Source organism: Cervus canadensis, chromosome 16, assembly GCF_019320065.1.
Source record: "Cervus canadensis isolate Bull #8, Minnesota chromosome 16, ASM1932006v1, whole genome shotgun sequence".
NCBI classification, from domain to species: domain Eukaryota; kingdom Metazoa; phylum Chordata; class Mammalia; order Artiodactyla; family Cervidae; genus Cervus; species Cervus canadensis.
In genome coordinates, this window is record NC_057401.1 from 37,776,518 (window position 1) to 37,848,606 (window position 72,089).

The 72,089-nt window shown below is 42.2% G+C and overlaps 2 protein-coding genes across 4 annotated transcripts in view; both read left to right on the forward strand.

Moving 5' to 3' along the window:
• Positions 1 to 20,517: 20,517 nt before the first annotated feature.
• C1QTNF3 (C1q and TNF related 3) lies at positions 20,518 to 49,758 on the forward strand. Of its 3 annotated transcripts, none has more exons than XM_043488670.1 (6): positions 20,518 to 21,123; positions 28,546 to 28,657; positions 31,010 to 31,164; positions 38,160 to 38,289; positions 45,854 to 45,953; positions 47,610 to 49,758. In XM_043488670.1, exons 1-6 carry the CDS (start codon positions 20,662 to 20,664, stop codon positions 47,767 to 47,769), a joined length of 1,119 nt encoding a protein of 372 aa, XP_043344605.1. In that variant the 5' UTR covers positions 20,518 to 20,661; the 3' UTR covers positions 47,770 to 49,758. The 3 variants fall into 3 exon arrangements, with proteins under 3 accessions (XP_043344605.1, XP_043344604.1, XP_043344606.1); XM_043488669.1 differs by having other exon boundaries at positions 20,519 to 21,162; XM_043488671.1 differs by having other exon boundaries at positions 20,537 to 20,943.
• A 19,818-nt stretch (positions 49,759 to 69,576) lies between these two features.
• AMACR (alpha-methylacyl-CoA racemase) overlaps positions 69,577 to 72,089 on the forward strand; it is a 13,392-nt gene continuing 10,879 nt past the window's right edge. The window contains exon 1 of the mRNA XM_043488935.1: positions 69,577 to 69,927. Coding sequence (XP_043344870.1) covers positions 69,681 to 69,927 — 247 coding nt within the window. The 5' untranslated portion in view covers positions 69,577 to 69,680. The remainder of the gene's footprint in view (positions 69,928 to 72,089) is intronic.

A 72,089-nucleotide genomic window follows, 5' to 3' on the forward strand; every position in this document is an offset into this window, starting at 1 on the left:
GGCTACAGTCCATGGGGTAGCAAAGAGTCAGACCCGACTGAAGCACACAGCCCAGGTATCAGCTAACTTTAATAATGGGAAACTGCAAGTCACTAAACCAACCAAACAAAAGCATGAAATAAGGAACTGACTAACAGAATTATGAAAACCGGCCTGTCCAAAATCTGACAGTAGGCTGTCAGGCTAAAGACCCAGAGAAGTTAACGTGGTTCAAGTCCAAGGGCCATCTGTTGCCAGAATTCCTTCTCGCTTGGGAAGGATCGGAGGAATTCATCTTTGTTCTTTCAAGACCTTCAAATGATCAGATGAGGCCCACTTATATTATAGAAAGCGACATGCTTTACTCAAACTCCACTGATTTAAATGTCAATCCAATTTAGAAACACACTCATAGATACATCCAAAGTAATGTTTGGCCAAATATCTGGGCACTGTGGTGCAGACAAGTTGACACATATAATCAGTCATTCACACTCATGCTCATGATCTTCAATGGTGTTATAAATGATTCCTAGAGATCCTTTCAACCCCAAACTCAATGATTTTAGGGTCCAAATATTTCCATGCCACTTGTTCTACTTACCACTTGACATTGTTGATGAAAATTCAATGAACTATCAAGTTCAGAAGAAAAAGGGAATTTTGTTCGAGCCAAACCAAGGATCATGACCCAGCAAACAGACTCTCAGAAGCTCTGAGAACTGTTCTGCCTGTTAGAAGTCAAAGGCACAGTCATATACATTTTTGAGATAAATGATTATAATTAAAATGACATACTGATATTTTACATAAACTTCACCAAGGATACATAGTCCAGTGATGCATGTACAAAGCTAGCAGCAAGGCACCATGACCCTATACAGAGCTGGGAAAGAACACTGTTCTTAAGAAGTTACATTGCTAGTGTCAGAAAAAAGGCAAAAAATCAATCTTTCTGGTCAAGCAGGCACTTTGAGGAGCTGTGGTTAATGGAATGCAGATGCACACTGCATATTAGGGAGTGAGGGAGGGAGAAGGCCCACACAAACTCAGAGAGAGAATTCTAGGTTTAATCTTTTTCTTGTCCTGCCTTCAAATATAACTTTTATTTCATCAACGTGAAAGCCAAGTACTTTTCAAGTGTGGTCTTTGAAACAACTGTTTGTCACATCTCCATCATATGGTTAGCAGGTAGTGTGACAGTTTCAGAAAAAAATAAGTGGATGTAAAAAACTGTCACAGATTTTGAGGTACTAATTGGAGTATTAGCCCAGAAACACCACAGCATCCTTTATAAGTGTTATACTTTGTAAGGGAACCGAAGGTTGAGCTTGGGCCACTGGACTCTGCTTAGGTTCAGTTAAAGAAGACATTGGAGTCTGCTGAGGGCATTAAGTTGTTGTTGTGGCATTGAGTAAGTTGTTGTTCATGCTTGTTAAATTCACTTTTTTTTTTCATTCTTTCTTTTTTATTTATTATATCCCAATTCATAAAAATGCATTAAGTACCTGGACTGGTTCACTAGACTATAAAGTCATGATAAAAATTAACAAGTAAAATTCTACAACCCAGAATAATGTCAAACTTTAAAAAAGTGAACTAGGACTCTTGGGTAAATAGTGACTAGTAAGTGTGTGTGTTTTGGGACAGGTAAAATCATGAGTGTGATAAATATACCCAAGCAACTGTAAGAGAAGGGCAAAGAGGCTGTATCATGACGAATACCTACAATTGAGCTTCATTATTCTGTATTCATTCAGTCCCCATATTCTCTCCCTTTCCAATGTGTTGCCTATTGTGAAACTACAATGGGTTAGAACTCATCAAAGTCTTGCATAATTTTCAATCAAAGCAGAGAATCTTTTCATGTAAACTAATGAAATTTGGGGGGAACAAATGTAAAACTCATGGTGGCTTCCCAGGTGGCACAGTGGTAAAGAATCTGCCTGCCAATGCAGGAGATGCAAGAGACTCGGGTTCTATCCCTGGATTGGGAAGATTCCTTGGAGTAGGAAGTGGCAACCCACTCCAGTATTCTTGCGTGGAAAATTCCAAGGACAGAACATCCTGGCAGGCTACAGTCCATGGGGTCACAAAGAGTCAGACCCGACTGAGCTCACACACTTGTTTGCTTTTTGCTTGGTAAAAATCATGCATTCAAGGTAAAATTGAGGAATGCTGCCCCTAAGTTGGAGAAGAGTAATCCCAGAAATTCTAATGACAATGACCAGGTTAGGTGATACATCCCCAGAGAGGCTTGTTACCTAGAACTGCAACCATTTGAGCAAAATGACCAGCTAATGAAGAGTGGCTGTCAGTGGGCAATGAACTCTGTTATCCCCAGGCCAAGCAGCTGTCTCCCAGCTGCTGTGTGTTTCAGGATTGAAAAGTGATGAACATACGCACATTCCCCACTGCACACTGGAAAATATGAGATTTTCACAGGCATAACTGTTGGGGCATTGTGTCTGTCTCTGGAGTTTCAATTTATTGGTAAAGAGCCTGCGGACTTAGAAAACACATGTGGCCCACCCAGCACTGACAGGGGTATAATCCCATGTCAGTGATTAATCTGTAGCCTTGGGCTCCCTCCATGAACTGAAAATCCTTCTACTGCAGGGAATGTGAGTCTGATTATATTGTCAATCCATACCCCCAACTCATGCCTGTGCCCATAGGCAGAACACATGGAACAACGTTCTGGTCAGTTTAGAATCCACCCCTCAGATGTCAGTCTGCAGATATGAATTGGGTATTTCACACAGGGATCAAATTTGGCTTTGAATTTCTCATCTGTGCTAGTTGACTTTTGTCATTGCATTGGCTATCCCAAGCCCCTACCCTGTCCATATGGAAGAATTCCCCATTGTGTGTAGTGCTTGTGGGTCTCAATGGCCTGTTGTCCACTAAGACACTTGAAATATAGAGATCTCTTGTCCTACCTACCCACTGCTAACTATGGAGTGGGTTTGTGTGTGGTTTAGAATCAGGCAGGACTTCAACTAAACAAAAAAGAATGAAGGGTCTGTTAAAATTTAGTCATGGTGTCTTCATGGTCTCCAGGAGGACACAGGATCTGATCCCAGGATAATGACACTGCAGCCTTATGTTTCCTCCTGCAAGATAATTGATTCACTTCCCATATAGGAGCCTCATAGTGCCTTTGTGACATGTTTTCAAAGTCTGGTCCTCGAGCTGTCAGTCCATTGTATGAGCATCCCACAATTTCCCAGTGTGAACTTTTTTGCCTAAGACATCCTGTGATAGTTTCCATTGCTTCCACCCACATCTCTGATTGATACACATGCCTTTTGGTCTCTGTATGGTGGGGAACATGTGACCCATAGTGGTAATCAAAAAGAAGGGGGAGGAGGAGATGATAAAAATATCATGAAGACATGAAAGTGAAAGTGCAAGTCGCTCAGTTGTGTCTGACTCTTTTTGACCCCATGGACTATACAGTCCTTGGAATTCTCCAGGCCAGAATACTGGAGTGAGTAGCCTATCCCTTCTCCAGCGGATTTGCCCAACCCAGGAATCAAACTGAGGTGTCCTGCACTGCAGGTGGATACTTTACCAACTGAGCTATGAGGGAAGCCATGGACATATAGATGAAGACAAAAAACAAATAGAAAAGTTATGAAGTAGATGAAAAATTTAGATTCCTACAGCTCTTTTAGAAGCATCATCTGTTATCCCTTATTTTTTTTTAAACTGTGTCTTTCCAAATAATATTCCTGGTAAATTACAACTGTTCCCTAATTCAATCAAGAAGACTCTGGAGAGACCAGGCTTAGAATAAACCAGGGCTCTGCAACCTGTGGGCCTCGATTTTTTTTTCTTTTGTTTTTATTAGTTGGAGGCTAATTACTTTACAATATTGTAGCAGTTTTTGCCATACATGGACATGAATCAACCATGGATTTACATGTGTTCCCCATCCTGATCCCCCACCCATCTCCCTCCCCATTCCATCCCTCTAGGTCTTCCCAGTGCACCAGCCCTGAGCACTTGTCTCATGCATCCAACCTGGGCTGGTGATCTGTTTCACACTTAATAATATACATGTTTCAATGCTATTCTCTCAGATCATCCTATCCTCGCCTTCTCCCACAGAGTCCAAAAGTCTGTTCTATACATCTGTGTTTCTTTTTCTGTCCTGCATATAGGGTTATCATTACCATCTTTTAGAATTCCATATATATGTGTTAGTATACTGTATTGGTGTTTATCTTTCTGGCTTACTTCACTCTGTATAATGGGCTCCAGTTTCATCCATCTCATTAGAACAGATTCAAATGTATTCTTCTTAATGGCTGATTAATATTCCATTGTGTATATGTACCACAGCTTTCTTGTCATTCGTCTGCTGATGGGCATCTAGGTTGCTTCCATGTCCTGGCTATTATAAACAGTGCTGCGATGAACACTGGGGTGCACATGTCTCTTTCAGATCTGGTTTCCTCTGTGTGTATGCCCAACAGTGGGATTGCTGGGTCATATGGCAGTTCTATTTCCAGTTTTTTAAGGAATCTCCACACTGTTCTCCATAGTGGCTGTACTAGTTTGCATTCCCACCAACAGTGTAAGAGGGTTCCCTTTCTCCACACCCTCTCCAGCATTTATTGCTTGTAGACTTTTGGATAGCAGCCATCCTGACTGGCGTGTAATGGTACCTCATTGTGGTTTTGATTTGCAATTCTCTGATAATGAGTGATGTTGAGCATCTTTTCATGTGTTTGTTAGCCATCTGTATGTCTTCTTTGGAGAAATGTCTGTTTAGTTCTTTGGCCCATTTTTTGATTGGGTCATTTATTTTTCTGGAATTGAGCTGCAGGAATTGCTTGTATATTTTTGAGGTTAATCCTTTGTCTGTTTCTTCATTTGCTATTATTTTCTCCCAATCTGAGGGCTGTCTTTTCACCTTACTTATAGTTTCCTTTGTGGTGCAAAAGCTTTTAAGTTTCATTAGGTCCCATTTGTTTAGTTTTGCTTTTATTTCCAATATTCTGGGAGGTGGGTCATAGAGGATCTTGCTGTGATTTATGTCGGAGAGTGTTTTGCCTATGTTCTCCTCTAGGAGTTTTATAGTTTCTGGTCTTACATTTAGATCTTTAATCCATTTTGAGTTTATTTTTGTGTATGGTGTTAGAAAGTGTTCTAGTTTCATTCTTTTACAAGTGGTTGACCAGTTTTCCCAGCACCACTTGTTAAAGAGGTTGTCTTTTTTCCATTGTATATTCTTGCCTCCTTTGTCGAAGATAAGGTGTCCATAGGTATGTGGATTTATCTCTGGGATTTTTACTTTGTTCCATTGATCTATATTTCTGTCTTTGTGCCTGTACCATACTTTCTTGATTACTGTGGCTTTGTAGTAGAGCCTGAAGTCAGGCAGGTTGATTCCTCCAGTTCCATTCTTCTTTCTCAAGATTGCTTTGGCTATTCGAGGTTTTTTATATTTCCATACAAATTGTGAAATTATTTGTTCTAGTTCTGTGAAAAATACCGTTGGTAGCTTGATAGGGATTGCATTGAATCTATAGATTGCATTTGGGTAGTATACTCATTTTGACAATATTGATTCTTCCAATCCATGAACACGGTACATTTCTCCATCGGTTTGTGTCCTCTTTGATTTCTTTCATCAGTGTTTTATAGTTTTCTATGTATAGGTCTTTTGTTTCTTTAGGTAGATATACTCCTAAGTATTTCATTCTTTTTGTTGCAATGGTGAATGGTATTGTTTCCTTAATTTCTCTTTCTGTTTTCTCATTGTTAGTGTATAGGAATGCAACACCTATCTTACTCAAACTCTTCCAGAAAATTGCAGAAGAAGGTAAACTTCCAAACTCATTTTATGAGGCCACCATCACCCTAATACCAAAACCAGACAAAGATGTCACAAAAAAAGAAAACTACAGGCCAATATCACTGATGAACATAGATGCAAAAATCCTTAACAAAATTCTAGCAAACAGAATCCAACAACACATTAAAAAGATCATACATGATGACTAAGTGGGCTTTATCCCAGGAATGCAAGGATTCTTTAATATCTGCAAATCACTCAATGTAATATACCACATTAACAAATTGAAAGATAAAAACCGTACGATTATCTCAATAGATGCAGAAAAAGCCTTTGAAAAATTCAACATCCATTTATGATAAAAACTCTCCAGAAAGCAGGAATAGAAGGAACATACCTCAACATAATAAAAGCTATATATGACAAACCCACAGCAAACATTATCCTCAGTGGTGAAAAATTGAAAGCATTTTCCCTAAAGTCAGGAACAAGACAAGGGTGCCCACTCTCACCACTACTATTCAATATAGTTTTGGAAGTGTTGGCTATAGCAATCAGAGCAGAAGAAGAAATAAAAGGAATCCAGATAGGAAAAGAAGAAGTAAAACTCTCACTGTGTGCAGACAACATGACCCTCTACATAGAAAACCCTAAAGACTCTACCAGAAAATTACTAGAGCTAATCAATGAATATAGTAAAGTTTCAGGATACAAAATTAACACACAGAAATCCCTTGCATTCCTATATCCATTTGTTTTTGTAAATAGTTTTTTTTACCAGAACTGTTCAGTCAGTCAGTTCAGTCACTCAGTCATGTCCAACTCTCTGCATCCCCATGGACTGCAGCATGCCAGGAGCTTGCTCAAATTCATGTCCCTCACCCTTTCCATCACCAACTCCCAAAGCTTGCTCAGACTCATGTCCATCAGAGTCAGTGGTGCCATCCAACCATCTCATCCTCTGTCATCCCCTTCTCCTTCTGCCTTCAATCTTTGCCAGCATCAGGGTCTTTTCCAATGAGTCAGTTCTTCGCATCAGGTGACCAAAGTATTGGATTATCAACTTCAGGATCAGTGCTTCCAATGAATATTCAGGGTTTATTTCCTTTAGGAATGACTGATTTTATTTCCTTACAGTCCAAAGGACTCTGAAGAGTCTTCTCCAACACCACAGTTCAGAAGAATCAATTCTTTGGCACTCAGCCTTCTATACGGTCCAACTCTCACATCCATATATGACTACTGGCAAAACTGTAGCTTAGACTAGATGGACCTTTGTCAGCAAAGTAATGGCTCTGCTTTTTAATATGCTGTCTAGGTTGGTCATAGCTATTCTTCCAAGGAGCAAGCGTCTCTTAATTTCATGGCTGCAAGCACCATCTGCAGTGATTTTGGAGCCCAAGAAAATGCTGATTCATTTCCGTATTGTCTATGGCGGCTTTCAAGTTGCAAAGGCAGAGCTGAGTAGTTGAGACAGAGATCGTACAGCCAGCAAAGCCTAAAATACTTACTCCAAGGCCTTTCCCAGAAGAGGCTGTCAATCCCTTGACCAGAACATCTGAATCTCTGGGAATTAAAGTACAGAAATATATTTTCCTCTTATTTTTCACTATTTACCTAGAGGCCCACCCTTTCTAGCCCCATGAGTGCATATTTGGCTAGCACCACTGAAGGTGAATCTGGGTGCAAAATCAGCCAGTTTTTATGCACCTAGCTGAGCTCTGCATCCATGGAGAGGTCACAAGTTTTATGAGCAACAAGAGCAGCCCAGCCAAGGATCTTAAGAAAAGCAGAGCCAGCTACAGTCCATTTCATCTAATCCCCACCCCCCCCAACCCTGTTATGTCTGAGCAGATAAAGGCCCAGGAAAGGAGAAGGAGTGTGCCCGAGGTAAACTTTCCCCATGCTGAAGGTTAACTCAAGGGGCCTGTCCTATCTTGGAAGCCTGGGATTTGTGTTCTTAGAGGATAGGAACCAACCAGGGAAAGAATATGGAAGCAGCTCTCCATCCTTGCTCCCTAGGGGTCTGGACACTCCTGGAGGCAGCGTGGGGAAGCCAAGTGCTGGAGACCACAGGCTGGTTAGTGAAGGAGAACTATGACCCAAAGCCAAGTCTTCCTACATGAGCCTGGCGCCCTCTCTGCTGTCACTCTGGTTCATCAGGGAAGCCTTAAAGGAGGTGGTGGGAGCTGAGTCTCCCTTAGAAGCCAGAGTGAGATCCACCCAAGCCAACACCATTATTTCATCTCCCTTCAGTACCCAAGTGCTGAAGGCAGCATTTCGGTGTGCTAGAGACTTACCACACCATTCATGAAGCATGAAGGTCACTGATCTAGAAGTCAGCAGACCCGTGCTTTCATTCTAATGCTGCCACTAACTAGCTCAGTTCCCTCAGCATGTTGTTTCTCCTTTCCTGGGCCATTATCTGCTCAGACATAACAAGGCAGGGGGAATTAGATGAAATCTGCTTCTTTTTAAGATGCTCTTGTTGCTATAAATCATGTGACCTCTCCACAGATGCACATCCCAGCTAAGTGCATAAAAACTGGCTGATCTGGGGGCTGATCTGGTGGCTCAGTGGTTAAGAATCTGCCTGCCAAAGAAGGAGACAAGGGTTCAGTCCCAGGTCAGGGAAGATTCCACATGCTGCAGAGCAACAAAGCCCATGTACCATGACCACTGAGCCTGTGCTCTAGAGGCCAGGAACTGCAATCCACTGAAGCCCGTGTGCCCTAGAGCTCATCCTCTGCAGCAAGAGAAGCCACCACAATGAGAAGCCCACACACTGCAACTGAAGAGTAGCCCCCACTCGTCACAACTAGAGAAAATCCCGAGCAGCAGTGAAGACCCAGCACAGCCAAAAATAAATAAATAAATAAAACAATAAAAAAAAAAAATAAGCTGGCTGATTTTGCATCCAAATTCATCCTCAGTGGGGCCAGCCAAGGATGTAGTCATGGGCACGAGCATTCGACTGGCTTCATGGGAAGTCCTGCAGCCTGAAGGAAAAGATGGCTCTGAAAGATGAGAGCACTATGTCACACCAGAGGACAGGGACCAATGGGATGAGGACGCTCATTAGCCAGCACGGCTGGGTAGACTCTTGGTTTAGAATCCAAGAATGTCTTTCCTGTATGGCCTACTTGAAGGCTTGGAATAAAGAAATGTATTTGGGACGCCAACCCAAGATCTACTCCACTCTGTGGTTGGGGTGGAGTGTCTGGAATCAGCATTACTCATGTGGAAACATTTTTCTCTTTAATACCTCCAGAAGATCCTGGAACGGCCTGTGGCAAACCATGAAAGCAGGCAAGACAGGGCTGCTCTATTATTTGCTGAACCAAATGATTAATTTTCAAGGTGGATTAAATGTTTTCTATGAGTTATTCATATACATACAGAGCTTTATTCCTTCAGGAGCTTTGTCTTTGTTTCTGCCTAGAAAAGAAATCTATCTTTATTTTCTCAAATTTATCTTTGAGAAGTTAATGAAATATCTTTTAAAATTACACAAGTCTCCCAAGCTATTTACTGGACACCAATATCCCATAGTTCCTGAAGCTGAATTCAACAGAGCAAACATTTCTCCCAGCACTTAAAAAAAGAAACACACTGTTTTTATTGATCTGACATCTCTTAATAGGTCTAATGACTCAAATGTTATTTTTAATTGCTTACTCACTAACAGGAAGCATAATAAAGTTTATATTGACCAGATGTTTTCTTTCTAATAATTTCTTCCAGCTCCATTCCTTTTTTCTATCCCTGAGCTATAATAATAGTGGGTACCAAGCAATGTGCTGGGAAGACAGTGCCTCATTACAGAACCATCTCTTTTAATTGTCACCACCACCATGGGAGACAAATATGATTAGTGTCATTTTACTAATGGGGAACCTGAGGCTTAGAATGGCTAAGGAAACACAGCTTAAAAGTTGGGAGTTGGGAATCAAACTCAAGTTGAGTCTGAAGTAAAAATCGATATCCATTTGTCCATCCTTTCATTCATACATGGCCATCCCAGGTGGCACTAGTGGTAAAGAACCCACCTGCCAATGCAGGAGACATAAGAGACGTGGGTTTGATCCCTGGGTTGGGAAGATCCCCTGGAGAAGGAAACGGCAACCCACTCCAGTATTCTTGCCAGGAGAATCCCATGGACAGAGGAGCCTGAAGGGCTACAGTCCATAGAGTTGCAAATCCACCCATCTGTCATCCATCCATCATCCATCCATTCACCTATCTACCCATCCATCGATCAATCATTCATCCATTCACCCACTCATCCCTCTGTTCATCATTAGCAAATATTTATTTGCACTTACACTCCTGGTGCTATGTTGAATACTAAAAATATAATAGAAAACAAAAGATCTCACATGGAATACACATTCTAGAGAACAGAACAACATTAATAAAAGAATACAACATCATTGGAGTCTACAAATAATAAATGCTGGAGAGGGTGCATATAAAAGGGAACCTTCCTACACTATTGGTAGGAACGTAAATTGGTACAGCCACTATGGAGAACAGTATGAAAGTTCATTAAAAAACTAAAACTAGAGTTACTATATGACTCAGCAATCCTACTCCTGATCCTATACCTGGAAAACACTAATTCGAGAAGATTCATGCACCTCAGTGTTCATGGCAGCACTATTTACAATAGCCATGGAAGCAACCTAAATGTCCTAGATGAACCTAGATGAATGGATAAAGAAAATGTGGTACTTTATGTATATGTAGAAGAAGATATCGGAGAAGGCAATGGCACCCCACTCCAGTACTCTTGCCTGGAAAATCCCATGGATGGAGGAGCCTGGTAGGCTGCAGTCCATGGGGTCGCTAAGAGTCGGACACGACTAAGCAATTTCACTTTCACTTTTCACTTTCATACATTGGAGAAGGAAATGGCAACCCACTCCAGTGTTCTTGCCTGGAGAATCCCAGGGACGGGGGAGACTTGGTGGACTGCCGTCTATGGGGTCGCACAGAGTCGGACACGACTGAAGTGACTTAGCAGCAGCAGCAGAAGATATATATATATACACATACACTTATATATATACACATATGGATCACTTTGTTGTACACCTGAAACTAACACAACATTGCAAATCAACTATACTTCAATAAAAAAGAATACAAGAAACAAACACAGATATTAACTGGGAAAGTACTACAAAGAAAAGATTTTAGTGCTCCAAGAACATATAAGAGAAGGAACCGCTATAGTTAAGGATGCCTATTAAGTGGGGTAGGATATAGACTACCCCTATGAATAAATTCATCCTCAAAATACAATGGTTTAACCCAATGAAATTCATCGTTTACTTAGAGTACATGATTTACAGGGGTCGGCAGGGTTCTCCTCCACCCAGTCACTCAGCTAACAGAGGCTCTGCCATCACAGCCTCCATCTGGAACACGTGGCCTCCAAGGTCAGTGTGGGAGAAGAAAAATAGGATAATCTCACTGGAGATTTTCAAGGCCAAGTTCAGAAGTGTCTTGCCTCACCCATGACCATCGACCAAAATCCAGTCACCTGGTCCCAACTGTACAGCAAGGGAAGCTGGTAAATGTCTAGGAAGAGAACATTGAAATGGCAACAGAGGGCACTATTTCTGCTGTGAGAAGTCATAAAAGCCTTCCTTAAGGAAAAGGGGACTGACATGAGGTGGGAGTACACAGCCTCTTTAGGAAGTACTGGGGGACCTGCAAGTAGGGGCAGAATTCCCCAGCCTCCAAATTCCTTGGTTTCTTTCTAATTGGTTTATTTACCGCCACTGAAAGCAAGCTTTCACTAATTGGTCCATACGTAACCTATTAGTTTGGGTTATATTTTCCATTTACTTATTCTACCAAAGAAAGGCATTTATGGTATGTTTACTATGTGAAAGTTGCAGAATGAGGCTCTGTACAATAATAAACATGGTGTTATTATTTCCCTCAAGGATCCCTTCTGTCTAGTTGAAAGACAACAAATGTGCAGAGTATTAAGAAATAATATAATAAAGACAGTATTGTTTATCAAAGGCATAAATAATACATGTATTCTCTCACAAGACAGTCGAGTGGCATGGAGGTTAGAATCAACGGCTCATAGAAGCCCTCGAGGATCAGGTTCTTTACATCTTTCCCTTCTGCTGTCCTCGGGGTTGTTAATATTGTTTGACTTCATATGTAAACCTGACAAGATTAAGTGAAAGAAGAGACAGAAGAAGTGTATTTCCCATTTTGCATGTTTGTTTTTAAGAGTGAGGAGTCCTTCCCCTAAGCACCCCAGCAGATTCCTTTCCCACTGGGTAATGTAAGTGTTGACGCCCCAAGTAATCACAGGCAGAAAGATGACATCAATCCTGATTTATTACCTGTGGCTGAGACTTGCTTCCTCAGAAAGAAGAACAAAATCAAGATTTTGTTACAAAGAAGAAGGAGAATAGTAGTTGTTAGGCCTCAAACAAATAGTGTCTGCCATGGAGATGATGCTAAGTGTGAAATGAATGTTAAGACATTTATTATAATAGTAACAGAACCCGTTCCGGTGTCATCTGCATAAGACTGGCAAAACATGATGAAGAACTCTGCCATCACGGAGGGCTTTTCAGGCAAGGAGACTAACCAGGAGAGAGGAACGTATGACTGTTGCGCATGGGAAGGAAGGGTCAGGCTGGGGCAAGGACATCTGTGGAAGGCTAAGGAATGCTGGACCTAGAGATACTGGAGGTAGGGAGAGGGAGAGTGAGGGACCCCCACAGGCCTGTGCCCAAGGGCTAATACTCTCTGGAATATTTCAGGATGAGAAAATTCTCTTCCACCATCTCAAATACTCTTGGATTAATCTTTATGGTTACCAAAGACACCCAGCTTTCCTGAGATATCTATTCATTCACCTTTTTTAATGATACCTGTAGTGATTAACTTTACAGGTCAACTTGTCCAGGCCCTGGTGCCCAGTTGCTGGGTCAAATACCAGTCTAGATGTTGCTGTTAGGGTGTTTTTAAAGAGGTGATTAACACCGAAATCAGTAGGCGCTGAGTAAAGTAGGTCATCCTCCATAATGTGGATGGGCCTCACCCAATCAGCTCAAGGTCTTAAGAGAAAAGACTGAGGTCCGCAAGGAGGACAGAAGTTCTGCCTCCACGTCATCTTTGGATTCAAGACTGTAGCATGGACTCTTGCTAGAATTTCTAGACTGCTTGTCTGTCTTGTAGGTCAGACCTGTCAGCCTCCACAGTTGCACGTGGGAATTCCTTCAAGTAAATCTCTGTATGTGTGGGCACTTCATGCTAAGTCACTTCAGTCTGTTTGATTCTTTGTGATCCTATGGACTGCAGCCCACCAGGCCCCTCTGTCCATGGAATTCTCTGGGTAAGAATACTGGAGTGGGTTGCCATGCCCTCCTTCAAGGAATGCTCCTGAACCAGGGATCAAACCTGAGTCTCTTACATCTCCTGCATTGGCAGGCAATTCTTTACCACTAGCGCCATCTGGGAAGCCCTCTCTTTATGTATGTGTGTGCGTGTGTGTGCTCAGTCATGTCTGACTCTTTGTGACCCCATGGACCATAGCCCACCAGGTTCCGCTGCCCATGGAACTTTCCAGGCAAGAATACTGAGTGGCTTGCCATTTCCTACTCCACTCTTTATGTGTATATGCATCCAAATCTCTCATGTATATCTATGTATATATACATGGATACATAGATATACATAGATATGGGCTTCCCCAGTGGTAAAGAATCCATCTGTAATGCAGGAGCTGCAGGAGACACAGGTTTGATTCCTAGGTTGGGAAGATCCCCTGGAGGAGGCCATGGTGGCTCACTCCAGTATTCTTGCCTGGAGAATCCCATGGACAGAGAAGTCTGGTAGGCTGCAGTCCATAGGGCTGCAAAGAGGCGGATATGACTGAAGCAACTTAGACGCCCACAGCAGGAATACATAGATATAGGTAATGCATGTATACACACACACATATATATACACACCTGTATAATGTATATATGCATCCATTGATTCCATTTGCTGGATCTTGCTTTAAGTCCAGCAAGATCTCTGAGGAAACCACACTTGTCTCACCTTGATTATGTGACTATACTTTGCCTCAAGTGACCAGGAGGATGGTATGGCCTGGCCCCTGCTGGAAAATGGAATTCCTGAAGGTCAGCTGCTTCTGCCTCAGGCTTCTTCAGCATCTGGATCAAGTTCATTTGGCCTCCATTGGTAGAAGTGAAACCTCAGTTTCTGAACGAAGAAAATGGGGTTGTGCTGTCTTAGGGGAGGTCATTCTGTTAGGGTCTGCTATTCCCTGAAAGAGAAAGACTCAAAAGGTCATCTATGAATGCTCTAATCCAGTCCAGGTGTCTGGGTGCAGTCTCCAGGGGTAATAAGAAAGATGGTTACTTCTTGTGATTACTGTCTCTGTGTTGAACCTATCTCTGATATTAAATTCTCCTCTCTTGAAATATCTGGCGTGGTTTCTGATTTTCTGCTTGGATTCTAATTACTGATAAAAATGCTTGATGATACCAGTCATTAATGTTAAGAAACAAATTTCATTTCACACACCCACAGACACACACAACTTCATGCTTACCACATACCTCTCTGATTAGAATTTGACTTCTTTTGTAGATTTCTACAGAGAACATTTGCTGTCCAGCAAATGAGTACAACATGTATACTTCATTTGAGAGTCATACTTTTCATTTTACGTGAAAATGTTTGAATGTGTATTTTTAAACATCAGTCTCTGACAGCCTTCTTTTGGTCATAGAGACCTGTCCTCTCCTGGGACACTGGCAATGGGTCTCTTGCACTTGCCTAATGAGGGTCAGACCATAAACTATGTAATTCCACCAAGGCAATGACATTCTGACTAGTTGACCAATTCCTTCTCTGACTTTGCCTTCTGTTGGTACCAAGCATGAACCTGTTTTTATTCTAATGGCATAAAATAGCTCCTAGAGGAGGGCATGGCAATCCACTCCAGTATTCTAGCCCGGAGAATCTGATGGACAGAGAAGTCTGGCCGGCTACAAACCATAGGGTCACAGAGTCAGACACAGCTGAAGCGACTGAGCATGCAGGCATGCCTGCAAACCTCTAATTGGTTCCCATCAAAGGGATCAGGCCTCGAGTTTAGAACCTCAGAATTCACTGAACTGAGTGTAAGGGGAATTTTTTAGTGGGAAGGGGTAGGAGAGAGGCAGGTCACACTCCAACTGATCCTTTCTAGAACTCATGCAAACACATGTCTTCCTCAGCTACCGTTTCAGTTGGCGCTGATATAAAGACATGTTCAATCCCACACAATTCTCAACTGTCCCTTGCCAGACCACAGCTGATCTCCTTTTGGCCAAGGCCACAGTGGGGCACCCTGGGGAAGCCACAGGATACCTACACATCTCATAACAGCCTTCTTTGTGAAGTTAAACAAATATTTGCCTCTGGCTTGCAGAGTTGGTCTGTGGAGCTGAGTTTTCACACGTATTTGCAGTGTCTGCCCCTCTACATTCATGGTGATGACTGTGTTCCCCGTGAATCTGAGGTTCTTGCTTCATCTCGAAAGAATTTGGAGATGAAGTGATAAGTAAGAAGTAGATTTATTCAAAGAGAAACACACTCCACAGACAGAGTATGAGCCACTGCAGAAGGCAAGAGAGCCCTAAAATATGACGTGGTTCGTTTTTATGGACTGGGTAGTTTCATAGGCTAATGAGTGGGAGGATTATTGCAATCATTTGGGGAGAAGAGGCAGGGACTTGCAGGAGATGGGCCTCTGCTCACTTTTTGACCTTTTATAGTTGGTCTCAGACCGATTGTGGTGCCTGTGGGTGTACCATTTAGCACATGCTAATATACTACATGGGCTTCTCTTGTGGCTTATACTGTAAAGAATCCAATTGCAATGCAGGAGATCTGGGTTCAATCCCTGGGTTGGGAAGATCCCCTGGAGAAGGGAATGGCTACCCTCTTCAGTACTCTGGCCTGGAGAATTCCATGAACAGAGCCTGGTGAGCTACAGTTCATGGGTCCATCTCTTGCAAAGAGTAGGACATGACTGAGCGACTTTCACTTTCACTTTTTTCAATGTTTTACATGGTGCTGGAGAAGACTCTTCAATGTCCCTTGGACAGCAAGGGGATCAAACCAGTCAATCCTAAAGGAAATCAATCTTGAATACTCATTGAAAGGACCAATGCTGAAGCTTGACTACTTTGGCCACCTGATGCAAAGAGCCGGCTCATTGGAAAAGATCTTAATGCAGGGAAAGATTGAGGGCAGAAAGAGAAGAGGGTGACAGAAGATGAGATGGTTGGATGGTATCACTGATTCAATGGACATGAACTTGGGCAAACTCTGGAAGATGGTGAGGGACAAAGAGGCCTGGTATGCTGCAGTCCATAGAGTCGCAAAGAGTCGGACACAGCTTGACAACTGAACAACAATGCATTACAATGAACGTATAATGAGGCTCAAGGTCTACTGAAAAATTTAATCTTCCACCATCTTGGACATGGTTCTAACCAGTCCTATGGCCATGTCATTCTTTTCAAGGTCGTGCTCTACCCCTTACCTCCTGTTTCAGCTGTGCCAACATCCTGACTATACTGCAGGAGCCAACCAAGCATGCAGTGGCAGTCCCAGGGCATGATAGCAGCCAGCTGTCCCCAGGCATTTACTGTGGGCTTTCAGAGCCAGAGATCACTGCACAGAACTGGGACTCTTGTACCTTCCATGATTTTCTGAAGGTAGATGTTCTCAACCCTCAGTCCACAGACAATAAATTATACCTGACTCTGATTTACATCTTTGAGCAAGGGACATTGCCAGAACACCCAAATAAGGTTTAAATAATAAGCCAAGGTTTAAAATGCATTTCCTGGGAAGACATACGAAGGGGCTGGGCACTCTTCTCTGAGATAGGTTTGCTATTCTCTGTCCATGAACTTGAACAACTGGCTAAATCTTTTAGACTGCCATCTCCATGTCTATAACATGATAAGGTCTGGAGGTTTTTAAAAGAATTCTATACATGCTTTCTTTATTGGTTTGCTGAGACTGCCATAATAAAGTTCCACAAATTGGCGGCTTAAACAGAAATTTATTGTCTCATAGTGCTGGAGGCTAGAAGTCTGAGATGGAGGTGTCAGTAGGGTGGTTCCTTCTGAGGACTGTGTGGGAAAATATCCTCCATGCCCTTCTTTTAGCTTCTGGTGGTTTGCTGGCAATCTTGAGCATTCCTTAATTTATAAATGCATCACCCCATCTCTGCCTTCATCTTTACATGGTGTTTTCCCTGTGTCTATATCTGTTCCTTGGTCTAGCTTTCCCCCCTTTGTTAAGAACAGAGTCATATCTGGATCCACACTAATTACCTCATCTTAACTTGATTGTATAAAAAGATTATTACCACACAAAGTCAAACTCACAGGTACTGGGAGTTAGGATCTCAATGTCTCTTGGGGTGCTACAATTCAACTCATACTTCTCAGACCCAAATTCTTGTCCTGGAAGCTATGGAGCTGGCCTTCTCTCTGCAGTCAGCCTGATACTGGTTTTCTCTTGTTTTGCTGTAGGAAGGCAGGAGGACAGATGGAGGCATAGCCAAATGACCTCCTTCCAACTGTGCAATACCAGGCGAGTCATTTTATTTCTCTGAACCTCTATTTCCTCATTTATAAAATGGGAACAATAGGTTTACTGAGAGAAGTCAGTGAGTTAAAGAAAAGAAGTACTCGGTTGACATATGGTAAATGATCAACAAAGGAGAGATATTATTGTCATTTATTCCTACTCAGCAGTAAAGAATCTTCTGACCAAAGCAGGAGATGCGGGTTTGATCACTAGGTCAGGAAGATCCCCTGGAGAAGGAAATGGCAACCCACTCCAGTATTCTTGTCTGGGAAAATCCCATGGATAGAGGAGCCTGGCAGGCTACAGTTCATGGGTCACAAAAGAGTTGGACACAACTTAGCCACTAAACAACAACAACACCATTTCTATTGAGTCAAGGAAAGGATGGATTAGCAATTCCTAACCCTGACTACACATTAGCATCATCTCAGGGAATTTTAAAAAATTCTTAGTGCCCAGGCCCCACTAGAGATTCTGACTCAATTGGTCTGGGATGAGATCTAGGCATGATATATTTAGAAGCTCCTTGGTTTATTTTATTATGCAGACAGGATTGAGAACCACAAGAATAAATGAAAGAGTGGAAAACACCAATGGAAAATCTCAACGCAGTTGAAAGTCAGTAGAGGTTGACCTGAAGCTACTTAGCCAGATTGGTGGAGCTGCCAGAAACGGCTCTTAGAAAACTTGTGAATGAGGTGACCTAGATTTCAGAGACATGTCTTGCCTTGTAGTCTCCCTGTAGAATGTTATCCAGGCTTCCCTGATGATGGAGCATCCCCATTGAGAGACCCTAGGCCTTTTCTCCCACAGCAATCTGCCATACACTTGCTCATCCACAAGACCTAAGAGCTGTCCTTCCCCAGTCTCCTGCTCCAGATCTGTTCAAAAATGTTCTGTTAAGAATTAATGCCAGATAATGGCTTGATGTGCTACCTTCCCTGGGGATCTCTGCTCAAGAGTGTTCATCAAAGAACTCAAAAAATCCTCCAGGGGATACATTCTGGACATCTCAGGGAAGACTTATGAAGTGGGGATGACCAAGTTTCTTACACTTCAATAGGGTAGAGTCTCTTGATGAAAGTGAAAGAGGAGAGTGAAAAAGTTGGCTTAAAACTCAACATCCAAGCATCTGGTCCCATCACTTCATGGCAAACAGATGGGGAAACAATGGAAACAGTGACAGACTTTATTTTCTTGGACTCCTAAATCACTGCAGATGGTGACTGCAGCCAAGAAATTAAAAGATACTTGCTCCCTGGAAGAAAAGCTATGACAAACCTAGACAGCATATTAAAAAGCAGAGACATTACCTTTCTGACAAAGGTCCATCTAGTCAAAGCTATGGTTTTTACGGTAGTCAGGTATGGATGTGAGAGTTGGTCTCTAAAGAAAGCTGAGCGCCGAAGAATTGATGCTTTTGAAGTGTGGTGTTGGGGAAGACTCTTGAGAGTTCCTTGAACTGCAAGGAGATCATACCAGTCAATCCTGAAGGAATCAGTCCTGAATATTCATTGGAAGGACTGATGCTGAAGCCAAAACTCCAATACTTTGGCCACCTGATGCGAAGAACTGACTCACTCGAAAAGACCCTGATGCTGGGAAAGACTGAAGGCAGGAGGAGAAAGGGATGACAGAGGATGAGATGGTTGAATGGCATCACCTACTCGATGGACATGAGTTTGAGCAAGCTCCAGGAGTTGGTGATGGACAGGGAAGCCTTGAGTGCTTCAGTCCGTGGGATCGCAAAGAGTCGGACACAACTGAGCACCTGAACTGACGGAGTGGGGAGCGGCCTGCTTGGAAGAAGCATTACTCCAAAGACCCCTGTGTTTGTGAACCGGAGAGCTTTTGTTTTACTGACTCCTCCTCTTGCTCCATCCTCCACACCGAATCCATTCTATGCCAAAGTGTGGGCTCTAGAAGCTGCTGTTCTGGCAGAGGCAGGAATGAGGTGTCTTGCAGCAAGAGATGGCTTTTGGTTCCCGGGCCCCTTTCGCTGAGTGAGGAGGACAGCTGTGAGCAGCCTCTGCCCTCTCTCCAGGGGCTCTATCACCTCATTCTCAGGCCTGGCTTCCCCCGCTGTGGCTTCTGACAGTGCTGCCCTTGTCCTGTTAGCATCACTCATACTGGCCACTCACTGCCTTTAAGTCCCAGGGTCTCTTCTCATGGGGCAGGACAGTGACTTTGTGTTATGTGAGTGAATGAGCACTATTATATAAAATGATGTGGAAATAGAGGCAGTTTTTAACGGCAAAACTATATGAGTTCTCTTTATTATCACAAAGAGCTTAACGAGACTTCCCTGGTGGTCCAGTGGTTAAGAATCCACAACGAAGAGGACGTGAGTTCAATTGCTGGTTGGGGAACTAAGATCCCACACGATGCAGGGCAACTAAGCTGGTGCCACAACTAGAGAATCCAGCTCACCGCAAGGAAGACCCAGCAGGCCAAGAGAGAAAAAAAAAAAAAAAAAGAGTTAGGAAAGTCCATTTTCTCTTTGGCTGAATTCATTAAAATGTGGCAAGCATCCTAAAGGGAATGATAATATTCTCCAGCCTAATCTACTTGGAGGAGGGTGTTTGGTTGGAATCTTTGCATTTCTTTCATTTTAATCAAGAATGTGTCAGAAGGAAGAGGAGCCAGAGACAATTTTCTTTTAATATGAAGCAGGCTGTCGAATCTTCATCTGGCCAGAAGCGACTTCATCCACTTTGATCTGACTCTGGCTTTTGGAAACTCCAGGGAAAAGGAAATGAAACCTAGGATGGAGAGATGCTTTTGCTAAACCCAGAGACTCTGAGCCTGAATCCAGTTCAGTGTTCTGGAGTCACCCAACTGCCTGGTGCTGCCGGAGCCAGAACGGGAAATGAGTTCCTTTAAGTGGGGGAAATATGAACTGTATAATGAGAGCGCATAGCTCTCTCGATGGCCCTGAACACGTTCCCACTGCCATTTCAGACGGAACTGATGCAGTTAAGCCCGAATTTCCTGGCAAGCCCGGGAGGAGTTTTTTTCCAAAAGGCATCTTAGACCGCAAGGGCGCAGCCTTTCCATGTCTAATCGCAAAAGCAAACCGCGGGACACATGGTGCCTGTTTCCAGCTGGTTGTGTATGTTCCCTTCACACTTTCACAAAAAAACGTGCCAAGGTGTGACATTTATGAACCCCACCAACTGGGAGCTGTGCACACAAGTCGCTTTGCCTGTGGTGTGGGAAAGTGATGAATGGGGCCTCTTCTGCCCGCGGAGGAGGACCGTTCGCCCTCTGGCTTGCCTGCTGCCTTATTTATTACACACCGAACTATAAAAACCGCGCGGCCGGAGGCAGCTCTGATCTCCAGCCGCTGGCGCTTGCCCGAGGAGACCACGGCGCCCAGAGCCCCAGCGTCTTCCCCGGGAGGCTCTGTGGCTCTGTTGAGAACCATGCTGGGAAGGCAGCTCGTCTGTTGGCACCTTCTGGTTTTGCTTTTCCTCCCTTTTTGCCTGTGTCAAGATGAATACATGGAGGTGAGCGGAAGAGCTAATAAAGTGGTGGCGCGAATAGTGCAAAGCCATCAGCAGACTGGCCGTAGCGGCTCCAGAAGGGAGAAAGTGAGAGAGCGGAGCCATCCTAGAACTGGGACTGTGGATAATAACACTTCTACAGACCTAAAATCCCTGAGGCCGGATGAGCTACCGCCCCCCGAGGTAGATGACCTAGCCCAGATCACCCCATTCTGGGGCCAGGTACTCGGAATTCTCTTTTAAGGGTTACTGTCAAAGCTTCATGAGATGTGTTGTCTTTGCTCTTTTTTTCTGTTTTCCAGCTGTGATTCCCGGGAGCAGCGCTTCTCAGAAGCTGGCTGAGCTGCTCGCGGGTCTGTCTCTCTGGGTCGCTGTGGGATGCTAGGGGCGCTGGCAGTGTGCGTTAGACGCTCAGCAGAGGTAGCACTGATGTACAGAGATAAAGAGAAGCCACAGACACCCCATCAGAAATGGGAGGGGAGCGTCAGCCCCACTCTGCTGTGATTTTGTTTCTTTCTTGCTCTGTTGGTGTGGAAAAGAGGAGGAGAGCTGACCTTTGCCGATAGACGGGTTGTTGGGGATAATCATTTACAGATCATAAATTGGATTTTCTTCGTTCTTCCTGGCAGAGAGAAGCTGCCCTTTGAGTTTTTCATTTGATTTGCGAGTGTACTGTGACATTTCATGCCGGGCTTGATTATTTGATTTAACAGCACTCTAGGTTACTAAGTCTCTACCTTCACTTTGTTTTAAAAAGGACCAAAGAGTTAAAACAAAAACATATATCTGTATTTAAAATGCAGACTTCATGCTATTGTATGACTGAGTGCCTGATAATCAGAGGATTTGTGTAAAATGATGAGTATAAGCTCAGCATCTAAGGAGGCATCTTTAACTCTTTCAGGGTGGTGTGGGAGTGAGTTAATGTTTCAGTGTAGTGAATGGCAAATTGATGAAACTCAATTTCATTGAAAACATTAAGAACAGGAAGAAACAGGTTTTTGAATGTCTATTATTTTTGATTTAAAAAATTTAATTGAGGTATATATAACATGATATTAGTCTCAGGTGTGCAACATAAGGAAGAAGCAGATTTTGATTTGCTTTCCAGGAATCACCATGATGAAATCAGATGAGGGGGCAAGGAGAGTTACTCTGAATTATATGATTTTTGAACAGATAAATTTTACTATAAGAATTGACTGCTTCTGGTAGCTCAGCTGGTAAAGAACCTGCCTGAAATGTGTGAGACCCCAGTTCGATTCCTGGGTTGGGAAGATCCCTTGGAGAAGGGAATGGCAACCCACTCCAGTTTTCTGGCCAGGAGAATCCCATGGACAGAGGAGTCTGGTGGGCAGAGTGGGACAGGACTGAAGCGACTGAGCATGCACACACACGTGCATTGGATAGGCCCTGAAAACGCCCATGCAGTTGAAATCTAAACCTCTCCAACCACAAACTGAACGTGTGGGTTGAGACCGGTAGAATGATCACACCAAGATTACAAGCAGAAGCAGTTGTGGATCTGAGACAAACCTGGGACTTACCACAGATGTAGTTGTGCAAACCGTTCTGTGGGGCCTGGTTGAATTGGTGGAGCTGCAGGAGAAAAGATAACCTCTAAAGACAATCCTGTTTATTTATTTATTTATTTTTTGGCCATGCTGTGTGGCAAGTGAGATCTTAGTTCCCCAACCAAGGATGAATCCGTGTCCCCTCAGTGGAAGTGAAGCCCTAACCACTGGACCACCAGGGAAGTCCCCAGTCACTTTTAGAGATTTTTTTTTTTTTGAAAGCCACTTTTAGAGATTGTCCTTTCATCTGACAGCCTTTTTGTTGAAGAGTGATTAATACTGATTTGTGTTTATCAGTGGTGAAGATATCTGTGCTTTTGTCCAAGCCTTGATCTGCATTTTCCACTTCAGTAAATGGGCTCTCTGCTGGATCCTTCTTGGCCATGGCTGTGTGAGCCCCCAGAGGCAGGAGAAGGCAGATGTGGGCTGTCATGGGTTATTATTTTTTGGCACCCGTCAGGCCACTGAAATTCAAATTACATTTCTGTTCCATGCTACCTGCTAGTGGCCTAGGCATCTAGCATATTAAAATCAGATGAGGTGGGTAAGAAGCCACTTCAGGGTTTCCTTTTTTTTTTTCTTTTTTTTCTTTGAAGGAGGGTGCTTTTAAACTCCCTTAGATTCCTGCAGTATTTCCAAATCAGCCTCCAACAGGAGTTTCTGTGGAGATTTAACCACTGATACTCTAGAAGTTTTAGTACAATTCTCTGCCCGTGGATATGGAGCCCCACGTTGAATTTAGGATTTTTCTGTGTGCTTCCTTCTTTCCTTACTCCCCCCACTCCCTGCCTCTTCTCTTAATCCTCATTCACTCTTTTACCAATCTTTTTTTTTTTTTCCCTTCACCAATCTTTTCCCTGTGCTTCTCCTGTGAGTCACATTTTAGGATGGGGGTAGATACACTCAAACTTCTATTGCTGAACAGTTCTGAAGGGCTCTTGTGGGGATAAATTAACAGATAATTCAATACCATGTGATAAAGTTCACACACAAAAGACTTTTGGGAGGAAAGGGTCAGAATGGTGGTGGCTGTTGAGTTGGATCTCAAAGGATGAGACAAAAAGGATGGTTGTTCATAGAAAAGATAAAATAAATTTGTGTGACAGCAAGAGCCTTGAGAGCCTGGAGGAATGGGTGGTGGCGTGCCTGGGCTGTGGGAGGAAGACACCCATGATTTTAGTGCCATTTGATGGATTCTGTTGACCAGCTAAGAAGCTTAGAGCTTATTTTGCAGGCAGAAGTTTTGTTCGTGCATAGCAGGGCAGTGAAGCCAGGTTTGTGTTCTTAAAAGAGGACTCTGGCCATAGGGTTTGTGCAGAGATGCGTAGAGGTGGGTGACCACTCTCCCAGGGAGACCTGCACTCCCCTTTTCCTGGCATTTTCTTCTCTGCAGCTCTTCACCATCTCTGCCTTTATCAACCTTCCCTGCTCTTCCTGGGCACCTGTCTCTCCCTCCTCCACTTCCCTTCACTTTCTTTCTCTTCGCTTTTCCCTTTCCACAGAAGGAGCTGTGGACCCTCTTTCCTGAAGTCATTTCCCAATAGTAGAGCTTCATTCTCGGTAGCTGTCCCTAGGCCTCCATCTACAGAATAGATGGAACTTGTCTTAGGGAACTTCTTCCTCCCATACCACACATTTGCATGAACTTCGTGCTCAAATTTGACCTAATTTTGGGAAAAGAGTCGATAGCAAGGTGATATACAGAACTACCTAGTTTGTGAATCTCCCTTACCTGGGAGAAAACTTCTCAACTAACACATCCTGTCCAACTTGTTCTAAGGCTCACAGACATTGTTCCATTTGATTGATTTTTGAAAGACCAGGCCAGAGGGAGGACCATGTTGTGAAATGTTGCAAGAGGGTTCTTAGGAGGGGGCCCACATAGTGACCAGAAATCTCTCCCTGTTGGTGGCAGCTTCGTGTTCTCAACTTCCCTGATGGCTCAGTGGTAAAGAATCTGCCTAGCAATGCAGGAGATGCAGGAGACATGGATTCAATACATGGGTCGGGAAGAGCCCCTTGAGAAAAGGCAACCCACTCCAGTGTTCTTGCCTGGGAAATCCCATAGACAGAGGAGCCTGGCGGGCTACAGTCCATGGAGTCGTAAGAGAGTCAGACACAGCTTAGCGACTAAACATCAACTGGGCTCTCGAAGTGCTTGGGCGTGCACCTCATCTCTTGGAGCTAATTTCCTGTGCCCAGACACTAGACTTCAAAACAAAAGCTTTCTAAGTCACCATCTGAGGCTTTGGGAAAGACTTCAGTATCATTGTTTGCGTTATAGAGCTGGAAGGAAATTTCATGACCATTTTTACCCTGTCCTCTAATTTAGTGGAGAAGAAAAATGTCTGGGAGAAAATGACTTCATAAAAGTCACACAGACCTGTAATGGGAGTTCTGGTTCCAGTCCAGTTCTCTTTCTGACATTCTTAGTTGTCTCAGTTTTTCAATTCTATTTTTAAATAAATGGTTCCACTTCAGGATTTTCCCTCATCCCCACCCGTCTCTTTCCCTTAAATTCATTATTGGCAGAGCTTAGAATTTCTTGGAGCTTAAAAATCTGTATTTCATATTAGCAAAATCGTACCAGGAAATTACAGAATACTTACTCCTCAGATTTCATCTTTGGATTAGAAGGTGGGGCAGTGCTGTGGTGTCTGACTTACCAAGTGTCTGAAATCCCTTGTCTCCAACCAATTGCTTTCGCTAATTTTCTTTTCCTCCACCAGTTTTGTAAAAGGTTTTCATAGACTCCCGTACCTGTCCAGGGTTGGGTCTGAGGGACTGAAGACTAGACCAGGAGATTGGTCCAAATCCTAGCTCCTGAAACCTTGAGTTTGGGCTCTGAGCTGTTGCAGGACTACAGATGAGGCATTTGTTTCTTAATATTTTAGCTAGGTGGGAACCTGTTTAAATAAAAAAAGAAAACTAAGAGTCAGGGAAACTATTCTAGCTTGGTTTTTGTTTTGTTTATGCAAATTTAATTAAAAATAATTGTTATCAGAGTATAGTTGACTTGCAATGTTGTGTTAGTTTCAGGTATACGACAAAGTAAATCAGTTATACATATACGTATATATGGGGCTTTCCAGGCGGTGATAATGGTAAAGAACCTGCCTACTAATACAAGAGACATTTGAGACTCTGGTTCAGTCCCTGGGTTGGGAAGGTGCCCTGGAGGATGAAATGGCAACCCACTCCAGTATTCTTGCCTGGAGAATCCAATGGACAGAGGAGCCTGGAGGGCTCGTAGGGTTGCAAAGAGTAGGCCATGACTGAAGCAACTTAGCACACATACACTCTTTCTTAAAAATGCATTTGTTTATTTATTTTATTTTTGGCTCCACTGGGTCTTCACTGCTGTGCACGGGCTTTATCTAGCTGCTGTGAGCGGGGACTACTCCCTAGTTGTGGTGTTTGGGCTTCTCGTTGTGGTGGTTTCTCTTGTTGCAGAGCATCAGCTCTAGGGCGCATGGGCTCAGTAGTTGTGGCACACAACTTAGTGGCCCCACAGCACAAGGAATCTTCCCTGACCGGGGATCAAACCAGTCTCCTGCATTGGCAGGCAGATTCTTAACCACTGGACCACAAAGGATGTTCTATCCACTCTTTTTTAGATTCTTCTCCCATATAGGCCATTACAGAGTATTGAGTAGAATTTGCTGTGCTGTAAAAGTCTAGAGGTGCAACAATGTGAAGCACTGATTCATTGTTCTGCTTGGATTTCTAATGACAGAGAGAACTTGAATTTTAAATGACTTCTTCCTCCCTCCTTTTCTCCCTTTTTCTCTCTCCCTTCCTTCCTCTCTCACCCCTTCCCTTCCTTTTAAAAAATGAATCCCTTATTTGCTATTTTCAAAAAACCTTTGATTTTTAATTGGTGTCAAGGAACGTTTTCACAAGTCTTTTGTATGCTACCTATAATTATAAGTTGCCCATTTAGAAGAGACTCGAAATTTTATGAGTGACTATAACTCTTCTGCTGTTCAACTTCTGTCAAATCTCTATCTCCTTGACAGTAAGCCCAAATTATCATTGAATAAGTAAGTGTTGAACTCAGAGTCATATTTGAATACATTTAATATTCATTAAGCAAGGCTTCAACAGTACGTGAACCAAGAACTTTTAGATGTTCAAGCTGGATTTAGAAAAGGCAGAGGAACCAGAGATCAAGTTGCCAGCATCTGTTGGATCATAGAAAAAGCAAGAGAGTTCCAGAAAAACATACACTTCTGCTTCATTGCCTACACCAAAGCCTTTGACTATGCTGATCACAGGAAACTGTGGAAAATTCTTCAAGAGATGGGTATATCAGACCACCTTACCTGCCTCCTGAGAAATCTGTATGCAGGTCATGAGCAACAGTTAGAACTGGACATGGAACAACAGACTGGTTCCAAATCAGGAGAGGAGTATGTCAAGGCTGTATATTGTCACCCTGATTATTTAACTTATATGCAGAGTACATCATGTGAAATACCAGGCTGGATGAAGCACAAGCTGGAATCAAGATTGCTGGGAGAAATATCAATAACCTCAGATATGCAGATGACACCACCCTTATGGCAGAAAGTGAAGAAGAACCAAAGAGCCTCTTGATGAAAGTGAAAGAGGGGAGTGAAAAAGCTGGCTTAAAACTCAGGATGGGGAATACATGTAAATCCATGGCTGATTCATGTCAATGTATGACAAAAACCACTACAGTATTGTAAAGTAATTAGCCTCCAACTAATAAAAATAAATGAAAAAAAAAAAAAAAAAAACCTCAACATTCAGAAAACTAAAATCATGGCATCTGGTCCCATCACTTCAAGGCAAATAGAAATGGGGAAACAATGGAAACAGTGACAGACTTTATCATTTTGGGCTCCAAAATAACTGCAGATGGTGACTGCAGCCATGAAATTTCAAAATGTTTGCTCCTTGGAAGAAAAGCTATGACAAACCTAGACAGCAAATTAAAGAGCAGAGATATTACTTTGCCAACAAAGGTCCATCTAGTCAAAGCTGTGGTTTTTCCAGTAGTCATGTATGGATGTGAGAGTTGGACCATAAAGAAAGCTGAGCACCAAAAAATTGATTCTTTTGCACTATGGTGTTGGAGAAGACCCTTGAGAGTCCCTTGGACTGCAAGGAGATCCAACCAGTCAACCCTAAAGAAAATCAACCCTGAATATTCATTGGAAGGACTGATGCTGAAGCTCCAATACTTTGGCCACCTGATTCGAATAACTGACTCATGGAAAAGACCCTGATGCTGGGAAAGATTGAAGGCAGGAAGCGAAGGGGATGACAGAGGATGAGATGGTTGAATGGCATCACTGACTCAATGGACATTCAATCTTGATTCAAACAATGCAATAATCACTTAAATTTTCAAGTGGAATATGAAACACACCCGCATGTTAAAGGCAGAAGTTTAAAAAAGTGAAATTGTTTCAAGTTGTAAATAACTAATAAGAACTTTTTGGATTCATGAATCTTAATTTTCTAAGGCAATTTATGTGTGCCTTGACTGTTGGAAAAACTAGAGTTGCAATTTAGAATTTCTAAGAACTTTTAATGCAGTAGTATCATGAATATACATAGTCTTAATTACTGTATTTGATGCTGGTAATTTTATCATTTGTGGGTCATCTACTCAGTCTAGCTATGTCTGAGACTATAGACAGTTGGAAAAGAAAAGGAATGTTTCCAAGTCTACTTCTGAAGGAGATTTCTCTTCCCATAGCTTCCGGAACATACTTTCTAGAAACACTGCCCCGATCCTCCACTCCCACTCCCACTTTCCAAGTAGCCTGTTCTTCTACCCACTCTATTGTTTCCTTTGCCTTCTGATCATCAACTCGCCTGAGTTATTCTCTGACTCCTTTGCCATTGATGTACCCACCCCATACCTTCTTTTCTGATGTTGTTGTGGGTTGTTTGGAATTAAACTTACCTAGGGACCAAAGCCAGAGGAAATTCAAAAGTTCTAATTACTCACATGTACCTTTCTTTGAAGTTTCTCTTTGTGTCTTTTTTTTTAAAGTCTCCACAAACTGGAGGACTGCCCCCAGACTGCAGCAAGTGTTGCCATGGAGACTACAGCTTCCGAGGCTACCAAGGCCCCCCTGGACCTCCCGGTCCCCCTGGCATTCCAGGTAAGGATGACAGAGATGCGTTATTTCCAGTCTACTTGCAGGCCATACCAAATCAGGAGTCAGGTGTGAATCTCAGTGATCTGGGATCGCTTGTGTATGATCCAGAGCTCGCGCATGGAAAATCCAAAAGAGAGTTGGGTAGGCAACTGAGCTTATTGAATTCATGAGGTAGAAGTCTATAAGATATAGTATTTATTATCCATACCACTCGCAGAATCCCACAGGCATTAGGCATACTGGGACCCCAGCCTACAGGCTGGGAGGCCCTTCATCAGCGTGGAGTGTGGAATCACTGGAGCTTAACAGGTTCATACTTTTGTTTCAGTGTTTCTGCCAATGTGTGCTCCATAGGGCACTCTAGATCTAGCCTTCTGGGGATTTGGGAAGTGAGAGTGGGGAGGAGAGATTGCTGATCTGGGTTATAGTCGTCTTCACAGTCCCTTTCACTGAATGATACATCCTTCTGTTTGATTCTAGGTCTAGCTGAGTTTGTCTTCCCCAACCTCCAGGTGCGCCATGCTCAGCTGTCTCTCAGTTGACCTTTGTGCTTCTTTTGGACTCATGGGAACATTTTTGGGCTCCAGCACCATATGGTGGCATGGGGTGTGCTGTCGAGCTCCACTGGGTCCCTCTAGAGCCACCCCTCAGCCATCTCTACTCTACATGAGTGGTACCCCAGGCATGGATCATTTGGGGAACTTGCTAACCTCCTGGGTCAGGCAAGGAGATGGCAGCCAGGTCCCCTCTGTCCATGACCTCCAAATCTGAGGGCCTATCTGACTCTATTGTCTCCAGGTCAATTCCTGGGAGTAAAACTTTTTCTCAAGGTTTGGCAAAAGTCCTCTTACTCTTCTCTTACTCCCACTAATGTTAGTAGTTAAAAAACAATGAGACTTAGTTTTTCTTAATACCTTTGAGAGGCTTCTCAAACAAAACCAAATATAGAACGAGCAAGTGCTCTGTTAGACTTTATGATTAGTAGCTTGGAACCTATGTCAGTGACCATCACAGGCAGCAGGCAGCAGGTGCAGTGATTAGGGCTAGGGAACATTCAGACTCTCCTAAAATCTTCTTAGGTCTACACTCTTCTGAGGCCACAGGATGGACTGGCTTTGACTCCATGTTTCCCATCAGGAAAAGTTTTGTCATAACCTGCAAATACAGTCAAAGTTTATCAGTATGGAAGAATTGCAAGCTTGTTATGAAACCTGACCAAAGGTGGCACACAAAATAAATGGAAGAAGGGCCTGGAATTCAACAAGTGCAAAAATAAAGGGAGAGGTGTAGAAATTCTCTCTGAGTAAAGAGCTGAAATCATTATCCAAATCTTGCTTTCAAGATTATTGTTATAATTTTTATCAATGATTTTGCTTTTCCTTCAGTTATAAAAGTCATACATGTTCTTGTAGAAATTTTTTAAAATGCAGTAAATTATATAGGATCATATAAAAATCACTTGTGTTCCATCCTCTTAGAAAAAAGATTGCTATTGTTTTGTCACTAAGTCGTGTACAACTCTTTGTGACCCCATGGACTGTAGCCCGCCAGGCTCCTCTGTCCATGGGATTTCCCAGGCAAAATGAACCACTGTAAAATATTTTTATGTAATTTGTTATAATCTTTTTCCTCTTTGGATAAAGCATATATATATATACACACATATACATATATACATATATATGTAATATACATACATACACGTAGTATCATGTGAACCCTATTGATTCTTAGCCTCTTTTATCTAAAACATATGTTATTAAATATTTTTCTTCATCATTATTTTTTTTGTGACTATATAACATTATTTACTGGGATATGTATATACCATTTTAAAACAATTCTGTCTACAAATCCTTTATTATTATTATTATTATTATTATTTTGACTGTGCCATGCAGCTTGCAGGATTATAGTTCCCTGATCAGGGATAGAACTCATGCCCCCTGCAGTGAAAATACAGAGTTTTAACCAGTAGACCTCCAGGGAATTCCCTGCCATTTAAAAATTTTACCCTTTCAGTACTGATGGACATTTAGGTAGCTTCTAATCTTTGCTATTATAAAGGATCCTTTGATAATCAGTCTTCTATGCAACTATTCTTCCAAGTCTTGCTTTATAGGAAAAATAGGCTTTAGAATCTGGAGACTTAAGAGTATCTAAGTCTGTTTTCATTGCTCCATTTAAGAGAGATCCTATTCCATGATGACCTCATGGCTGTGTTTAGGCTTGTTTCAAATGGTCCCCTTATGCCTTTGAATCGTATTTTTGAAGAAAGGATCTATGTTTCTATAGAAATAGACAGTGAGTATGAGTGACTAGGCTTTCTCATGTGATGATGTCTGGTTGTTTAAGGAAACCATGGGAACAATGGCAATAATGGAGCCACTGGCCATGAAGGGGCCAAAGGTGAGAAAGGAGACAAAGGTGACCTGGGACCACGAGGGGAGCGTGGGCAGCATGGCCCCAAAGGAGAGAAGGGCTACCCAGGGATTCCACCCGAACTGCAGGTAAACCATCTTGGCAAGTCTCCAGATGACCCTTAGGGTCCAGGAGTCAGAAGGCTTGAGTGTTTTTTCATCCTCAGTGTTGAGTAAACAAACCCTGTCTCAATTTGTTCGTCTCAATTTTTTTCACCATGGGATATTTGCCTAAGACCGATGCTGTCAAAGTGTTTTGAAATCATTCTTAAGGAGAAGAGAAATGTATGAAGGGTGAAATTCAGCACCCTCTTTAGACCAAATACAGAGTAACCCTGAACATCAGCTAATTTCCATTTTCCAAATGAAAAGGTATGTGCAATAAAAAGATTTTTGGCAACTTGAATATATAAACTTTTAGATGCATGAAATATTATTAGACATTTGACCATCCCACTTATTTATCAATTCTGTTGCATTTGCATGTTTAGGTCACATAGATAGACATTAATGTACAAATACTGCTTTCTATCAAACCAGTTTCTGTGGCATTAATTTTTATTTAAATTTTCTCATCAGTATCTTCTTTATCACTAAAGACATTCTGAGCCATTCACCTACAGATTTCCAGACCAGACCATATTCACTTCAGCTTAAAGTTTTAAAAATTCATTTATGAGGCTATCATTGGACATTTTAATCTCAAGCCCAACTACCCATTTATCTGTTATTTCTCTTTTAAGTGATCTTCCAAAATGCTTGTTGTCAGTAACACTTAAAACTTGCAAATGTGAGGTTAGGTCACACCAAGAAAATTACTAAGTCTGAGTTGTTTATTTATTTATTTGGTTAATATTTTAAAAATGGATTCTTCCAAGAAACACCTATCAACATTGAAAACTAGCATTTTATATCGCTTGTTTCTGGCTGAAATGTCTTCCTGAAATAATAACTTGTGATTAAAATTAAGTAATTGAGAGAATATACTGATGAAATAAAATTTATATTTTAAAGCAAGTCAAGGAAAGTTTATACATAATATTTTCTCTGCCCATTTGGGCCTCCTCTCTCCCCTTTACTGTGCATTGCACATCTGCATTATGCATTAACCAGACTGCGCCACTGGCAGAAATACCTACTTGACCATAAAGCTCAATTTCTCTTCTTTTGACAGCAGACATGTAACTCCTTAGAAGATACTACTACTTATTTACAACCTTATTAATGTTACTAGCTATATTACTTGTATTCCACCTATTTTACAAGATTATTGTTTCTTGCATTACCAGTGTGTGACTGAGTCTCTGATAAAAATAGTGATGACTAGGGAACTTGAAACAATTAACCAAATAAACAGTTCTGTTAAATCAATGACTGTAATAGATACGGGAAGAAGCAACAAGGAGGAACCATTTCCTGGACCATTACAGACTAGTAAGGCAGGTGGTCCAGAGGCTATTGGCTACTGTTAAGTGGGCCTCGTCCAGTAACAGTACCTGGAGTGTCTTATCAAGGAAATCTTGGCTTGGCCTTGGAATGAGCATCCCTAGGGCAATGGGAGAGTTGGTCACAAAATGCCTCCCAAACCTTGGTTGAAATTAAGGGCAAAAGGGAAACGATTATAAAATAAAGAGTGCTGCCCACCAGCCAGTTCTATAAGAACCAAATTGTTAGCGACTGCAGTCGTTGACCTACAATATACCCTGAAAGGAATTCAAGGTGACTGCTGGGGTCCAGCCCCAGCAGGATCCAGGGGAACCCTCAGGATGAACGGCGTCAGCGAGAGAGACACGTAGGACCGGCCTTGATGGGGCCAAGTCTGCGAGGGAGAGAGAGAGAGAGAGAGAGAGAGAGAGAGAGAGACCAGACCAGGATATGCAGCAGAGTCTGGCAGTTGCTTTATTTTTCACCGTAGCCTTTATACCCTAAGTTGGTACATTTCTAAGGGGCAGATAAGCATACAGACTTAGTTTAACATTACATCAGCTTGTCCTTCACGAAACCAGGTGTGCTCTGTATATTTTTTGTTTATGAGAGTCTTTTCCATAGATTTTTTGTACATTATCTTCTGGCCTTGAGCTTAGCAGAAAACAGAAAATTGGCAGTCTCATGGTACAGCAAGTTGCAACATAATAGAAATACAATCCTGTTAACATAAAAGTCAGTCTTTTTGCAGAAGTTCTCAGCTAAATTTATCTAAAAAGTTTAACACACAAAGACTCTGTGGCTCTGGAGAGGCAGCCCCTGTTTAGCACTCTTGGTTAAAATTAACAATTATCTTATTGTTTTTACACTAGGGCTGAACTCTTATTTTACTAGATCTCCAACTATATTAACAATAGTTTCCACTGCACAACCTCAGTACATCAACATCAATCAAACGTTGATCTAATAACCACTTTTAAAACAATATTTTTTGTATTCTCTAATAGGGCGTCCTCACCCCCGCAAAGGGCTCTGTGCCTATTAGGGCCCGTTTTATGGTTAATCTCTATGTATAATATCTTTTGGCTTTCAGGCCTGTTGACAATTTATGGCTTGCACCTGGTGCAACTTTAAGCAACTTCAGGAGCCAACCCTGTCTTTTTTGTGGTTAATCTATTTTCTTTCTATTAGGTGTCATCTCTATGGAAACTAGATAGGATTACATTTTTTACAGAACAGAAAATGCAAAGGATTGCAAAAACAGCAGATATGGCACAAAATAGGCTCTTAGTCCAAAAGTTAATTACCTGCAAAAAGTCACCAGCTAATCTCTATCTGAACTATTTTTTATTAGGCACATTTGTGGCTATAATATTTGTGGAGCTTTTCTCACCCCGCAGAGGGACCTATGCTTAATAGTTTCTTTTGTTAGCTTACTGTGCTTAGGATGTTTAGAACAATCATGAGCATTTTGTGCAATGAGAGCACATATTTATCAAACAAGCCAGAATGCCAGCAAAAGGGTTTGAATTGAAGCATTTCCTTCATCTCTGGCCCCTTCATAGGGTACCAGCGTCCAGGAGATTTATTAATTAGGGTTTTAAGTTGGTCCTCATTCAGTGAAAGAGGAGCAAGAGAGCTCTTGGCAGGCAACACAAGAATCTGCAACAGGGCAAACAAGACCAACAACAGAAAAGGGGGGAGGATATAGGGTGGGGTAGAGGCTGAGGCCAACCTGGAGGGTCCCTTATCCTAGACGGCCTTGCCTGTCAGGTTTTTTCCTCATGACCTCGTCACGGGCGGGACCTCCCATTATGGCTCCCGGCAGGTGACAATCAGGATTAAGTACTTTGTGCTCTGGGAAAACTGGCAGAATTGGCCCTCAGACAGGTAAACCTTTTCAGGAGAGAATCTTATGGACCCAGTTTCCTGCATCTTCCCACACTTAGAAAAGCCCTGAAACCAGTGACTAAGACGTCTGATCCTCGAGAATAGCAGTCACATTCTACTGAGATGTGTGCTTGATGGCACGTACCCCTTCACTGAAACCACATACACACTGGTTTCTCCCCCAACCCCGTTACCTCTTTACAACAGTCCTCAGGATTTTCTGAAAGACTGTCTCCTGGGTTAGAATCCTCAGGTTGGCTCTAATAAAACTTTCCAGTTTCTTTCATAGATTATTAATGTTTTCATGAACAATACTATAACATGAGAAACTTTTAAAGAACTAGAAATTACAGTAACTCTATCTGAAAGATCAATGGGGGGAAAACTGCCCTTTATTTGAGCACATGTGGTAGTTGCTTGCCCTTGGATAAATTCCATCATTTTTCTGGGTCTCATGTTTTTTTAAAGGGTAAACTAAGAGGTCCTGTGTGTTATTCAACCAGTGTTTGTGTTTTTGTAACTTTTTAATGAATGCTGTTTAATAATTTTAATAACCTGGGGTCTGTGTGCAGGTATAAATTTAAAAAGAAAAGGAGACAGATACAGCTGCCCAGGTTATTGTTGTTGCTAGTCATTTGCTCAGCTGTATCTGACTCTTTGTGACCCCATGGACTGCTGCACACCAGGCTTCCCTGTCTAGGTTATAGGTACCTAATAAGATGGATGATAAACATTCTCAAGGTTAGAAATTAACCCAAATCTGTGAATGGTTATATTCTAGTTAAGGGGCCCTGTAGTAGCCAGTTTAAGGGAGAACACCTTGGCAGCTGTTACCTTTGCTCTGTCAGCTTCTTAACCCTAAAACCATAATATGATCACTTGGGAGAACTACATTCACACATTTTGAAGGAATCCTTAAAGAGGATAGAAGATTGGTCTTAGGCAGATTGTAAAGGAGGGTGACTTCTGGCCCTTGATCCCCATTCCTAAATTTTTTGTCTGATGTCACCCCTTCTTCATCCTTCTGCATCCAGTGCCCTCATGTGGTCCTTCTGACTGCCCAAATCCTTTATGTGTTGATTCTCCCAGGCCTGCCTTCCCAGTCTACCCAAAGTCTTCCAGAACTTCACGTTATTTGCTCTTTCTTCTCTCATTCTTCTCTTTTAAAACTTCCATTCATTCAAGAAGATAATCCCCCCAAATTAAAGAACTTACTGATCTAGGGGTTTCTCTGGTGGCTCAGTGATAAAGAATCTGCCTCCCAGTGCAGGAGACCAAGGTTCGATCCCTGGCCTGGGAAGATCCTACATGTGATGGAGTAACTAAGCCTGTGTTCCACAACTACTGAGCCAGCACTGTAGAGCCCACGCTGCAACTCCAAGCCCCCTTTTGCAACTACTGAAGCCTGTGCACCCAAGAGTCCATGTTCTGCAACAAGAGAAGACATTGCGATGTGAAGCTCATGCACCACACTAGAGAGTATACCCCAATCCTTGGAACTAGAGAAAAGAACATGCAGCAATGAAGAACCAGCACAGCCAAGAAATAATTTTTTTTTTTTAAAAAGAAGTTATTGATTTAATTCACACTCAGTTTCAATGTCTCCTTTGGACAGGGAATTGGTTTTGACTTTCAAATGTGACTCTCCAGTAGTGTTACAATATCCATGTGTGGGTTATTCCCATATCACCGAGCAATTCTCTGATACCACCTAGATGTCCTATGTGTGTGTGTGTGTGTGCTAAGTCACTCAGTCATGTCTGACTCTTTGTGACCCCATGGACTGTAGCCTGCCAGACTCCTCTGTCCATGGGATTCTCCAGGCAAGAATACTGGAGTGGCTTGCCATTTCCTTCTGCAGGGGATCTTCCCAACTCAGGGATTGAACCCACGTCTCCTGCACTGGCAGGTGGATGCTTCACCACTAGCACACCACCGGGGAAGCCGATGTCTTACAGTTCAGCTCAATTCTGACCCTTAAGAGCTCAGCCCTTTGAGACTGCTCCACACTTCCCCTACTTTAGGCACCAATCCAAGATAAGGTTGTCACCTGTGCTTCTGTCTGGCTATAGATCAAAGGTTCCAAATGACCCCCTCATTGGATTTGATTAATGTACTAAAGAGGCTCACAGAAGAACTCAGAGAAACATTTTACTTACTTTCTCACCAATTTATTATAAAAGGATATAACTGAAGAGCAGCCAGATGGAAGAGATGCATAAGGCAAGGTATGGAGAAAGGGGGCTGAGAGGCACTCTCCCCAAATGTCCATGTGTTCACCAACCTGGAAACTCTCCAAAACTTGTCTTTTGGGTTTTTATGAAAGCTTCATTATTCAGGCATATTCAATCACTAGCTACTGGATTCTCTGTCCAGGCCCTGTCTTCTCCGCAGAGATCTGTGGGGAAGGGTTGGGAGGGGGGAGGTACGGGGGATGGGAGGCATAGCTCAGTTCAGTTCAGTTCAGTCGCTCAGTCGTGTCCGACTCTGTGACCCCAAGGACTGCAGCACTCCAGGCTTCCCTGTCCATCACCAACTCGCAGAGCTTACTCAAACTCATGTCCATTGAGGTGGTGATACCATCCAACCATCTTATACTCTGTCATCCCCTTCTCCTTCTGCCCCTAATCCCTCCCGGCATTAGGGTCTTTTCCAATGAGTCAGCTCTTCTCATGAGGTGGCCAAAGTATTGGAGTTTCAGCTTCAGCATCTGTCCTTCCAATGAACACCCAGGACTGATCTCCTTTAGGATGGACTGGTTGGATCTCCTTGCAGTTCAAGGGACTCTCAAGAGTCTTCTCCAGCACCACAGTTCAAAAGCAATTCTTCGGCTCTCAGCTTTCTTTATAGTCCAACTCTCACATCCATACATGACCACTGGAAAAACCATAGCTTTGACTAGGCGGACAAAATAATCTCTGCTTTTTAATATGCTGTCTAGGTTTGTCGTAACTTTTCTTCCAAGGAGCAAGTGTCTTTTAATTTCTTGGCTGCAGTCACCATCTGCAGTGATTTTGGAACCCAAGAAAATCAAGTCTCTCACTGTTTCCACTGTTTCCCCATCTATTTGCCATGAAGTGATGGGACCAGATGCTCTGATCTTAGTTTTCTGAATGTTGAGTTTTAAGACAACTTTTTCACTCTCCTCTTTCACTTTCATCAAGAGGCACTGAGAGTTCAAAACTTTCAGTTGGCTCTACAGGCAACCAGACCCTCCTGAGGGGCTTTCCCACAGTTACCTCATTAACATAAAAAGATACACTTTGATTGTCCTTAACACTTAGGAAATTCTGAGGATTTTAGGAGGTCTCTCAAAACTGAGGGACAAATATTAGATATCTACTTATCATAAATCATAATGTCATAGGTGTCTTTTATGGAAAAAACACAGGATAAACAAAATTAAAAAGTTGTTTGGCTGAAGGGCTTTTCAGATTCTTTAGTATATGCCAATGGGCATTTAATAACTGTACATAGAAGATTTTGTCAAAATTTTCCAGTATTATTTGCTAATAGAATTTTAATATCTCAAAAAGCCTTTCTAATGTTCACTGAAACCCATGCTCACAACTATTGATATATACTGTCATTCCAGTGGCTGCATAGCATTAAAATGTTAAAAATCACCATGATTCAATTTTTCTCCATAGATTAATGTTCATATTATTTCTACTCTTGCTGTTACAAATATTGTTGAAATAATACTTGTCCTGAAACCTTGTTTCTCTAAGATAAATTGCCTTTTAATTAACCTCTAATTCTTTCCTTAGATTGCATTCATGGCTTCCCTGGCAACTCACTTCACCAATCAGAACAGTGGGATCATTTTCAGCAGTGTTGAAACCAACATCGGAAACTTCTTTGATGTCATGACTGGGAGATTTGGGGCCCCAGTATCAGGTGAGAGGCAAAAATAAATGAATGGATTAATCAATCTAGCAACCAAGAAGGGGAAGGAAGGAAGGAAGGAAGAGAGGGAGGAGGGGAAGGAAGGGAGAGGGAACAAAGAAAGACATGAAGGGAGTTGAGTTCTCTGTGATTCTGGTTAAAACATACATATATATATAACATACACACACACACACAGGTGTATACACATACATACACACACACACATAAATATACACATATATACACATACATGGGGCTTAGACAATAAAGAATCTGCCTGCTATGCAGGAGACTCAGGTTTGATCCCTAGGTCAGGAAGATCCTCTGGAGAATGAAATGTCAACCTGTTACCGAAAGGGTGGGGGTGGGGGGTGGAGGAGTCTGGCTGCTTGCCGCCAATAAACAGGCCAGGGGTGGAAAGGAAAGTTAGCTTTATTTCAGATGCCAGCAACTGCCCATCCCCACCCATCCCCACCCCAGGCAACCAGTGGGGCAAGAACTTTTATATACAGAAGGAGGAGGTTACCTGCAGAAACAGCACAGTCAGCTCTGACAGTCATCTTTAGTCATCTGACCAACATCATCTTGATTGTTGTAGGTACAGTTAATCTTCAGTTCCTGGTTTCCCAGGTGGCGCTAATGGTAAAGAACCTGCCTGCCAATGCAGGAGACACAGGAGATGTGGGTTTGATCCCTGGGTCAGGAAGATCCCCTGGAGGAGGGCATGGCAACTCACTCTAGTATTCTTGTCTGGTGAACTGCATGGATAGAGTAGCCTGACAGGCTATAGTTCATGGGGTCGCAAACAGTTGGACATTACTAAGAAACTAACACTTTCACTTTCATACATACACATATGTATATGTGTGTGTAAATACATATACATATATGTGTATATATGCTATATATATATATATAATGATAATTTTTTCCTTGTTGGATTTCAAAATAAATAAATTAGAATCTGAAAAGACAAAAACATTTAAAAAAAATGATGACCATGTTTACTTACATTCTTAACTCTCATTTGAACTGAGAGTTCCAATGAGAGGGCACAGTTATCTCTGACTTGAAAAACCCTTTAGATTATATTCTCACAATTTAAATGTGTCATAACTGAGCTCATTGCAATTTAAACATGTCATAACTGTGTTCATCCCTTCGCCTTGACCCCCAAGGAAGGTCACATCATTGTTTAAAAACATTAAAAAATTTTTTTTGAGTACTTCTGTACTCAATTCCTATTGCTGCTGTAACAAATCACCACAATCTATGTTTAAAACAACACAAAATTATTCTCTTACAGTTCTGGAGATTGGTAGTTCAGAAACGGTTCAGCTGGGCTGAAGTCAAGGTGTAGACAGTGCGGGCCCCTCTGGAGGCTCTAGCGCCTTGCCTCTTCCAGCTTCCAGAGGCTGACGCCAGCCCCTGTGTGTCGGCCACAACATCTCAGGCTCTGCTTCCCTTGTCATGTCACTTTGTCTTCTCAGATTCTGACCTCCTTGGCTCTTTCATAGAGATGGTGTGATTACCTTGGGCCTACCTGGACAATCCAGGATGATCTCCCCATCATAAAACCTTAAATTTAATTACACCCGCAAAATCTCTTTTGCCATATAAGGCAACAGTCACAGATTCTGGGGATTTTAGGACGTGAGTATGGATGCGTGCATGCTAAGTCACTTCAGTTGTTCCAACTCTTTGCAACCCCATGAACCATAGGCCGCCAAACTCCTCTGTCCATGGGATTTCCCAGTCAAGAATACAGGAGTAGGTTGCCATGCCCTCCTCCAGCAGATCTTCCTGACCCAGGGATCAAACCCAGGTCTCGTATATCTACCTTCTGCATGGGCAGGCAGATTCTTTATCTCTCGTGCCACCTGGGAAGCCCAGACACGAGCATACATGGAAGCTGTTATTCAGTCCCCCACAAATTCTTACTTCTTGTGCCATAAGTTTCTTCAAGCTCATATTCCATTTTCTTCTGTCCCAGCTCTGGAAATACTCATTTTTCCAAGGAGCCCTGGTTCCTTTTATTGGGGAGTAGTATTTAGAACAACCCACTCCAGTGTTCTTGCCTGGAGAATCCCAGGGACAGCGGAGCCTGGTGGGCTGCCGTCTATGGGATCGCACAGAGTCGGACAGGACTGAAGTGACTTGGCAGCAGCAGCAGCAGCAGCAGTATTTAGAAACAAAGACCCATGCTAAACATACTCATTGCTCTGGAGATGTCACCACTTCTGGGTCCTATCCATGGGCAGGGCTAGGAAATGTACATATATAGTAATCATGAGTGCATGCATAACTATATTTATTTTTCTATCTACCTATCTTGTGTGTTAAAAAACAAAAAGAAACATGAGTTAATTCTGATACCTCTGACTCAAATCCAGCACCCCTGGGTTCATCCTAGCATCCTCTTTGTTTCTTTGTAACTTTTTCTTTGACAAGGAGAATCCTAACTCTCTTAATCTGTAACATATTTACTTATTTGTTGAACCTTAGTATACAAATAAAGTAGTTAAACAATTGCACACCCATGTCCCGTGAAAAACAAATTTACCAACTAAGGTGTAATGTTTGTGCACATTTTTTTTTCTTTTTATGCTATCTAGTCAAAATGCCGTCTTTAAAACCCTTGCTCTTGTTGTTTAGTGACTAAGTTGTCTCCCCAACTCTTTTGCAACCCCATGGACTGTAGCCTACCAGGCTCCTCTGTCCATGGGATTTCCCAGGCAAGAATACTGGAACGGGTTGCAATTTCCTTCTCTAGGGGAGCTTCTTGACTTAGGGATGAAACCCACATCTCCTGCATTGGCAGGCAGAGCTGAGCCACCTGGAAAGCCCTTAAAACCGATCATCTTTTTGCCTCATGCTCTTTAGTTCTGTTACTTCATTGATTTTATAATACAGTTAGATTCACTTGTCATAATCTTATCTTGAGATTCTCTGATATTCTACTTGAGCTTTTAAAATTCTGTATGCAGCAAAATGTATTCTTTGTGATGTACAGTTCTACGGGTTTTGACAAGTGCATAGAGGTATGTCTCCATCACTATAGTTTCAAACAGAACAAGCTTTCATCTCCCAGATTCCTTGTGCTATCTCTTTGTAGTCAACTTCTGTGAACTACAACCCCTGAAAATGACTGATTGATTTTCCATCCCTAGAGCTCTAAAATATCATATAAATGGAATTGTCATACAGTCTTTTGGTATTAAATAGTAGAATATAAGTTACTTAGCAAAATGAATTTAATATTTATCCATATCTATGTATGAATCAGCAGTGTGTTCCTTTTTCTTGTTATGTATTTCACTGAGTGGCAATATTAGTTTGTTTATCCATTCATGAGTTAAAAAACAATTTAGATTATTGGTGAATTGACCCTTTATCATCATATAATGTTTCTATTTGTCCTTAATAATATTTCTAAAGTCTACTTTGTTTGTTCCCTGGTGGCTCAGCTTTAAAGAATCCACCTGCCAATGCCTACCAAGCAGGAGACATAGGTTAAATCCCTGGGTCAGGGAGATTCCTTGGAGAAGGGAATAGCTACCCAGTATTCTTGCCTGGGAAATCCCATAGACAGAAGAGCCTGGCAGGCTACAGTCCATGAAGTCTCAAAAGAGTTGGACATGACTTTGTGACTAAAAAACCAAAAACTACTTTGCTTAATACATTACAGCTTCTTCAGTTTTCTTTTGGATAGCATTATGTATATGTATATATATAATATGTAATATTATTTATATTATTATAAATAAGCCAGTCAATGAACTTATTTTATCTTTCTCACTTTCTTAATTTTTAACTTTTGCTAGTTGAATCATTTGTACATTGTCAAGGTATAAAATAATTGCATTTTAGTTTATCCTCTTCTTATCCTCTTATTATCTTCTTATCCTCTTATTATCCTCTTCTATAATTGGAACTTATCCTGTGGTTATGTATATTCACTGTTCACCATTTGTCATTTTGCCAAAGTTTCCCAAACATCTCTTTATTAGCTAAACTTTGTCCTTTAATTAGAGATTCCCTAATAGCTCAGTTGGTAAAGAATCTGCCTGTAGTGCAGGAGACCCTGGTTTGATTCCTGAGTTGGGACGACACCAGGTCTAGAAAAACATGAGATCAGCCTTGCACTTGCCAGTTCCTTTGCCTCTTATTTGCTGGCAGATTCCAGGATCCACCACTGCAGAAGGACTTTTCACACTTTCTGTACTTTATCTAGCAAACTTCCTCCCAAACATAACTTTTGCTTTATCTCAGCTCTGCTTGAGGGAGCTCCTTTTCAGCATCAGTACTTCAGAGTGACACTTCTGTGTTGGGGGTGGGGGAGGGCACTTTTCTGGGAATTGTTTGAGATCTGCTGCCACTTGGCCTCCTCAAAATTCCCTGCCCACCTCCCTGTTGCCTCCACGTGACTCTGCCTGCTATCGCTGACATATGACAGCACTTAACTGATGCTTTAAGTTGATTGATTTTCTTTCCAGTCTCCTAGTTTTGCAGAGAATGGATATTTTTGGTGCTTGTTTTCAACTTTCTTTGTCTTTGTCTATGGCATTGAGAAGGAAAAGAAGAAAATTCTGATGGAGGCAGTGGCCATGTTAGATTTGTCACAAATACTTTTAATGTGTGCCTTGATTTATTTTTCTACCCAGCTGAAATCAGAAATGAACTGACATATGAAGTGAGAAGCAATCTTTTATCACCCTTCAGTCAGCTTTAAACTGTCTTATGTGATTTTCTGTTCTGAAAATTTATGTTAAATTTTCCTATAACTGTTCTGTTAAACACTCCTAGATATGCCCAATGAGTGGTTCCATTGCTTTCAATGATTTTATAATTGAAGCTCAAGGATTTAGTTGGTTTTTAGAATTTTCTTGGGCTGGACATAACTGTTTAAACTTCAAGTTGATTATAAAATGACCATCTGAGAGTTATGGGACAGAGAAAGTTGAATTTCACATGAAGATGTGAAAACCAGAGTGAAAATATATTGTCTCTTGCAGAGAAAAGCCATGTGTGGATGTAATATAGATGCACTTTTATATTTCCAATTCTAATCATTTCATTTATTCACCATCTGGTTTCTTAGTGTTTCTAAAATACCTCTACATCTATTTTTTTAATAGTAGTCATCATTTTTCTTTTTTCAGGAAAAGTAATATTTTTTTCTGTCATTTTGATTTCCACTTTATCTTCTTGAGGCATTGAAAATTGTGTGTGTAAGTAATAAGAAGTTTTGTAAAATGCAAAAAACTGCACACATAGAAATTACTTTATTTGAGTCTCTGATTTCTATCTGCCTTTATGTTTCATCTGTAGATCCATCTTTAGGCATATGAATGGGCATGGCTTATTTTTGTACTGTATCCTTTATTCTCAGCACATTGAAAATGCAAGCTTGGCTCTAAATTAAGCAAAATCATACATCTCAATGGACATGAGTTTGGATAAACTCTGAAAGTTGGTGATGGACAGGGAGGCCTGGTGTGCTGCAGTCCATGGGATCACAAAGAGTCAGACATGACTGAGCGACTGAACTGAACTGAACTGACACCTCTGTATGTGGTTCAACTTGACTCAGAGGCAGAGGGATCAACATGGTAGCCTTATAGCTTCTCTTTTACTTGATTGCACCTTTGGAAAACAGCATAGAACTGTGTGGTGCTTTTTTTTTTTTTTTTTCCTTCTAGATGTTTCTGGGTTTTTCTTTCACAAAGTATACTATGGTTTGACTGTGTTCCCCCAAAACTCACACACAATGAAAACCTGATGCCCAAGGTGATTGTATTAGGTATCACAATGAACTCTTATAAATCGAATTAGTGCCCCCAGAGAAGGGACCCCACGGAGGTCCCTAACCCATTCTGCTATGAGAGGACACAGTTAGAACTCAGTGACCTATAAGAGGGCCCTCACCTGCCTTGGGATTCCAGCCTCCAGAGCTGTGAGGAATAAATTTGTTGCTATTTCTAAGCTACTCAGTCTGTTTGGGGCTTCCCAAGTGGCGCAGTGGCAGAATCTGCCTGCCAATGCAGGAGATGCAAGAGACCTGGTTTCAATCCTTGGGTTGGGAAGACCCTTTGGAGGAGGAAATGGCAACGCACTCCAATATTCTTGCCTGGGAAATCCCATGGACAGAGGACCCTGGCCGGCTACAGTCCATGGGGCCGCAGAGAGTCAGACAAGTCTGAGCAGCTGAGCATGAGCAGTCTGTTGTGTTTTGTCATAGCAGCTCAGATGCATTAAGGCAAGGCCGTTAGTTTAAACGTGTAACTCGGAAATCAATAAGAATGTGATGCTTTATGTTCTTTCATCTTTCTAAAATGCACTCTCAAAACCAAGATCATTTGAAGTTGGGAAGATTTTCCTTTTCATTCTTCTCTCTACTATTGGATTCCTCTTAATCTTTCAGTAAAAGTATTTTCTAAACTGGTATTTAAAGTGAATCAGGTATACTAAGTTGCTTTCAATTAGTAACCCTAGGCCCTTACAGGAAAACTAACATATTTTAAAGTGTGTTGGTGTTTTTTAAATGAAGAGGGTTCTTATTTTTCGTAGCAAGGTCATGCTGCTCAGTCAAAGTTCAATCTATTTATTGTACATAATTTCACCTACTTACAGTGAATAACATGAGAAATTGCTGCAGCCATTAGAAGTGATGAACATTTCTCTGTGCTATATGACTTCCTTATCTTTAGTTAATGGCAGTGTTGTTCTTGGGTCATTTTGTCAGGCCACAGAAGGCCACGGGTGCCTCCATGCTGGGCTTTCTACTGCATCTATATATGTTCTGAGGAAGGTACTGCTGATGGTTACTCTAAACCTAGGGGACAGGCTTTTATACTTTATTCTATGCACTGAGAAAGCCTCATAAAAATTTAAAGCAGTTTGAAGGTGTAAGCAGATAAATGGATTCTCATAGGAATAAAGGCCAAGAAGAACCTACATATCAGGAATTCCCCAGTGCTCCAGTGGCTGAGACTCTGTGCTCCCAGTTCAGGGACCCGGGATCCAATCCCTGGTCAGGGAACCAGATCCCACATGGCAGAACTAAGAGTTCTCATGCTGAAACTAAAGATCTCACATGCCGCAATGAAGATTGAAGATCCTGAGTGCTGTAACTAAGACCAAGGACGGCCCCACCCCCGCACAAAACACACACACACACACACACACACACACACACACACACACACACACACACACGGGCTTCCCTGATGGCTCAGATGGTAAAGAATCTGCTTTCAATACAAGAGACCCAGTTTCAATTGCTGGGAAGGGAAGATTCCCTGGAGAAGGGAATGGCCTGGAGAATTCCATTGATAGAGGAGCCTGGTGAGCTACAGTCCATGTGGTTGCAAAGAGTCGGACAGGACTGAGCGAGTAACATTTACACTTTCAACAAAACAAACAAACAAACAAACAACCAAAAAAGAACCTACATACCACTTAGAATAGCAACAAATGAGATGTGAAGTCCTGTGATATATCTCCTTGCTATCTCCCAGTCCTCAGTGTTCAATAGTTAACATAAATGTGGATTCATATCTACCTCTTTCAGGTGTGTACTTCTTTACCTTCAGCATGATGAAGCATGAGGATGTTGAGGAAGTGTATGTATACCTCATGCACAATGGCAACACAGTCTTCAGCATGTACAGGTAAGTGGTCTTTCCTGCTGTAGGTATCCATGCTGCCATTGTTTGCTTAAAGGATGGCAATGGACGTGAATAGGATTCAACAGAGACCGGCACAGACTTTGCTGTCATCCAGAGCTCCCATATACCAGTATATGATCAGATTCTTGTAATTCTTTGTGGGGCAGTGAATCTGATAAACTTGAGCATACGCAGGTTGATAAGAGGTCTTGCGCTAATTACTAGCAATGCTCATCATAACTAATTATTTGCCTTCTTTTCTTAGCTCTTTCTTTCTTTCCTTCTCTCTCAGGCTTTCCTTCTCCTTTCCTACTCTCTGCTCCCTTTTCCTAGAGTTAGCTCTCTTGATGGCCTTCTCTATCATCCCTGGAGCTGGCAGATTAAGAGTTAGGAACCAGTCTCCCTCTTTAGGCTATGCTGCAACTCTGATGGTTATCTGAGCAACCTGGCCCTAAGGTTCCTTGGGAAAAGTCCATATAAAAAAGAAAAAATGCAGTTTGCTCTGATGTAAGCTTAAGATGTAGAGAAGAGGCAGAGAGCCAACACCTTTCCCATAATTAAATAAATGGGTGTTGAGAAACTGTGAAAAACTTTGTGTTTGCTATCTTTTTTAAAAATTTTTTGATGATTTGTGGGGATTGCCATCTTTTTTTTCTTCTTTTTTTTCTTTTGGAGCCTGGCCTCTAGTAAGATGGTGTATTTGAAAAGCCAAAAGAGAAAATATGAGTTAGATAGGTGAAACTGCTACAACAAAGAGATCTAGAAGATTGTGGCTTGAACATATTAGAATTCTATTTTTCTTGGCTGGTTCCAGGTTGGGGAAGGATGGGGTAGAAAGAGTGGAGGGGAATGTGTGGAAGTTGGATGGAGGATTGCTCCAACAGGTTTCTAAGGGATGTGGGCTGATAAAAGCTTTTCTGCCATCTATAAAACTGACTCCCAAATTTTCACTGGTCATTATCTTTGCCACAGTCAGAAGGTGGAAAGAACAACAAGCTTATAGTACATTTTTATGCATCAGACATTCTATTCCAAGTTACCACATTTTCCCAAATGGTTTTCTCTAACATGACAGGGATCTCCAGCTTTGAAGCCCACAATATCTATTTCCTCATTGTTCCATCCCTGACCATGAGCTGATACATGTTTTAATTTGGGTTAGGGCAGCACCCTTCTTTAGATACAAATTCTAAAGTTAGTTAAGGTGGATTGAACTGCTCTAACATTGACCCAAGGGCTTGAACATGATAGAAATTTCTTTTCATGCCACAATCTTTAAGCACTCAGGCTTCAAAAGGTTTCCAAATTCATTCTGGTCATTGTCATTAGCATTCCACACAGTTGTAATAAGGAAAGATCAAGGGGGATTGTTTGTGGGAGTTTTACTGGCCAGTTCTATAAGTTGCACATATAATTTCTGCTCATGTGTCATTTAGAGAATTTAATCCAGTTTATACCGAGAATCCCAGGGACGGGGGAGCCTGGTGGGCTGCCGTCTATGGGATCACACAGAGTCGGACACGACTGAAGTGACTTAGCAGCAGCAGCAACATACCTAAATGTATGGGACTCTGGGAGAGAAGGGGGATAGATTTTGGTTAAGAGCTGACTATTCTCTTCAAAGACTAAGTAGTTGGTGCTTTTTCTTTTTCCTTCTAGCTATGAAACAAAGGGGAAATCAGATACATCCAGCAACCATGCAGTGCTGAAGCTGGCCAAAGGGGATGAGGTGTGGCTGAGAATGGGCAATGGTGCTCTTCATGGGGACCACCAGCGCTTCTCTACCTTTGCAGGCTTTCTGCTCTTCGAAACTAAGTAAAACTATGAATAGACCAGCTCCACTTTGGGGAAGACTTATAACTGAGATGGTATTGTCATGATCCAAGGGATTTTGGAGTTGATGGCTCTACATGTTGTATTTAAAAACATTTTTATTGGTTACATTGCTAATCACAGTACAGGTACATCAATAATGTGGGATGACTCAGGGGCTCAGAAGAATAAACCACAAAACAGTCTTCCCAAGAGACCTTGACTAATATACTCAGCAACCTTTATTGCTCTTTTCTAGGCACCTAAAAGAGAATTACCCTCTTCATACAGGTTAGAAATGATTGTTCCCATCAGAAAAGTCATTTGCAAAGAGTTTTGGCTGCTCTAATAACAGCTTTCAGGAACCCTTAAGGTTTGGGGTTCCTCATTCTTTGGAACATTTCAGAGAATAGGGTGCAGTGATTATGATGGGGACAAGAAAAGAATAGGGGGCACTTGCCTGGATCAAGGTACCAGAAATATTTGTAAAGTCTAAACTGGGGAGTAACACTTTGATCCAGTGGGTCAATATTCATGAGTAAAGTAAATATTTTTTAGTAATTCCAGACAGCTTTTAGGTAGCAGAAGTATTCACAGTGTTCACAAGTATTCACAAATAATTGACTCCTTTTTAATAAGGATACTGCTATAAGTAAATCTTGACTTCTAATGGCTTTTATTGTTGAAAATAGAATTTTCCTATGATCCGAAATTGGGCTTATCAGGTCTAGATTATCAGATGGACTCTTTTTTTTCCATTGCATTTCTTACATTACGACAGAGCTCTGTTGACTCTGGCCTACAGTGAGTGTAGGTTCATATTGTGCAAATGTAATCACCTACTTTTCTGTCAGCTTAGAAATTAGCCTAATATTCTTTACACACACTGGCATGGAGTATTTAAGGAATTGTAAACGCAGTCATATGCAGTCAAACTGATGTGTACAAAATATAAGGGCATTTCACTTAGCAGACATATAATAAAATTGCTTAAGCTTTTTTAAAAATAGAAAATTATATGGGAATTCCCTGGTGGTCCAGTGGTTAAGACTCAGTGCTTTCATTGCCTGGCCTGGGTTCAATCCCTGGTCAGGGAACTAAGATCCCACAAGCTGCATAGTGGGGCCAAAAATTTTTTAAAATCTGTGTATTTTAAAAAGTTATATGACTTCTTTGATTACCATATTTAATCAATTTTCACAGAGCAGCCGTGCAGCTAGACTTTTGCCTATTCTGCCCCCAAAAACAATTCTCAAAGGATTAAATTTGCCATGAAAACTATACTCATGAAAATGTGCCATAAGTTCTGATGATAGAACCCCAAATGAGTTAACTTTAAGCAAAGAATTATTGGAATATGCATTTACCTTAATGTTAAATCATATTTAAAATGTACTACAGAGATGTCTATCTAACAAATATTACATAATGAATTCCCTTAGAAGTAACAAGCCCTTAAATTTATTTTCTGTTACAATTTGAATTTTCACAAAGGCTTTTTAACTGTAAGTTTACTTGTATTTGATTACCCCCTATAGCTAGAAGTGGAAATAAAGAATGAGAGCTACCCTGTTAGCTAATTTAATGTGTTCCACATTCCTGTCAGTCTTTGACTCTTTCCTTTTGCTCTTCAAATATTTTGAAATTCTTCCTGAATCCATATGCAATGCTATTTTAAAGTGAAATGGATATTAGCTCTAAGGTGCTTGACTGTAATGTCTTTGTGATTTTGTGTATATTTTCCCTCTCCCACCCCACCCTGGTATGGGGTCATGGGGTTGAAGTTTATTTTTACCAAATTTCAAAACTTTCCTTGAAGTGCATTGCCAATAGATAACTGAATGTTGCTTGTTTCTCATAAGGACTATATATCTAAAGAGCACACATTACTAATAAAGTGATTTAGAGTAAGATATTGACCTGGCTTTAAATAAAACTGAGGCGAGAAAAATGTAACAAGCATTACATGGAAATAAACCCACTTTTGTTAAATGTACTATTTTAGAATGTCTTTAATTAAGTTGAATAATCATGTAATTATAAGTCACTCTGGTTTTATCGGGGGAGTGTGTTATTTCTCGGTTCTGTCTCACTGCAATGGCAGACCAGTGTTATGGCTTAATTGCAGCTCAGTTTTATTTGGCAAGCAAAGGAAAATACATCCATGAGGCCTGAGGGCAGGCCAACCCAAAAGAAGAGAAGGGCTCAATTTTGGTTCCTCTTTTTATGTTTTTTTCGCCTCCCCCTGAGCCTGCCCTATGTAAATTAGGCTAGCCAGGAGGGCTGTTTGTTTCACCTGAAGTTCTCACTCAGGTCCTCAGATGTCAAGAAGCATTTAACAGTAAGATTCTGTGTGCTGTTTCCTATGTCTCTTTTTTCTTTTTTCATTTATTTTTATTAGTTGGAGGCTAATTACTTTACAATATTGTAGTGGTTTTTGTCATACATTGACATGAATCAGCCATGGATTTACATGTGTTCCCCATCCCGTTCCCCCCTCCCACCTCCCTCTCCACCTGATCCCTCTGGGTCTTCCCAGTGCACCAGGCCCGAGCACTTGTCTCATGCATCCAACCTGGGCTGGTGATCTGTTTCACCCTACATAATATACATGTTTTGATGCTGTTCTCTCAAAACATCCCACCCTCGCCTTCTCCCACAGAGTCCAAAAGTCTGTTCTGTACATCTGTGTCTCTTTTTCTGTTTTGCATATAGGGTTATCATTACCATCTTTCTAAATTCCATATATATGTGTTAGTATACTTGTGAGGCTGTGCCATGACAGGCAGCCTAGATTAGGAGTAGGCCTGGTTTTCTGGGGTAACATGATTATCAGGCCACCTGGAGCCAGCCAATCAACATGCGCCTAGCAAACAAAAGGGAACCTATCAGGGGAAAGCTGAAAAAGCCCGCGAACACCCAAGTTTGAAAAAAGCCCGCAAAGGTTTGGGCCAATAAGATTACTTTGCAAACAGGTAACCAATCCACTTAAGCCAGCCACCAACTGCTTATGCACACCCTATAAATTTGGGAAACAGTCTGAGCCCAGGGCTCTCTTACCCTGCACCACTGCGTTGGTTGCGGCAGGAGCCCTGGCTCGAGTCAGTAATAAACTTCCCTTTTTTTGCGAGTTGCATTGTCTTGGAAGCCTTCTCTCTTCCCGCTCGGGGATTCAGACATCGGGCATAACATACTGTATTGGTCTTTATCTTTCTGGCTTACTTCACTCTGTATAATGGGCTCCAGTTTCATCCATCTCATTAGGACTGATTCAAATGTATTCTTTTTAACGGCTGAGTAATATTCCATGGTGTATATGTACCACAGCTTCCTTATCCATTCATCTGCTGATGGGCATCTAGATTGCTTCCATGTCCTGGCTATTATAAACAGTGCTGTGATGAACATTGGGGTGCACGTGTCTCTTTCAGATATGGTTTCCTCAGTGTGTATGCCCAACAGTGGGATTGCTGGGTCATATGGCAGTTCTATTTCCAGTTTTTTAAGGAATCTCCACACTGTTCTCCATAGTGGCTGTATTAGTTTGCATTCCCACCAACTGTGTAAGAGGGTTCCCTTTTCTCCACACCCTCTCCAGCATTTATTGCTTGTAGACTTTTGGATAGCAGCCATCCTGACTGGCGTGTAATGGTACCTCATTGAGGTTTTGATTTGCATTTCTCTGATAATGAGTGATGTTGAGCATCTTTTCATGTGTTTGTTAGCCATCTGTATGTCTTCTTTGGAGAAATGTCTGTTTAGTTCTTTGGCCCACTTTTTGATTGGGTCATTTATTTTTCTGGAATGGAGCTGCAGGAGTTGCTTGTATATTTTTGAGATTAATCCTTTGTCTGTTTCTTCATTTGCTATTATCTTCTCCCATTCTGAAGGCTGTCTTTTCACCTTGCTTATAGTTTCCTTTGTTGTGCAAAAGCTTTTAAGTTTCATTAGGTCCCATTTGTTTATTTTTGCTTTTATTTCCAATATTCTGGGAGGTGGGTTATAGAGGATCTTGTTGTGATTTATGTCGGAGAGTGTTTTGCCTATGTTCTCCTCTAGAAGTTTTATAGTTTCTGGTCTTATATTTAGATCTTTAATCCATTTTGAGTTTATTTTTGTGTACAAAAATATCGCCAGTTTGTTTTCTCATGCTGCTTAAGAGAGAGAAAAATGTCTGACACTTGCAGCCTATTTCCTCTGTTTGGAGAACCCTGGCCTTCCTGCCTGTCACTCTCTCACTAACATTCCAGGTTCCTATGCAATATTGCCCTTTACAGCGTTGGACCTTGCTTCTATCATCAGTCACATCCACAACTGGGTGTTGTTTTTGCTTTGGCTCCCTCTCTTCATTCTTACTGGAGTTATTTCTCCAATGATCTCCAGTAACCTATTGGGCACCTACTGACCTGGGGAGTTCATCTTTCAGTGTCCTATCTTTTTTCCTTTTCATATTGTTCATGGGGTTCTCAAGGCAGGAATACTGAAGTAGTTTGCCATTCCTTTCTCCAGTGTCCCACATTTTGTGAGAACTCTCCACCAAGACCTGTCCATCTTGGGTGGCCCTACACAGCATGGCTTAGTTTCCCTGAGTTATACAAGGCTGTGGTCCATGTGATTAGACTGGTTAGTTTTTGTGATTGTGGTTTCAATTGGGAGAACTTGGGGTTGCCTAATTCCAGCCTGGGGGTTCCAGGAGGTCGACTTGCCTCAATCTGCCTAGGACCTGGTCCCTGGGAGGTTGTTACGCCTCAGCCTGCTCTGGGATCCACCAGCCCAGGATCCCAGGAGGTTGACCTGCCTTGACCTACCTAGGGATCTGGTCCCTGGGAGGTTGTCATGCCTCGACATGCCCAGGGTCCCAATATTCGGGAGGCCAACATGCCTCGACCTACCTGGGGATTCAATCTCCAGGAGGTTGTCATGCCTCAACATGCCTGGGGAATCTGCACTCTGACCCAGGGACACCTGACTCTCAGGTTGCAACAATACTGGGTAGGATAAGATTCAGAAAGACTCACCCCTAAGGAAGTCCAATCATGGAAATAGAAGGAAGCCTATTACTTGAGGGAATGTGCCCTATCTCAGCAATAACTCAGGAGCCCAATGAGAACCTCATTGCCTTTCTAGAAAGCCTAAAAGAGGCCCTCCAAAAGTTTACCAATCTGGACTTAGACTTTTATGAAGGACAGGTGATTTTAAAGGACAAATTCCTGTCCCAATGTGCATCAGACATCTTAATAAAGTTACAACAGCTATAGAGCAGGGCTCTGCTCCATCTTTAGATGAGACGGTCCAGACAGCCACCAATACCTCTTATAACAGAGAACAGGAGAGGGAGGCCAAGGCCCAGGAAATGGAGAGAAGGAACGAGACAAGGCAAATCCACCCTCCAAGGAAGCCCTATGGCAAATCCCGAGTCCTTGAAGGACATGGCCTGAGGCAAATGCCTAATCTGTAGACAGGCGGGACAATGGGCCAAAGAGTGTCCAAACTGTGACAAGTCACCTAAAATGGCTTGCTACAAATGTCATCAATTGGGACATTGGGCAGCACTCTGCCCTTGGGAGTCAAGAGCCTCAAGGTCAAGCACCAAGCCTTTCCTCACCATGGTTCAACAGGACTGAAGTGGTCTGCTCCAGCCAGCCTGCCTATCACAGATAACACTCAAGGGGCTGGAGTCAAGGGTGCAACTGGATGTGGCAGGTAGGTCTGAGAATTTCTTGATCGACACAGGGGCTACCTACACTATCCTGACCTCCTGCTCCTTCTCCTCCCAAACTTGTACCATTGTGGGTGCTACAGGAAAAACAATTACAAAATCTCTCACCTGAGCACTTTGTTGCTGGGATGGACAAATATTTTCCCACCAGTTTCTGGTGGTCCCTGAGTGTCCTACTCCCTTATTGGGAAGAGATCTCTCCCTGCCTTCGAAATCTTGCAGCTATTGAAGTCCTGATAGAAGATGCTTTAAAACTCTTCCTTGTGGGCAAACTATTTTTACCAGCCACCAAGTGAAACAACTCCTGAAACAGAGAGGCCATTTATGGATGTCTGATCAAAGGATCCTCAGATATTAAGTAGTTCTGATGGAAAATCCAGGCCTCACTATATCCGCTTGTGAGACTCTTAACCCAGCTACCCTCCTACCTACCTACAAGGGCTCTCTCCCTTTCACTCTTGCCTAGAAACCTTGGAGCACTGGACAAAACCCTGAGAGGGATTGTTGGACGATCCTCTGACCAATCCTGAGGAAATCTGGTACACTGATGGAAGCAGCTTTGTCTTGGATGGAGAAAGAAGAGCTGGATATGTAGTAGTCTCCAACTTTGAGACCATAGAGGCTAAACCTTTGCTACCATGTACTTCAGCCCAACTGGCTGAGCTTATAGCCCTGATTCAAGCTTTAGAGCTGGGAAAAGGAGAAGGGGTAGCCATTTACACTGACTCCAAGTATGCCTTTCTGGTGCTACATGTACAAGTTGCTGTTTGGAAAGAAAGAGGCCACTTGACCACCCAAGGGTCCCCAGTCAAGTATGGTGATCAAATCCTTAGACTCTTGGAGACAGTCCATCTGCCCCCTGAGGTTTCAGTCTCCCACTGTAAAGGACACCAAAAAGAGAGCACGGAAGTGGCATGAGGGAACCAAGCAGTTGATCAGGCAGCTAAGAGAGCAGCATTACAGAACAATGACCTAATAGGGGTTGCCACCTTAGTTCCACAGACTAATTTTCCAGAAACTCCTTCCTATACTGAAGGTGAGACTCTTAAAGCTAAGAGTGGGGGCTTTCAAGAGGATCATATGGGGTGGTTCCAAAAGGAGGGACTCCTTTTTCTGCCTGGGAACCCCCAACTCCTTACATGCCACCACTCATTTAGGGGAGAAGCCCCTCCAAAGATTACTAGAAAGGTCTTTCAGAGGAACAGGCCTCCAAACAACTACAAGGCAAGCAGTCTCCTCTTGTCCCACTTGCCAATTAAACAATCCCCAAGGAGCTCAAAAACTCCAGCTGGCCCAGCCCATCCAACAGTGTGGGATCTACCCAGAAGAGGACTGGCAGATGGGCTTCACCCAGATGCCAGTTTTTCAAGGGTATAAATACATATTAGCCATGATATATACATTCACAGGACTGGATTGAAGGCTTTCCCACCTGGACTGAGAAGGCTGAGGAGGTGGTAAAAAAAACAGCTCCATGAAATCAGTTCAGGATTTGGTCTGCCCAGGTCATTACAAAGTAACAATAGGATGTTATTTACTTCTAAGGTCACCCAAGGGGCCTCTAAGGCACTGGGCATTACTTATTGCCTCCATTGTGCCTGGAGGCCTCAGCCTTCAGGAAAAGTAGAAAGAACCAACCAATTCTTAAAATCAGTGATAAAAAGGACAACCAAGGAGACCTCCCTCAGATGGAAGGAGGCTTTACCAATAGCTCTCCTCTGCACCCGTATTGCCTCTAAGGAACAGGTTGGTCTTAGTCCGTATGAGATGCTATATGGGAGACCTTTTGTTTATGTCAATGACCTCCTCCTAGATCCAGAGGCTCAGACCCTCCAGTCTTATACCATGGCCCTTGGGCAATTACAACAGGATATACTCTTGTGGGGTGTGAACCAAAACCCAGAAGATTTTAAGGAGTCACCACTATATGCTCCAGGGTCTCAAGTCCTATTTAATGTCTGGAGAGATGGGTCCCCAAATGCTCAACTCCAGCCCACTTGAAAGGGCTCCTAACCTGTAACACTTTCTACCCCCACAGCAGTCAAGGTACCAGGACAAGACTCTTGGATTCACTACTCATGAGTCAAGCCGTGGAAGAAAACAGAAGAGAACACTCAATACACCTGTGAGCCCTTGGGAGATCTCACATACCTATTCAGGACTACAAATGAGTGTCATTCTAATGAACATTCCAAAAATCTCATTTCTGAGGATAAGTTTTCTCAGGACAGCTCTAAAGAGCCAACACAGCTTGACAGGGGCTATACTCCAAAACAGACAGAAGATAGATCTTCTGATCCCTGAACATGGAGGGACTTGAGCCATCTGGACGATGGGAATTTGGAGTTGGCTAATGCATCCTTATGGCAGAAAGTGAAGAGGAACTAAAAAGTCTCTTGATGAAAGTGAAAGATGAGAGTGAAAAAGTTGGCTTAAAGCTTAACATTCAGAAAACTAAGACCATGGCATCTGGTCCCATCACCTCATGGGAAATAGATGGGGAGACAGTGGAAACAGCATCACACTTTATTTTTTTGGGCTCCAAAATCACTGCAGATGGTGACTGCAGCCATGAAACTAAAAGATGCTTACTCCTTGGAAGGTTGACCAACCTAGATAGCATATTAAAAAGCAGAGACATTACTTTGCCAACAAAGTTCCATCTGATCAAGGCTATGGTTTTTCCAGTGGTCATGTATGGGTGTGAGAGTGGGACTGTGAAGAAAGCTGAGCACTGAAAAATTGATGCTTTTGAACTAAGTGTTGGAGAAGACTCCTGAGAGTCCCTTGGACTGCAAGGAGATCCAACCAGTCCATCCTAAAGGTGATCAGTCCTGGCTGTTCATTGGAAGGACTGATGCTGAAGCTGAAACTCCAGTACTTTGGCCACCTCATGCAAAGAGTTGACTCATTGGAAAAGACCCTGATACTGGGAGGGCTTGGGGGCAGGAGGAGAAGGGGACGACAGAGGATGAGATGGCTGGATGGCATCACCGACTCAATGGGCATGGGTTTTGGTGACTCCGGGAGTTGGTGATGGACAGGGAGGCCTGGTGTGCTGCAATTCATGGGGTCGCAAAGAGTCGGACATGACTGAGCAACTGAACTGAACTGAACTGAATGCCCCCTACTAGTCCTTGTTATGCCATATTGATGCTGCTTATGATTTTTCCTTGTATTATCAATTGTCTAATGCATTTTGTCTCTGCCCACGTCAACAAGCTACAACATGCAATGCCAGTTCAACAAGGATATACAAAACTACAGCTGACCACAGAAACTGTCACTCACCCTTAGATGGACACCACTATAAGGACTTTGAGGCCTGAGACCAGCAAGAGGGGGAAGCCCAATGCCCCTCGCCATCCCAGTTCAGCAGGAAGTAGCCAGAAAGACCTCAACGCCCCTATTCCCAAAGGATTGGGCCTCCCATCTTGAGGGGAGAATATTAGGTAGTTAGAATAGGAAAAAGAAGTCCAGAATGGTGGTGGCTAAAAGACAAGGAACGGAGAAGCCCACAAAAATAGAACAAAGGAAGGTCCAAGGACCAGAGTGAGGACCCCAGGTAGAACAAACAGCACTGTGGCTAGCCCAATATACATAGGGCAGGCCCAGGGGTAGGAAAAAACATATAAAAAGAGGAGCCAAAGGGTTGGGGTTCTCTCTCTCTCTCCTATGCATGGGTGCATGCACTCTCTCTCTCTGTCTCTTCTTCATGTCTTTTGGGTCGGCTTGCCCTCACGCCTAGAGGATGTATTTTTCTTTCTTTTCTAAATAAAACTGAGCTGTAACACTTTCCAAGAGCTGTGATGCGCCAAGGGCTTTAACGTCCATCGCTTCAAATTTTTGTTGTGATGAGACAGAGCGAAGGAAATTACACACTCCCCTGGCATGTTTAAGTCACCAAATTGATGACTGAGTAACTAAGCATAGTACAGAGTCCCTGCCACCTGGGTTGAGTCCCAATCTTAGGTAAACAGTTTCAAACGCAACTTTCAGAAATGGAAAGATGATGATCTGCCTGATCAAACAGTGGCATAGATAGAGAGGAGCTGAAGGACAGGAGGAAAAAGCAGTGGGGAAAATGTGCCAAGAAATCCCTTTCATAATCTGCTGGAAAATCTGCTAAATACCTGACCTGTGCTCACAGTTTTCATTGGCCTAATCCTTGGCACAAAGAAGATTAAGGACAGAAGAACCCTCACCTGTTTGGGCAGCAGGTACTAAGGCACAACAGAGAATAGAGCCTTTGGGACACACTGGGAAGTAGCCCCTGCCAGAGTCCCTCAATTGCACCCACTGCCACTCTCCTGTTTTCAGGGGGTTTGAGGAAACAAGAAATGAGAGATTGTAAAGGAATTAAGATTTTGTTAGCCATATGTCCTTCCAGCCATAGGGGCGAGGACCTCCTATCTTAACTGGAGGTCTTCTGGAATCTGAGACTGAGCCATGTGAGCTTTCTGTAGAGTTTGTTTTTGCTGTCCGGGTTTCCAGCATGCTGGGATTCTTGTCACTTCCACTGCACTGGGTTTCCTTTGTGTTCAACTTCCACTGCGTGAACTTTCACAGAATTGGGCTTCTGCTGTGCTTAGCCTCCACCTTGAGGGGGCTGAGACAAGGTTGTTTCAGCCAGGTTAAATCTGGGTCATGGAATCAGATATGCCAGGGGAGTCTGTAATTTCCTCAGTTCTGTCTTGCTGCAGCAAAGATTTGAAACAGCAGACCAGTGTTACAGCTTGGTTACAGCTCAGTTTTATTCAGCAAGCAAAGGATAGTACATCCTTGAGGTGTGAGAGTGGGCTGACCCAAAAGAGAGATGGGCTCAATTTTGGCCCCTCTTCTTATATGTTTTTTTCCCTCCTCCTTCTGAGCCTGCCCTATGTAAACTGGGCTACCCACGAGGGTTTTTTGTTTCACCTGAGGTTCTTACTCTGGTCTTCCTCGGATTTTCTTTTGTTCCATTTTCATGGGCTTTTCCCTTTCTTTGTCTTTCAGCTGGACCATTTTGGGCTCTTTTCTCCTATTATAACTACCTAGCAGTTTGTTAACACAAAGTTAAAATATTTTTATGCAAATAGTGTGAACAGCCATACAATCAACAATGTGGGCACAGTAGAGGGTCACTATCTACAAAAACTCTACTTTTCAATTATTCCATTGTTCTAACTTAAACCCTCTGAGTCTTTAAGACTCAGATGTTTCAAGGACCTCTGACGAAATCAGTAATTCTGAGGGGAAGGGACTTTCATCACACACTGGAAGTCTTTCTATGTTGATACCTAAATATCCATTTTCACTTTGGTAAAGACACTCAAGATCTGGTTGCAGGAGTCAGAAAGCACTTTGGGCTGGCATCTAAGTCCCATGTGTGAAAAAGAGTGATTACTGTGGAAGGTGGGAGAAGGCCAAGGTAACTATCATAGTGTCATAATTTCACCTATGACCAGAGTTATATCTGGAAGACTGATTTTATGAGTCTTCCCCAAACAAGACTCTAAAAAGGAGATAGTAGGTCAGTGTCATGGGAAATTTAAATGTATCATCTAAGCATCCAACTTTAAAATTCTAAACCACAGAAAGCAAACTCTACAAATGAAACACACAGTGTTTTCTTGCTGCAGAAATGCAGTACAGGGTAGAACTGCTTCATATAATGATCAGGTTGGGTGACTTTCCACTGCAGAAAAGGCTACATTTGAACATTGGAAAACAAAAAAATTATACTGAAGGAATTTTATTGGGCATATTGTGAATAAAAGCTGAAGTGAAGAATATTAAACAGAGGATAGAATGATCAAGTGTAAACTACAAAGGACCTGGCTGGAATTGATAAACATCTACTCTGTGCAAAGATACTGTGCTATTCCAGGATTAGCACATTTACTTATTAGCACTTATACCCCAGCATTTAAGGTATTAGTTTTCCCTTCCATGAGTTTTCAACATAATGAAGGAAGATAAGTAAAAAGGGGAAAGCTAATGGATATGTGGATGAAGACTTTGAGAATACCAACTGTCACATCAGTAAACAAAGAATTGTGTAGCCATCAGGCCATCAACTACTGCAGCTGTGCCCCAATGGTGCCCTGGGAGGACCCTGGTCCTTGATAGCTGTGGTGCACATCAAAGGAATGATTTCATGAGCCCAGACTCTTGCATCTTCCCATACATAAAAAAGTGCTACATTCATTGACTTCAAGTGTTTGGTTTTCTTTAATTAACAGTGATCTTTCATTGTTCTGACCACCTGCTTTTGGTTGCAAAAACTTGTATGTATCCTGGCCCTTCCTTTATTGCTTCCAAGCAGTTCCTCAGAGTTATCTGAGAGATTGCTGAATAAAACATAATTCTCTACTTACAGGTTGTGCATCTTTTTTTCAGTCAGGAGATGGTATAATGTAAAGTAAAATGTTTTGTTATTTTTAATTTTTATCTTTTCATTGAAATATAATTGATTTATAATATTGTACTTGTTTCAGGTGTACAGCAAAGTGATTCAGTTTTATATAGATATTCATTTTTTATTAAATGTTATTCAGTCAGTCAGTTCAGTTGCTCAGTCGTGTCCAACTCTTTGAGACCCCATGAATTGCAGCATGCCAGGCCTCCCTGTCCATCACCAACTCCCGGAGTTTACCCAAACTCATGCTCATCGAGTCGGTGATGACATCCAGCCATGTCATCCTCCGTCGTCCCCTCCTCCTCCTGCCCCCAATCCCTCCCAGCATCAGGGTCTTTTCCAATGAGTCAACTCTTCACATGAGGTGGCCAAAGTATTGGAGTTTCAGCTTCGGCATCAGTCCTTCCAATGAACAGCCAGGACTGATCACCTTTAGGATGGACTGGTTGGATCTCCTTGCAGTCCAAGGGACTCTCAAGAGTCTTCTCCAACACCACAGTTCAAAAGCATCAATTTTTCAGTGCTCAGCTTTCTTTATAGTCCAACTCTCACACCCATACATGACCACTGGAAAAAGCATAGCCTTGACTAGACGGACCTTTGTTGGCAAAGTAATGTCTCTGCTTTTTAATATGCTATCTAGGTTGGTCATAACTTTCCTTCCAAGGAGTAAGCGTCTTTTAATTTCATGGCTGCAATCACCATCTGCAGTGATTTTGCAGCCCCCAAAAATAAAGTGTGATGCTGTTTCCACTGTCTCCCCATCTATTTCCCATGAGGTGATGGGACCAGATGCCCATGATCTTAGTTTTCTGAATGTTAAGTTTTAAGCCAACTTTTTCACTCTCCTCTTTCACTTTCATCAAGAGGCTCTTTAGTTCTTCTTCACTCTCTGCCATAAGGGTGGTGTCATCTGCATATCTGAAGCTATTGATATTTCTCCCGGCAATCTTGATTCCAGCTTGTGCTTCTTCCAGCCCAGCGTTTCTCATGATGTACTCTTCATATAAGTTAAATAAGCAGGGTGACAATATACAGCCTTGACATACTCCTTTCCCTATTTGGAACCAGTCTGTTGCTCCATGTCCAGTTCTAACTGTTGCTTCCTGACCTGCATACAGGTTTCTCAAGAGGCAGGTCAGGTGGTCTGGTATTCCCATCTCTTTCAGAATTTTCCACAGTTTATTGTGATCCACACAGTCAAAGGCTTTGGTGTAGTCAATAAAGCAGAAATAGATGTTTTTCTGGAACTCTGTTACTTTTTTGATGATCCAGCGGATATTGGCAATTTGATCTATGGTTCCTCTGCCTTTTCTAAAACCAGCTTGAACATCTGGAAGTTCTCGGTTCACGTATTGCTGAAGCCTGGCTTGGAGAATTTTGAGCATTACTTTACTAGCGTGAGAGATGAGTGCAATTGTGAAGTAGTTTGAGTCCCTTAAATCTATTTCTCACTTCCACTGTATATTCGTAAGGGATTTGATTTAGGTTATACTTGAATGGTCTAGTGGTTTTCCCTACTTTCTTCAGTTTAAGATATTGAATACAGTTCTCTATGCTATATGAAAGTGTTTCCTATTTATCTATTTTATGTATAGCAGTGTGTATCTGTTAGTCCCAAACTTCTAATTTATCTCCCCCTACCTTTAGTATCCCCTTTGGTGACCATCAGTTTGTTTTCTAGGTCTGTGAGTCTATTTTTGTTTTCTAAATAAGTTCATTTGTATCATTTTAAAAGATTCTACATATAAGTGATATCATATGATATTTGTCTTTGTCTGACTTATTTCATTAGTATGATAATCTCTACGACTATCCATGTTCCTATAAATGGCACTATTTCATTTTTATGGTTGAGGAATATTCCATCTTCTTTATTCATTCATCTGTCAATGGACATTTAGGTTGCTTCCATGTCTTGACTATTATAAATACTGCTGCTATGAACATTGAGGTGCATGTGTCTTTCTGAATTAAAGCTTTTGTCTTTTCTAGATATATACCCACCAGTGGGATTGCTGGATCATATGGTAACTCTATTTTTAGCTTTTTAAGGAACCTCCCTCCTATTCTGCATAGTGGCTGTACCAATTTATATTCCCAACAACAGTATAGGATGGTTCCCTTTTCTCTACCCTCTCTGAGCCTTATCTGTAGACTTTTTAATGATGGCCATTCTTACTGGTGCAAGGTAATACCTCATTATAGTTTTGATTTGCATTTCTCTAGCAGTTAGCAATGTCGAACATCTTTTCATGCAGCTATAATGGAATATTAGAGCTTCCTAGGTGGCGCTAGTGGTAAAGAACCCATCTACCAGTGTAGGAGATGTAAGAGACATGAGTTCAATCCCTGGGTTGGGAAGATCCCCTGGAGAAGGGCATGGCAACCCACTCCAGTATTCTTGCCTAGAGAACGCCATGGACAGAGGAGCCTGGCTAGCATTGGTCCATAGGGTCATAAAGAGTTGGACATGACTGAAGTGACTTATCATACAAAATGGTATATTTTCAATCATAAAAAGATGAAATAATGCCATTTGCAGCAACATAAATGGATCTAGACATTATCATACTAAGTCAGTTAGACAGAGAAAGACAAGCATCATGATATTACTTATATGTGGAATCTAAAATAATGATAAAAGTGAACTTATTTACAAAACAGAAATAGACTAACAGACATAGAAAACAAACTTATGGTTATCAAAAGGGAAAGGTGAGGGGGAGGGGTAAATTATTAATTTGGAGGTAACATATAGACACCACTATATATAAAATAGGTAAACAACAAGGACCTACTGTATAGCACAGGAAACTATACTCAATATCTTGTAATATCCTATAATGGAAAAGGGTCTGAAAAGGAATATATGTATATATACATATATATGTATAGTTGAATGAATTTATTGTACACTTGAAACTAACACAACATTGTAAATTAACTTACTTTGATTAAGAGAGAAGAGACAATAGTATAGGAATAAAGCAAGGTCCTGGTTCCTTCTCAAGGGGCATACATAACAAAATCTTTGAGTTCTTCTGCATGAACTGGCCCCCACCCAGGTGGAGGATGGTAACTTCAGGCTGAGCATAAGACTCCTGGCTATCTCATCATCAACCAGTCAGAAGAAAGTCACACACTCTGCAGATCTAACCCCAAATTTTGCCTATAAAAACTCCTGGAAAACCATAGGGGGTTTCAGGGTTTTTGAGCACAAGCCACCTATTCTCCTTGCTTTGCCCTGCAATAAACTTTTCTCTGATCCAAACTCCAATGTTACTGTTTGTTTCGCCTCACTGGGCCTCAGGCATGCAAACTTGAGTTCATTAATACAAATAAAATAATGCGTTGGTGCCCTAGCAAGTTTTAAAGGTGATTGAGGAGGTCTTTCAAAAAGCATTATTATTAACTCATGATTTTTCATATATTTGATGTGTTTCAATTGCCAACTACAAATTGGCACTTGCCTGTCAACTACAAGTTGGCATCTGACAAGAGTATTTGCCAGTGACTGAACAACAATTTATACAGTGGAAGTGAAAAATAGATTTAATGGGGTAGATCTGATAGACAGAGTGCCTGATGAACTATGGATGGAAGTGCATGACATTGTACAGGAGATGGGGATCAAGACCATCCCCAAGAAAAAGAAATGCAAAAAAGCAAAATGGCTGTCTGAGGAGGCCTTACAAATAGCTGTGAGAAGAAGAGAAGCCAGAAGCAAAGGAGAAAAGGAAAGATATGCCCATTTGAATGCAGAGTTCCAAAGAATAGCAAGGAGAGATAAGAAAGCCTTCCTCAGTGATCAGTTCAAAGAATTAGAGAAAAACAATAGAATGGGAAAGACTAGAGATCTCCTCAAGAAAATTAGAGATACCAAGGGAATATTTCATGCAAAAATGGGCTCAATAAAGGACAGAAATGGTACGGACCAAACAGAAGAAGATATTAAGAAGAGGTGGCAAGAATACACAGAAGAACTATACAAAAAATATCTTCAGGACCCAGATAATCATGATGGTGTGATCACTCACTTAGAGCCAGACATCCTGGAATGTGAAGTCAAGTGGGCCTTAGGAAGCATCACTATGAACAAAGCTAGTGGAAGTGATGGAATTCCAGTTGAGCTATTTCAAATCCTAAAAGATGATGCTTTGAAAGTGCTGCACTCAACAGGCCAGCAAATTTGGAAAACTCAGCAGTGGCCACAGGACTGGAAAAGGTCAGTTTTCATTCCAATTCCAAAGAAAGGCAATCCCAAAGAATGCTCAAACTACTGCACAATTGCACTCATCTCACATGCTAGTAAAGTAATGCTCAAAGTTCTCCAAGCAAGGCTTCAACAGTATGTGAACCATGAACTTCCAGATGTTCAAGCTGGTTTATAGAAAAGGCAGAGAAACCAGAGATTAAATTGTCAACATCCACTGGATCATCAAAAAAGCAAGAGAGTTCCAGAAAAACATCTATTTCTGCTTTATTGACTACACCAAAGCCTTTGACTGTGTGGATCACAATAAACTGTGGAAAATTCTGAAAGAGATGGGAATACCAGACCACCTGACCTGCCTCCTGAGAAACCTGTATGCAGGTCAGGAAGCAAGAGTTAGAACTGGACATGGAGCAACAGACTGGTTCCAAATAGGGAAAGGAGTATGTCAAGGCTGTATATTGTCACCCTGCTTATTTAACTTATATGAAGAGTACATCATGAGAAACGCTGGGCTGGAAGAAGCACAAGCTGGAATCAAGATTGCCAGGAGAAATATCAATAGCTTCAGATACGCAGATGACACCACCCTTATGGCAGAAAGTGAAGAAGAACTAAAGAGCCTCTTGATGAAAGTGAAAGAAGAGAGTAAAAAAGTTGGCTTAGAACTCAACATTCAGAAAATTAATATCATGGCATCCAGTCCCATCACTTCGTGGCAAATAGATGGGGAAACAGTGGCAACAGTGGCTGACTTTATTTTTGGGGGCTGCAAAATCACTGCAGATGGTGATTGCAGCCATGAAATTAAAAGACACTTACTTTTGGGAAGGAAATTTGTGACCCGCCTAGACAGCATATTAAAAAGCAGAGACATCCATGGCTGATTCATGTCAATATATGGCAAAAGCCACTACAATATTGTAAAGTAATTAGGCTCCAACTAATAAAAATAAATGGAAAAATAAATAAATAAATAAAAAGCAGAGACATTACTTTGCCAACAAAAGCCCATCTTGTCAAGGCTATGGTTTTTCCAGTAGTCATACTGATGTGAGAGTTGAACTATAATGAAAACTGAGAGCTGAAGAATTGATGCATTTGAACTGTGGTGTTGGAGAAGACTCTCAAGAGTCTCTTGGACTGCAAGGAGATCCAACCAGTCCATCCTAAAGGAAATCAGTCCTGAGCATTCATTGGAAGGACTGATGTTGAAGCTGAAACTCGAATACCTTGGCCACTGGATGAGAAGAGCTGACTCTTCTGAAAAGACTGATGCTGGGAAAGATTGAAGGCAGGAGGAGAAGGGGATGACAGAGGATGAGATGGTTGGATGGCATCACTGACAAAATGTAGATGAGTTTGAGTAGACTCCTGGAGTTGGTGATGGAAAGGGAGACCTCACATGCTGTGGTCCATGGTGTCACAGAGTCAGACACGACTGAGCAACTGAACTACTGACTGACTGAACAACGACAATAAGGACGTTTGCCATCTGCCCTGTGGATGTTGAACTCTGTGCTGCTGCAGCTGCCAACTTTCAACACCCCATGATGTGAATTCAGGGTGGAAAATGAGGCACTCTGTATTCAAGGAGGATATGGAACAGGTCTTTAGACAGCCAAATATTATTTCCAGGGGCTGACTTCATAATCCCAGTCTCTGCCTCTCTTCATATCTAGAACATCAGGTCCTCGTGACTAGCAGAAAACTTTTGCAATGTAAGTGCTTAACTTCATTGAACTACCCCTTCACCAAAATCTTACAGGTTGACCTTCCCACACTACCTCGTTGGAGCAGTCTCTCAGAGCTTTCTGAGGTGCTGTCTCCCAGGGTGCAGTCCTCATTTTGCCTCCAAATAAAGTTTAACTCGCATCTCTCACATCGTGCATTTTTTTTTTTTTCAGTCAACACAATCCACCACAGTCATGATTTTAATTTAATGATCCCATCTTATGTGTCAGTGGGAGAACCTTCAATTTAGTACCTCCATCCTTTTGACTCAGACTCAGGCTTATGTGAATCTCTCAGAGCTGGGCAGAGGTGCGTGGAAACTATGCAGATTTCTATCCTAATTAGTTTTCCACACTGTGACCTTGAACATGATTCCAGCAGCCTGAGTCCTGTCAATTGCCTGAATTCAGCTTTCTCACATACTTACATGAGTTTTACTTCGTAGACTTCCAGTGAATTCTTTTGTATTTAAGCCAAGAATCTCTGTTGATCTAACAGGAAAGAATAGAAATGGGGAGACCAGTTAACACAATATGGAGTGCAAAGGTAAATTCAGAGAAGTTGGTACAATGTAACATTGTTTATGAAAATTAAAACCACAAATTATAGTATAAAAATAATATAGCTATAGCATTCATATGTGGACCATATGTCAAAATCATGGGAGTGCTTGTGCCTTGAACAGTGAGGTGAACAGGAGTAATAATAGGTAGCTGCAGGTGAGCATTAAAGGAGACTTAAGCTTTGGAAAGAGTTGAAAGCAGCTGACTTTTGATCTATTTACTCTCTTTAGAGAAGTAAATAGGGAAGCCCCGGGAGGCCAAAGAAAAGGGCACATGACTCCACTGGACTGTAGGTAAGGAAATTAATCATATTTGCTAAGAGGAAGTTGGTTGTTCAGTCGCTGTGTTCGACTCTTTGCGACCTCATGAACTGCAACATGCCAGGCTTAAGAGAATTTACTTATTGAATAGATTTAATGGTTATCCCTGGTCACAAGATTGATTATGCTAAATAAACCCAGAATTTAGGAAAGATGGTTCCATAGCTAAGTAACTTTCTGGAATAGAAAATAGTCCGTTTGGTGACCTGAGAACCTCATTAGAACCTCATCTGTAACTGTGGATCTGAGAATATATTAATTTGCAAGGAATTCCAGAAAAAAATAACAGACTGGGTGGCTTAAAGAACATAAATTTATTTTCTCACAGTTTTGACAGCTTAAAAGTCCAAGATTATGGGTCAACGGGTATGCTTTCTTTTGAAGCTTCTCTTCTTGACTTGAAGATGACTGCCTTCTGCTGTGTCTTCACACAGTTGTCCCTTGGTCTGTGTTTTCCTAATCTTTCCTTATAAGGACACCAGTCCAGTCCTATTGGATTAGGTCCCACACAAACGACCTGTTTCTGTCTTAACTACCTCTACAGGCCTTGTCTCCAAATACAGTCACAGTACTGGGGTTAGGACTTAAATATATGAATTTTAAAGAGACACAATTCAGCTTGTAGAAGACTGATGGGCCCTAAGGCTGGATAGCTGGTATTTGTCAAAAGGAGTAAAACTGAATTTTTGTTCTCACCCAGATACTCCAAGGACAAAGCTAATGGCAGAAGTTGAGCTCTGCAGAAGTAAAGATATAAGATGACCACTCTTAAAAAAAAAAAAAAAAAATAAGATGACCACTCTTGAGGTCAAGGAGAACTTCCCTGTCTGCACATGCACAGGAAGGCTCCTTGGAGGTCAAAAAGGGAGAGGCTGCTACCCCATAATGAGTGGACACACACCCACAGTCCTACACGGTGGGATCTATCTTAACAAAAAGTTGTGTACCCATCTTGGAGAGGTTCCTAGTACCAGTCAGGTGTGAAAAAAGAAACAAGATAACTCTTCTATGTAATTGATTTAAATTACTTCACTACTGCAGGCCTCACAAGAGAGGAGGCCCATACCCTTTCTCTCTGGGTCTGTATCTCTGCCTGTGTGTCTGCTCAGGTGCCTCCAACTCTTTGTAGCCCCGTGAACTGTAGCCCTCTAGGCTCCTCTGTCCGTGGGATTTTTCAAAGAATACTGGAGTGGGTTGCCATTTCCTACTACAGAGGATCTTCCTGGCTCATGGATCGAATCCACACCTCTCTCGTGTCTCCTGCGTTAGCAGGCAGATCCTTTACCTTTGCATCACCTGGCTTTCCAGCTTCAGTCTTAAATAAACTGCTTCTCTGAACATTCTCCCACATGCTATGCTGTCTCTCATAATAAACTTTGTACCTGTTTTCACAGTCTTTGCCTCTTTTGAAGCATTCTCGCTTTCAAATGGGGGAAAGAGTCAGGGTCGCAGCTTCTGGCCTCTAACGCCTTCATGATCTGGTGGCTAGGAGTCCTGGTTTTCATCCAGACTACTCAGGTTCAATTCCTGGGCAGGGAGCTAAGATCTCTCTTCAGGACAGTTCACTGCTGTCTCTCGAGATCAGTAACAGAGAGTATGTTTTCCATGCAGGAAGGAAAGGCCTGCAGTGTCAAGTGACATTTCCAGGACCTCAGCTTTGTCTGAGATTATCTCTATGATCTGCATCTTTGACCTTATCAGTAAAGCTTAATGCTGGTAAGATATCTGATTCATGTGAATCTAATCATGGGTGTCAGCTTAAGCACTATCTGTACTGCTTATTTTTTAGACTAGGGGTCACTATGAAATAATAGTACCTCCATCTACGGGTGTTTGCTAGAGTATTTTTTATACATTTCTCTTTTAAGTTTCTCAAAATAAAAATTTGTTCTCAAAACAAAGGGCTAGAGGGGACAAATAGGTGCTAATTAAACAAGGAATCCATTAGAGTGATGGGGCTCTCATGCCCTGGCATCCTCCATAAGCAGGCTGAATCTAACCTGGTCTGAGAGTCCAGAAATCAAAGTATGAACCAAATCCAAACAGTCAGCTAGGCTATTACATATAGTCAATCAATAATTTCCTTGCCTCAACTTTTCTCTATAAAAGTCTCTCCCTAGCTCCTGGAGACTCGAAACTGCAAGGAGTGGGGCTATTTGTTCTTATTTTATTGTACTTTTAAAATGCACTGAAATTAAAAACTCCAAACTATAATTGTAGAAATAGCAGGTGACAAATTAAAAATACTTTTAAACTTCTCAGATTTGTCTCTGATGAGCACCACCTGCTCACATGTGCTTTTTATATTCCATGATAGGGCACACAAGCTTTTTGTGGGTAGTGAATAATCATAACTGGCACATTGCCCGCCATGTCACTAAACGAAGGATCGATTGCAGTTATTGCCGAAGGTGAGCTGGTGAGCCTAACCAGCTCAGAAAAGAAGAGTACCTTCCTTCCGACAGTCATGGGACTACAGTCACTCCCTTGGTGTGAAAGGGCGGAAACTCGGGCTGTAAAAACACAGGATACTAACCCCAGATAGCTGAGAAGCTAAAAACAACACTTTAACATTATTCTTAAATATTTATATGTTTTTCAAGGCCAGAGAGGTATAAACGGGTCCATAGAGCACAGCGGCTGGGACTGCAAGGAAAGTAAAACCATCCTGAGACATCCAGGTCCAGCCATGGGCCCCACCCCTACCCCCCATCCCCCCAGGTCAAGCCCTAGGGCACAATTTAGGATGCCCTAGTTTTAAAATCTAAGCCACCTCAGCCCACTTAACTGGCCAGATCCGGAGGCGGTCCGAAGACGCACTATTTCGCAGGCTCTGCGGCTGCGCGCAGGCGCGTGGGGGCGGGGCCACGAGGGAGGGAGCGTGCGCCCCGGGCTGACGCCGGGCAGTACAGGCCGAAGTTCAGGCAGCTGCTGTTTCCTCGGTTTGGCAAGGAGACGCAGGGCACATGGCGCTTAGGGGCATCACAGTCGTTGAACTCGCCGGCCTGGCCCCGGTTCCCTTCTGCGGTATGGTCCTGGCGGACTTCGGGGCGCAGGTAGTGCGTGTGGACCGACCCGGCACCCGCAGCGACTCCAGCAGGTTGGCCCGAGGCAAGCGCTCGCTGGTGGTGGACCTGAAGCGGCCGCGGGGAGTGGCGGTGCTGCGACGCCTGTGCGCCCGGGCGGACGTGATGCTGGAGCCTTTCCGCCCCGGTGAGCCTCCTGCCCCTACGCGGGGCCAGAGAGGGGACGGTCCCCGCAGAAGGGAGGTCGCCGCGCCCGACCGTTTGGGGCTGCACCCCGCATAACCTTTGCCCTGTTGCCACCTGAACCCTTTCCGTCCCTACTTTCTAGACTTTGCTGTTGCATTTGATGTTGCTGATCCATCGCCCCCTGAGACTGTCTTACACTCTTGGAGTCCGGGATAATGCTGTTGTCCTCACTTTTCTTATACCTCTCTCTGACTCCTTACCAAGTCCCCCCCCCCCCCTCTTTTTAGTTACTCTTTTACATTTGCGTTTCTTAATTATGTGAAGGTCATGAACCCTATGGGAAACAAACGAAAGCCATAGATTCTCTCCCTGGAAAACTGCATGTAGGTTCATAGTCAAACTGCTAAATTTTGGAGCTTGGTGTACCGGGGTAAAGCCAGGCTAACACCTGCTGCCTTAAATGCTGGTGTTCAGGTTCCAGCTTCTGCTCAATTTCCTTTACACTCTGCTTCTTGCAGCCCTTATCAATTTCTACTATTTTTATTTTTTATAGGCAGGTGATGGCCAAGTCTATAACCGTGCCCCCTTCTTTTACAGCCACAGACTTCCGGACTAGGCAAGTTCTGCCCACTTTTATCTGACCGTCTCCTGGGCACTGCAGCTTCCACATATTCCAAACTGAGCCCCACCTCTTCCCTACTAAAATGTCCTCTCCTCTTTCTGTATCATTTCAGTGAATAGAACCAATGTCCACCCAGTTGCCTGAATGAAAAACTTGTACCTTTGTCTAGGCTCCCAAATCTTCCTTTTCCACCACCAGCTTTCAATTATCATCAGTCCCATCATTCTTCCTCCTTTCTGTGACTTCCGGATTCTTTGCAAGCCTGCTGCAGCTTCCTTGATAACAGTTTTAACAGCCTTTTAAAAGCTGATGTTTGGGTCTAGCACCACTTTGACCTTTGCTCAGACACCTGCTCTTGCTCAAGTACAAATCCCAAGCTTTGGTATATAGCTGGAAGTCAGTAAATGGGGAATGAATTGGCTGTGTGGGGCACCAGGCGTATTTAAATGTGTGAACACATCCACCCTCAGATCTGAGATTACAACAATAATAATTTAGTAATTAGGATTTTATTATAATTTAATAATACACAACTTGAAATTGAAGGAGGCTCCACATGGGTAAATAATTTGCCTTAGTATTAGGGGAGAGGTGGAGCTGTGAATACAGATATAGCTGCAGGGGGTGTTGGGGTGGATTGAGGCTGATGTTTTTCTAGTTAGAGAAATAGAGTTTATTTTTAATTGAAGTATGGTTGATTTACAATGTTGTGTTAATTACTGCTGTACAACAGAGCCACTGAGTTACATATATATTCTTTTTCATATTTTCCATTTATCACAGGTTTATCACAAGATATTGAATAGAGCTTCCTATGCTATACAGTAGAACCTTATTGTTTATCCATTCTGTATATACTTGTTTGCATCTGCTAATCCCAAGCTCCCAATTCATCCCTCTCTTATCCTTCCCCCTTGGTAACCACCAGTCTAGGAATAGAATCCTTTTGTAACTTATCATAGCTTTGTGGAAACAAAGTCAGTGAGTTTTATTATCTAATTTTATATCTTTAACCCCAGGACTCCTTAGGTTCCCTGGTTTTAGCAGAATAAATACTGACTGACCCTTGAACAAACCAGGGCTAACCTGTACTTTAGTAACAATGGTCCTCCACAGTTCCTCAGCATTCATCAACCACAGACTGTGTAATACTGTAGTATTTGCTTTTGAAAAACTTCAAAGGTAGACCCGAACAGTTCAAACTCACCTTGTTCAAGGGTCAACGGTACTCGCTGATAACTTAAGAGCAATTCAATGCTGTTGTAGCTAACCCTTCTTCCACCAGATATTTGTACTGAGCCTTTTTGTAGAGGAACTGCTGGGCATGTTAGAGGCCTGTGGGAACAGATGAGGCATGAATCCTGCCGGGGAGCATCTGAGCTGTTTGGGAAGATGGAATATGTACACGCATAGGTATAGCAGGCACCCGTGCAGGCATAGGCATAGAAGAGGTCCTGAAAGGAAAAGCAGCTTCCAAAAGTGAGTTTTTAATCAACTAAAGACCCAGAGTAACTTCCAAAAGAACAGACCATTTCTAACAA

What these genes read in the sequence shown, in the direction of transcription:
- C1QTNF3 (XM_043488669.1), top strand. Translation starts at nt 20,662, where the DNA reads ATGGGGCCTCTTCTGCCCGCGGAGGAGGACCGTTCGCCCTCTGGCTTG. An exon ending in CGGTCCCCCTGGCATTCCAG is followed by an intron (nt 28,658 to 31,009) that starts GTAAGGATGACA and finishes TGGTTGTTTAAG; the next exon opens with GAAACCATGGGAACAATGGC. An exon ending in ACAGTCTTCAGCATGTACAG is followed by an intron (nt 45,954 to 47,609) that starts GTAAGTGGTCTT and finishes TTTTCCTTCTAG; the next exon opens with CTATGAAACAAAGGGGAAAT.